Below are 71,217 nucleotides of genomic sequence, written 5' to 3' on the forward strand. Positions count from 1 at the left end.
AAGACCACAATGCAGAGGGGTCTGGGATGTACCCAGGTCCCTCAGCAAGGCCTGAGTGAAGCTGGGCTCAGAAATCGAGTGTTCTAGCTTCCTGTCTAGTGTCTACCTGTCGGTGCAAAGCATGGGATGAACATTTTCAGGATCGAAAACAGACATTTTGGTCCATCACTTGGAAACGTAAGGTTACAAATACAATCTAATTGACTTAAGATGAAATATTCTTCCTTGGAAATGCATCACCCCATCAGACATGAAATTACAGAGTGGAAGTACTTGATGGCAGGGTATTACAAGGTAACTAAGTTTGAGGAGACGGCAAAGACTGGGAACTGCCCACCATTTCTCAAGGGCTTTAACCTGAAAGACTTTTAACCTGATGCTGAGTGGAGCTGGCAGGATGGACCCTTAGGTCCAGCCCCCTTGCTCTCAGGACTGCACAGGTGAGCCCCCCAGGCCACGAGCAGAACCGCCTGCAGTGGGGGGCTGCTGGAGTGACTCCTCCTCGATTCGCTTTCTTTGTGATGAAGAGAGGACAGCAGTGCAGGAGACGTGCCTCTGGCCAAGGGAGGAAAGGACATTTACCACCTTTCCCACTATTATCTGTTTTCAATAATTTTTGTTGTTGTTGTTAGTATTATGGAATCTATTCTAGCTCATTTCTTTTTTAATAGAGGGACTGGAGATGAACCCAAGACCTCGTGCAAGCTAAGCGCCCTTCCCACCACTGAGCTCTGCCCGCCCCACTATTATCTATTTTTAAATCACTCATTAGTGTCTTTGAATCACAAGAGAATGGAATCCCTTCCGGGAAAGACCAGGGAGGCTCCTTCGGTGCCTCCAACACACACTCCTCTGTCTTGGCATCAGTGTTACCACTGGCGCACCCCAAGCCAACAGTGCCGAAGTGAACCCCCATTCCCCTCCCTTCTCCTGCAGCCCCTGCTGGTGGAGAGCGGGCTCTGCTGATCTTAGGAACCACACAGTCAGCACAGGGCCTGCTGGGCTGTTGTTAAGCCATTGTGTGTTTGTCGGAAGAAAAGGCAAATGGAGAAGGAAGATACCAGGAATAAGTGGGGTTTAAAACTGGATGCATGTTTAGCAAAGCAAACAGGAAAAGGACACTGTCGATACCAAGGCTGTCCCGCAGCCCGCAGCACCGAGGCAGCCTGCTAGGTCTTTTGTATGGCCAGCCAGAGCCACGGTCCTCCTTGGTGACACATGGTTTCCTATCAACATGCGCAGTTCATGCGCCCTTTAGCAGGGATCTCTGAAGGAGCCCTGGAAAATCTCAGCCTGGAGTAATCAAAATAAACGAGTGTTTGACTCGCTTAACTTAACACCACTGTTCCCACTCTGCCACCTGCCTCGTCTCCTCCGGGGACAGCCTCCGGGATGGATTTGTATCTACATTTCAGAATCTCACATGAAAGAAATGACTCTGACAGAGCCTATTCAGAGTGACATTAAAGGACAAACACGCAGAGACAGGCTTCCTATGGATAAAAAACAAAGCGTTAGGAATAGGGTTTCCACAATAAGCGACCTTCATCTAAGATGGCTGTTTATCTTTCTACAGAGCCTGCGGAGTCCAAGATCACCATTCAGAATTTCCAAATAGGTCCTAAAGCTCGGAGCCTTCCACACCATCAAGGAGAGTCAAGTGTCTCACTTATATCCAGAAATTCGCTCTAATTTAATTCAGTAAAATGTCCTTCTTGCTATGACTGAGGGCGGCTCCATGAGTAAACGGAGTCCGGAAACAAATCGTCTGTTACACTCAGTAGTTGGATGAAATCTTGTAACAGGCTGTACTGGCACCTCCTTCATTCCCTTTCTTTTTTAATTGGCAGAATTTCAGATCACATTATGGGATGAAAAAGCAGCCCTCCTATCTCAACTTTATGATGACAAGATACAGAAAAAGTATGAATTTAACTTAAATTTTGTATCTGATATGTAAATATTTCCTAACCTTTTTAATCTGTCTAAGCAAAGGCCTGTGCGAACCCCAGGTTTTGCATCCTCAAAGCACTTGTGTCATAGTTTCTTTCTCTTTTTAATTATTTTTTATTGAGTTATAGTTGACATACAATATTATGTTACAGGTATATATAGTGATTCACAATTTTTAAAGTTATACTCTATTTATAGTTATTATAAAATATTGGCTATATTCCCTGAGCTGTGCAATATATCCTTGTGGCTTATTCTATACGCAACAGTTTGTACCTCTTAATCCCCTACCCCTGTGTTGCCCCTCCCCACTCCCCTCCTGCCCCTCCCCCTCCCCCTCCCCGTAACCACTAGTCTGTCATCTGTGTCTGTGAGTCTGCTGGAAAGAAGCCTTCTTTGCCACAGGTTCACCCCCTGTTTAGAGTTCTGCGGAGACCCTCCTAATTCAAGGAAGTCTCTTGTTCATTTGGGTTATTTTCTTTTTTAGATTGCAGTAAGTTTATTTATTAAAAATTTCAAACAACTTATGTAGACAGCCCACTCTCAAGGAAAGGAAGCATAACTCCCCACTCCTTAACTGTGGGCTCTGCATATAACTTTCTGGAAAGAAGGGGGAAAATGAGTAACTTGACAGAGAAGCAGCCTGACAAACACCTCCTCAAGCAGGGGATTAAAGTGCACATCAGCCGTGGCAAACCAGGTGACAGTGCGTGCCTTTGATCTGACGTGATGAGAACGGCACGTCACCTGTGTGGTCTTCCTCCTAAAACCCCCTAATTTTGGTCTGATCATAAGAAAACACAGCAGGCAAATTCCAAGACAGGAACTGGCTACGAAATATCTGACCAGGACTCCTCGCACACGTCAAGGTCCTCCAAAACGAGGAGCGCCTGAGAAACGAAGGAGACGTAACAACTAAACGAGCCGAGTGTCCTGAAAGAGAAGGAAGGTCATTAGGAGGAAACTGAGGAAATCTGAGTAAGTGTGGATTGTAGGTAACAATAATGTGTCAGTATTGGTTCACTAACTGGGACAGACGTATCAAATGTACTTTAAGGTGTGACTAATACAGAAAACCGGAGGTGGGGAGAATGAGAACTCGGTGTGTCATCTTCGCAGTTTTTCTGTAAATCTGAAACTATTCTAAAAGAAAATGTTTATTTTTAAAAGTTAATTGATGTGGGAAGATGTTCACAATGTATTATTAAGGGATAAAAGCAACGTAGAAAACAATTCTCAGTATAAAACATACGTTCAGATAAACAGGTGGCTGGACAGACAGGCAGACAACATTAGACATACACCAAAGAATCAGGAATAATACGCTCTGGATGGGATGGGCTTGGCGTGTGCGTTGCATTCTTTTCGTTTTGTGTTTTTGGTTAATATGTGTTTGATCCATTGATCACACAATAGGAAAAATCATACATGAAACATTTAAAGAAAAAGATGGAACTTGTTTTAACGTATTTTGGTGTTTTTAAATATCTGATTTATTTTCAACCAATTATGCCTACTTATGCCTTTGGAAATGTCTTTATCCACAGTTTAATTTTGCGGTTGGGTCAGTAGTGAATGTTTCCAATTGTCAGCACACATCTGTCAAACATATACGTCATAGAAAAGCTGTGAGTGTAATCACACTGCACAGGGCAGGAAGAAGCTGTGAGTAGCACTTAGGTTGTTTCCAGATGTACAGTGTTGAGCACTTCTGCAATTTCCACTTTAAAAATATAAATGAAAAACAAGAAGTAGGTGGAAGAAAGTTTGGGAAATGGATCTGAAAAAAGCAGACCTTTTTCCTGAAGAGCAGTGTTAGTTCTGGGTTTGTTCAAAATAGGATCTCATCGCCCCCGTGTGGTGAGTCTCCAAATAGCCACTTTCAATGTCGTCCCCTCTATTTGAGCTCTGGGTGAGAAGATGGTAAAAGGAAGGGGCCTTGAAGATCTTCTGCTTGTCCAAACTCCAGTCTACAGAGGAGGAAACTGAGGTCTAGAAAATCTCATTCGGTTTCCCCAAGATCGCTCAGTGACTTTAAGGCGGAGCTGAGCCCAGTAATAACACGTGTCACTCACATGCACGGCTCTGTGGCGTAAATCACTTCACCTGATCCTGACACAATGAGGTTTAATTAACCCCACCCTACTGATGAAACGGGAGAGGTGAAGTGTCTTGTCCAAAGTCACACAGCCCGACAGCAGCAGAGCCAGAACTCAGTCTGTCTGTCCCCAGGGCCAGTGTAACTGAACAGTATAAACCCCCCTCCCAGCCTCCAAACCCAATACCCACCCTGAGTGTCCCTGTAACATGTCTTCATCTAAATCACAGAAAAAGATGCCTTGGAAATACCAGCTCTAATTCCTTCATGTTACAAAAGAGGAAACAGAGATGGAAGGGAGATGTGCTGTTCCACAGTCACCAAGGGTCAGAGCCCGGGCTAGAGCCCCCGTCTCCAGGCTCCTCGTCCAGTGCTGCCCCTGGGCCTCTGTCCTACTGCAGCTCTGCACACACACATGTGCCTGCATGTGTGTGCATGTGTCCCTGTGTGTTACATACGTGTGTGTGCAGGGACCATGCTACAGTGGGAAGGGTAGCCAAGAAAGCCTCAGGGTAATCCCCACCAGTACCAGGAAGTTCTCAGATCAGCACCTACCCCTTTGCAGAGCCTTGAGGTCCGAGTCCGAGATGAGCTTAAAGGAAGAAAGGGGCCGTGGGTGGGGCAAGGTTCCACAGCTGGGGCCCTGAGGGACGGAGGGTGCTTCAGTGGCTGTAGTGTCAGGGACCTACTGCCAAAAAGGCCAGTGTGCGAGACTTGGAGGGACACAAGAAGCCGCTAGACGGTCAGGCATCCTATTAATAGTCAGAGCTCAAGCCACACACCCCCTGCTGCCCCCAGGACAAGAAGCCCAGGGACACAAAAAAGGACCTGCCTCAACCAAGAAGCCTTCTCCATGCCCCCGCGCAGCAGCAGAACTCACTGTCTGGGCCTCTACGTGGATCGGCCCTGCACAATCGGTTAGAAGCGAGTCCCTAATTCTGGCCCCAGAAGGTCCAGGTTTAAAAAAGGCTCTCTCTCCCCCTCATTTACACAGAGGGAAGGCACCTGTCATGTGTGAGCCCCACATGACAGAAGTGACGTATCCATTTACTCAACGGAAGGGCATTGCACGAGGGCCAGAGCATCAGGAGGCAGTGTGGCTGGGGACCGGCTGCGGGGCTGCCTGCCACACATGCGCAGCCCTGTGACGCAGACGTGGCCGGAGCATATACTGAGTCCAGCCCTAGGCTAGGTGATCACTGTGGCTAATTCTCATCCTCCACCTAGTTAGTGAGCCAATTAATTAGCTCTTTGCAGATGAGAAGGCTGAGGCCAAGGGATGCGATGGGTGTGACTTGCCGAGATCCCGCTGGTCAGGATCGAGCCAGGATGCGAACCCAAGCCTCTGACCCCAAGGCCAGTGCCGCTTCTACCTCAGCTGTCTGCCGTTGACCCCTTCCCCGGCTAGCCTCCGGGCTTCACCACGGACAAGCGTGTGACTGTGGGCACGTGGTTTAAGCTCTCAGACACTTGGTCTTCTCACCTGTAAAACGAAGATAATTCCTGCCTCATCGGGTTGTTGTAGGAATTAAGTAACACAGTGTAGGAGGAGCGCCCAGCACGACGTCTGGGGTGTAACGAAGGTCAGCGTTGCATCACTTCACGTGGCTCGGGGGAGACGGAGGAGGTGAGCTCACCAGCCCGTGTCCACCCTGGTCTGGGAAGACAGCAAGATTTCAAAGCCAAAAAAAATTACCCAAAGGATACCAAGATCGAAGAAAGTATAGGATTGAAGGAAAAGTACCTTGAAAGTTACTACTTTGAGTGGAGAGAAGGTTTAGGAGGCCCTCCCCACCCAGCCTCGAGGGCAAGGAGCTGTCTTCCTTGGTCACGTCCTGCGATCTTCCTCGGAAGAATATTTTTACTCAGGTGAAAACAAGTTGGTTGGCTGCAGTATCTGGGGTGTGTGTTGATGGGGGAACCTGTGGGGAGCCGAGGAGAGGGAAAACGAACTGAAGAATAACATGAAAATGAGAGAAAGGGGACTCGTGGCTGTCAGCCAACCCCAAAGATGAAGCTGGTCCCATGTTGTAGCTGAAAACGTCAGGATTAGACCCGGGAAACTAGAATTGTAGCAGCTTACACCCAAGAGATCATGACAACAACAACAACAACAACAACAACAACAACAACAACAAAAACCACGTGAGGCTAGGAAATCCGTGTACCCGAACCCCAGCCCTTCTTGACTCTCGCGGGCCGAGCTCCCTCCGTGGAGAACACAGGGCGCAGCTCTCGGGGCGCCCAGAGCTCCTGAGAGAGAGCTTGGGCAGGAGGCCGGCCTCTCCAAGCCCCTGAGATCCTGTCGGCTCTGAAAGTCTCGGCACTCTCTTGCAGACATCCACACGCAACTTAATGACTAACAGAAACTTTCTCCCCAGGGTTGCTGAGTAAGTCCTAGCTCCCCAGGGTCAGCCAGGTCTCGCCCCAGGCCTGCTCCGTGGAGCTGGAACCCCCAGCGCGCCCGCGACAGTAATGACCTCCCAATGACACGTCTCCCCAAGTGCAGCGGTGATCACAGCCACAGTAACGCCTCCATTATTTTCATCCCTCAACATTAAAAAAAAAAGAAGAAAAGAAAAAGTTTTCAGCCTAGCAATGAATAGAGCACTTCAGCAATTTCCTTTCATCATCTCACTTGGGCCTCACATCAGCCCTAGAGACAGGCCCCGCAGGGGTGACCACTGTGTTTCAGTGGCAGGAAAACTAAGGAGCCACGTGGCTGCAAAGCCCCTTGGCCAACAAGGGTGGAGCCGGGACTTCAAACCAAGAAGCCAAATTCCTGGCTCCCGGTCCAGGACACCCTGATACACCACCGAGTCCTGCCCGTCTTGGGGGCCCCTCTCCTACCAGCTCTGTCCCCACGTCTGTGACTTACCCTCTGAAAGCCCAGCTCCTTCCAACACCAAGAGGCCACAGTGTCCTACACAGCAGCCCAGGAACAGCCGGCCTCCCCTGAGGGTCCCCCGACTCCATCACCCCCTGCCCCCCGCACCCCCAGCCGGGCTTCTGGAGCAGGAACCAGGGCACCCCATGGGGAGGTCACTGGGCTCCCTCACTGCCTCCGTCACACCCCCCCCAACTCTGCCCGATAAACGGCCTCTCTTGCCTCCCACTCCCCTCCCAGAGCTGAGAGACTCGCCGTTTACACGTGTCGAAGTCGTGCCTTGTTTTTCGCTGAACAGCGTAAATAGCTAACCCAAGACATGTCAACGAGACAAAACAAAAAGATGGTAAAAATTAAAAGTAGGAACAGAGGAAATAAAGAGAAAGAAAATAAATGTTAAAAAAGGAAAAAGAAATTAGGGATATAAAATGGAACCAGAAATAAAACTTAAAAAGGCAAAATATAAGGCCTACGCCCATCCTAAGGGTGGGCTACAAGCTTGGCTCAACAGCGAACCCAAAAAGGAGAGTGCGGTCAGTCCCAGAGTTCACAGTGTCCGTGCGACAAAGCAGAGACAGGCTGCTCAGGGCAGGACAACCATTCTCGGAGCCAAGACCAGACAGAAGGTTCTCCCAAGGACACCCCTAGAGAGATGACTGTGCTTCACGTCCTTACCCTTGCCTTAGAAGTGAGTTTCTTGGGATGGTTTCTAATAACGGCCCTCGACCCAGGGGATGCCGTCACACCAAAGGACCTCAGCAGCTGTGGGGGAGACGGGAGGCAGCGCGCGCCCTGCTCTGTCCTGCCGGAGCCTCATCTGTGCAGGAGCGCCCCGTCTCGGTGTGACTGACGTTTGGAGCCAGATCATCCTTTGTTATGGGGGCTGTTCTTGCCTTGCAGGACAGTCAGCAGTATCCAGACGTCCCTCAGGGGACAAGATCACCCCCAGTTGAGAACCACTGATCCAAGGGTAGAAATCATTCCTTTTATTTCCTTTTTAATATGGAGCGGCAAAGAGGAACTTGGTTGCATTTTTATTATTTTTTACAGCTTTATGAGTATAATCTATGTACCCTAAAATCCCCTCATTTTTTAGGGTTTTGGGGGGGGTTAGTAATTAGGTTTATTTATTTATTTTAAGAGGAGGTACTGGGGATAGAACCCAGAACTTCGTGCATGCTGAGCACACACTACCACTGAGCTACACCCTTCCCTTATAATCCACTCAGGTAAATTATGCAGTTCAGTGGGTTTTAGAATACTCACAGGACTGTGTAACTGTCACCACTATCTAATTTTAGAACAATTTTATCACTTCAAAAAGTAACTCCTTACCCCTTAGCAGTCACTTCCCATTCGTCCCTCCCCCTAGTGTCTCGTCCATGAATTTGCCTCTCCTGGACATTTCATATGAATAGAGTCATGCAATATGTGGTCTTCTGGGCCTGACTTCTTCCACGTAGCCTGACGTTTTCCAGGTTCATCCACATTGTAGATGTATCAGTATTTATATCCTTTTTATTGGCACATAATGCTCCACTGTATGGATGTATCATATTTTATTTATCCATTCATCAGTTTCAGGGGATTTGGGTTGCTTACTTTGGGACTACTGTGAATAATCCTACCATAAACGTTCATGCACAAATTTTTGAGTGGAGATGTGTTTTCAGTTCTCTTGGGCATATACCTGGGAATGGAATTGTTGGTGTGGTAGATTAATATTTTGACCGATCGCCAGTTTTCCAAATTAGCTGCACCAATGAATGATAGTTCTAATTTCTCCACATCCATCTCAGTATTCTCTTTTTTTATTTCAGTCATCCTAGTGGGTGTGAAGTGATATCTCATGGTTTTGATTTTCATTTCCCTAGTGACTAACGATGTTTCGTGTGTTATTAACCATTTGTTTATCTTCTTTGAAGAAATGTCTTTAAATCTTTTTCCCATTTTTTCAATTGGGTTATTTGGCTTTTTATTGTTCAGTTATTTATTACATTTGTTTTTAATTGCTTTTTAAATTGCTATTCTTGTTCTTAATGGCTTTTTATTGGGAGGGGATTAGGTTTATTTATGTTTTTAATGGCAGTACTGGGGATTGAACCCAGGACCTCGTGCATGCTAAGCACGCGCTCTGTCACTGAGCTGTACCCTCCCCACTGTTGTTCAGTTATAAGACTTCTTTATAAATCTGGGATACAAGTCTCTTATCAGATAATGGTTTGCAAATGTTTCCTCCTATTATATAGGTTGTCTTTTCACTTCATTGATGGTGCCCCTAGAAGCACAAAAGGTTTTCATTTTGATGAAGTTCAATGTACAGATGTTTACATCTATAAATTCCCTTCTTTGGTGCATTGGTTATTTAGGAACATATTGTTTAATTTCCACATATTTGTAAATTTCCCAAATTTCCTTCTGTTATAGATTTATTTAATTCCATTGTGGTCAGAGAAGACACTTTGTATAATTTCAATCCTTTTAAATTGATTGAACCTTATTTCTGGCTTACTATGTGGTCTGTTCTGGAGGCTGTTTCATGTGCACTTGAGAAGAATGTGTTCTGCTGCTGGGGGACGCGGTCTGCAGGCGTCTGTTAGGTCTTGTCAGTTTACAGTGTTGCTCTGGCCTCTCTCCTGTTTTCTTGTTGATCTTCCAGTAATGAGAGCAGAGTGTCAGAGCCTCCAGCTGTCACTGCTGATTGGCTGTTTCTCCCTTCAGTTCTGTCTGGATTTGTCTCCTGTGTTTTGAGGCTCTGTTGTTGGATGGCTGTACTAACATCAGACAAAAGGGTTTAAGACGCAAGTTAATACTAGAGATAAAGAAGGCTCTTATAATGATGAGAGATTCAATGTATCATGAAGGAAATCATAGACATTAACTGGAAATAAATGAAATAGAGAGTGAAAAAAAACGATTGAGAAGATCACGACAAAAAGTTGTCTTTGAAAAGGTCCACAAAATCGACAGACTTCTAGCTAGATTGAACAAGATAGAATCAAAGTATTAAAATGAGGAGTGAAAGATGGGACATCACCACCAACTTACAGGGGGGATAAAGGATTGTAAGGGAGTGCTCTCTGTCTAGAAATTCCAACGTTTGGCCTTCCTGGGGGAACACCCTTTGATCACTTTTTTTTCCCTGCATATGGGCCTTTTTTTTGCATGTCTCACAATATTTTGTTAAACTCGACATTTTAAATAATATACACAGCAGCCCTGGAACTCAGGGTGTCATCCCCTCAAGGATTAGTGTTGCCGTTTGTTGCTGCTGCTGCTGCTGTTTGTTTGTTTGTGACTTTCCAGAAGTAATTCTATAAAGTCTGTATTCTGTGCCATGTGAGGCCACTTGGCTAGCTTAGGAGTCAGCTAATAATTGAAGAGCGATTTCCTTACATGCCTCTGACCATTACGTGTCCCAGCCCTTCCGAGGGGCTGTTCCGTGGGCTGGAGCAGCTTCCAGCTCTGCCTTAACCCTCCCTTCTGCTCACGCGCAGCCTCAGTTCCCCCGGAAGTGAGGGGTGTGCAGCCCTGAGCACGAATGTCGCTGACTGACCAGTGCCCTGAGGATAGGGCTCTCCTCACTGACCAAATGAGGACAGGCCCTGCGAGTGGGCTTTTCCGGGGATCTCCCAGAAAGGTCAACCCGTGACAGCTCTCTGGGGGTCAGCTCTCTGGGGCTGCCTCAGGAGCCAAGCAGGACTGGCGCTGCTTGGGTGAGGAGTGAGGTCACAAGTTTTTGTGATATGAATACGTTTTTCCATTGTTTTTAGTGCCTTTCTTGAAAAAGGAAATGCAATTTTCAAAGTGGTTCAGAACATACAGAACAAGAAGTTAACGTTCTACAATTGTCACAACTGATTGCACTTTCTGTCTACAACCTGCGTGTGGCAGGCAAGGCCACCCCGCAGGTGACAGAGGACTAGTCTTCTCCCATTTTTCAGACTGTGGGTATATTAGGAAATGAAGAAATGCCAGAACAGAGCTACTAAAATGTTCTTATATTTTAGGTATTTTTTCAACCAACCCAAACTTTGAATATAGCCAGTAGATACAAAGACACGGCGACCTTGTTTAGCAGTAACAGCAGTCTACAACTGAGCCCGTCACGAATGCAAAGCCCAGGTCAAAAAGCTCTCCCAGTTGCCGGAGTGATACGACCCTTCTTTTCTGTCCTGCTGGGGATTTCTCTGCTCCCATGGGAAGAAGGGAATGAGAATTCGGATAAATCAACCTCAAGGTCTCTCTTGCCAGGAGAGCACCTGCAGCTCAGTAGATCAGAGTGGTGGCTCCTCCCAGCAGACCCAAGGAGGTGGGGACAAGTGCGTCCTCCCCACCCACGGCCGTATCTCAGCCCCTGCCAGCATCCTCCTGCCCTCCCCCAGGCCTCCCCAGGGGAAAAAGTCACTCCCGGTGTCACAGCGGAGATCTGCACCATTCCTTGCTGTCTGGCCGGGGAACTATGACAGAGCAGTCGAGAATAAAAGGACTAGACGTGCTGCTTTATCTAAATAACTCATTTCCCTGTATCACACGAGCAAAGGAGCCCTTGTAGACCTAGATCTTAAGATAGAAAGGGTTTCTTGTGGAGCCTTCTTCTTTCTCAACCCATGTTCAAGCTTCAGATTTTAGCCAAAAGCTAATAGAAGTTTTCCTCTGTCCAGATTTTACCAGATCCAAAGTGGAGAGGAGCTCTCTGATTTCATAAATGGAGTAGATGCTGTGTGCTGTAGCCAATTTCCCCACAAGTTATCTAAAAAGCAAGCACGTCTCACCATAGCAGGGATTAATTTTTCTCCCAAGTCCATAAATTCTGGTTTCATATTGAGAAAACATATACTGCAATGGAAAAAAGACAGTCTCTTCAGCAAGTGGCGTAGGGAAAGCTGGACGGTCGCATGTAAATCAGTGAAGTTGGAACACTCCCTCACCCCATATACAAAAATAAACTCAAAATGGATTGAAGACTTAAATCTGACATGACACCATAAAACTCCTAAAAGAGAACGTAGGCAAAACATTCTGAGACAGTAAATCGTAGCAGTATTTTCTTAGATCAAACAAATGGATTTAATCAAACTTAAAAGCTTTTGCACAGCAAAGGAAACCATCCACAAAATGAAAAGACAACCTATGGAATGGGAGAAAATATTTGCAAACAATGCGACCCAGGGGGAGAGGGTGTAGCTCAAGTGTAGAGCACATGCTTAACACACATGAGGTCCTGGGTTCAATCCCCAGTACCTCCTCTAAAAATAAATAAATAAATAAACCTAATTACGTCCCCCAACAACAACAACAACAAAAACCCAAACAGATGTGACCCACAAAGGCTTAAATATACAAACAGTTCATACAACTCAATTTCAAAAGACCAACCCAATTAAAACGCAAGCAGAAGACCTAAATAGACATTTCTCCAAAGAAGATATATACATGGCCAACAGGAACATGAAAAGATGCTTAAAATCAATAATTACTAGAGAAATGCAAACAAAAACTATAATGAAGTATCACCCCTCACACCTGTCAGAATGGCCATCATTAAAATTTTTACAAATAATAAATGCTGGAGAGGGTGTGGAGATTCCTACACTGTTGGTGGGAATGTAAATTGGTGCAGCCACTATAGGAAACACTATGGAGCTTTCTTTAAAAAAATAAAAATAGAGCTACCATGTGATCTAGCAATCCCATTCCTGGGCATGAATCTGGAAAGGACAAAAACTCTAATTCAAAAAGATGCATGCACCCTAATGTTCATTATATATATAATGGAATACTACTCAGCCATAAAAAATGAAATATTGCCATTTGCATCAACATTGATAGACCTAGAGATTATCATACTAAGTGAAATAAGTCAAACAGAGAAAGATAAATATTATATATCACTTACATGTGGCCTCTAAAAAAATTATACAAACAAATCTATATACAAAACAGAGACTCACAGACATAGAAAACAAACATGGTTGCCAAAGGTGAAAGGGAAAGGGGAGGGATAAATTAATAGTATGGGATTAACAGATCAAATTATGCATAAAATAGATAAGCAACAAAGATTTACTGTACAGCCCAGGGAACTATATTCAATATCTTATAATAACATATGATGGAAAATAATCTGAAAAAATGTACATATATACATAAATATACATATAACTGAATCACTTTGCTATACACCTAAAACACAGTATTATTTGTAAATCAATGATACTATAATAAAAAATTTTTAAAGATTATATTTTAATAAAAAGTAAAATTTTTTCCTAAAAAAATACATATTGTCCCTAATATTAAGATTTTGATGCTATTCCTTGAAAAATGATAACCCTAACATAACTGTCCTAAGGAACACGTGCCTTCTTCCCAAGCCTACATTCACTCTGCTGGGCTCCTCAGCCCCTCCCAGGTCAGGTGCCAGCTTCAAATTTCAAACCACAACACTCCTCCCTGACAGAAGGGAAAAAGAGATCTCAGTACATTTTAACACATGTCATAGCTGGCATTCTAACTCATATCCAGTGGCTTCCATTACTTTTGCTGTGAAATACCAAACACCGCATCTGAACATAAGAGGGTGCATGCAGAGGTCACACAACAAACCTACGGATCAGGAAGGGCACGTTGGGTCACTGGAGGACACGTGCTCTTCTTTCCCTCCCCTCCCCGCTCCTTGCGAGTGTCCTTGGGACCAGAGGAGGCCTAAGGTGAAAGCCGGCCAGCTGCGGCGCAGAGCAGGCGTTTCAGCGCAGCTGCGCCTTCAGACGGTGAAAAGGCTGCCTCGGATCACCAGGAATGATGTTCACACCAGACATTCTGACCTTTACCCCAGCCCTGAGCCTCGCCCCATTCCTGAAGCTGAGGGCCCGACCCCAGCCCCTGCCCCAGTCCCAGGAACTGTCTCATCTGATCCTCCAGCCTTGACCCACGCTCACTGACCAGGCCTCTGCCTGTCTCGCCTACCAGTTCCATCCAGGTCCACCTCCTGTTGCACCGCCCCCGCCTGATCCTGCTGGACTCTGTTTGGGCCGATAGAGCCGAAGCCAGTCCCAGGCCCCCGGCAGCTCCTGCTTGACCCTGCCTGTGAGGGGCTGCATCTGCAGAACTGCCCACCTGGGCACAGCTGCTAGATTGAGTCCTTTGCCACCACCCACCCCTTGAAGTCAGGCCCTGGAACCTCCAGCCAGCCCCACAGAGCACTGCCTCCCAGAGGAACGAGAGGGACCAAGGACCCTGAGCTCACAACTCCATCTAGTGGAGCTCCAGCCAACAAAATGGTTTCTCCAGAGAGAGCATCTCAGACATGGATGCACATATGAATGACCTGGGGTCTTGCTCAAAATGCAGATTCAGATTCAGCAGCTCTAGGGTGGGACCCAAGACCCTGCATTTCTAACAAATGCCCAGGCGAAGCCAACATCACTGGTCCAGGGAACACACTTTGAGGAGAAAGATTTCAGAATACTAATCACTACAGTTTTGCAAAATTGAAAGAAAAAAAAACCCACTTCACAGTAGTAAGAGCCCTAATCTCCACCAAGGGGAGGGAGTCATTCCCTCACAGAACGCTCCCGCCCACAGAGTCTGGAGCCTGTCCCTGCATACTTGGCGCTAATCACATGCAATTCTGCTTTGCATTTCACTTAATAGTTTCCTACAGGTGTGTTTCGTTTACTGCTCAGGCACCTGGTTCCTTTACGGCATTCATCCATTCTGCAGACATTATTGATTATTCCTGTCTTGGGGCTAGAGGAAGATAGAAGACATGGTCCCTGTGCTCAACGGGCCATTAAGGGAGACAGATACGTAAACAGGTTATTTCCGCACAATGTAGTGAGTGTGAATATACTGCCTGTATATAGTGTGAGGGAGAAGAGGCCTAGAGCCCATCAGGTCAGGGAGTCATCAGGAAAGCCTTTCTGGGCACCGAAGAGCCTGAGCTGAATCTAACAAAGGCCAGGAGTGAGCCAAGTGAGGTGCAGGGGCCCCGCCTGGCACAGGCTCCGGCGTGAAACAGCCGGGGAGGACGGAGCCACGCACGCTGCGGGCTGGCGGACCACAGTCAGCGAGGGGGGAAGCCTCGGAGGAGAGGCTGAGGTTTCCACCAGGAGCCAGTCACACAGGGCCTTGTCGGCCACGCTAAGGAGCTTGGGCTTCATCCTGTGGACAACGAGGAAACAACTCCGATTTTTAAATAAAGGTGTGGCATGATCATGTTTGGGTTTTAGGTAAAGCATGTTTGGGGACTGTGTGGAGAATGGACTTCAAGGTGCCAAAACTAGAAACAAAGGGACCCATTAGGAAGCTTTTTTCAGAGTCCAGAAACCAGATGACCTGGGCCTGAACTAAAGCACTGGTGGTTGGGCTGAGAAAGATGAGACGGGGGAGGATATAGCCTAATGGCAGAGCGGGTGCTTAGCATGCACGAGGCCTGGGTTCAATCCCCAGTACCTCCACAAAAAAAAGAAAAGAGACAGATTCAAGATCTATTTAGAAGGCATTTGGAAATGCATGGCAAGATCTAGTGCTTTATTGCATGGCAACAGGGGGATAACACAGGGCAAAGGGCTCCCAGTGCTTGGCTTGGGGCATTTTCTATGTTTCCACCCAAATCAGAGAGGACAAGAAGCCTTGCCTGTTCGGAGTTCAGGACCAAACCCAACCTCTATGCTAATGGGTCTCAAATCTCCAGCCTAAAATGTTCTTCAAAGTTCCAAATTCCTATATTTAACTGTTCACTGGACAGATCACCTCCAGCATGCCAAAACCAAATTCACCATCTTTCAAAAATAAAATAATCTCTTATTCTGGTAAATTGAATCCAGTGACCCAAGTCAGAAGCCTTAAGGTAATCTGCTAAGAATTATAAACGCTTGGTGGTTGCCAAAGGCTACTGGGGAGTTAATGTTTAATAGGTACAGACTTTAAGGTGGGAAGAGCACGAAGCTCTGGAGGTGGATGACGGTGATGGTTGCACAACGGGAATGAACTTAATGCCACTGAACTATACACTTAAAAATGGTTTAAATGGTTACTTTTGTGTTATGCAAATTTTACCAAAAAATTTTTAATGAAAAAAAAGTAATTATCAGTGCTACCTTCTTAACACCTCTGAGATAAATCTCTTCCTCTCTGTCCCCACCACCATTGTTCCATAGCTGTTCCATCCTTCATCAGACCATTACAAATCATCTCTCAACTGGTGTCCCAACCTCCAGTCTTTTTTCCTTAAATCAGTTGTCAGATGTTTCCAACAAGCCAATCAGACCATATGACTGGTTCCCATCGCCTGTAGGATAAGATCCAAATCCATTGGGTCGGCATATCAGGCCCTCAACAATATGGACTTTTTATTCATCCAGCCAATAAAGCTATTTTGAGTGGTCCCTGAGACAGAAACTGGAAATGGCCCCAAGGACACAGCAACGAGGAGGAACATGTGCTCCCTGGCATCATGGAGCGAACTCACTAGCAAAAACAGCAGATTTTAAAACACAGACAAATTGTTAAATGCAAAGAAACAAAATTTAGAGGATTGAGTAGATGAGAAAGACCTTTAAAGGGAGGGGTGGTGGGGAGTCTGAGAGGGAATGCCAGGGGAATGGTGTGGAAAGAAGATTGTGTTGTTGGGGTAGCCTAGATGGGACTTCCAAGGGGGAAGTATTAGCCAGCAGGTTCTGAGGCTGTTAAGGGGTCAAATAAAATAAGAACAGGAAACAGCCACTACGTCTGGCGATGTGGAGATCACTGACGGTCTTGATGAGAACAGTTTTAATTAGAGCAATGGATTGCGGGCAGAGGAAAAGTACATGGGAGGGGAGGAAACTGAGATAACATCAGGAGAGACTCAGCAAGTATGACTCCGACGTCAACCTAAAAAACGAGCTGGTAGCCAAAGGGAGATGTGGAGTCAAGAGAGAGTGGAAGTTTTTTTTAAGTGAGTTAACTTCAATTTGGTGGGGGTGGGGAGGTAATTAGGTTTGTTTGTTTGTTTGTTTGTTTTTAATGGAGGTACTGGGGACTGAACCCAGGACCTGGTGCACGCTAAGCATGTGCTCTACCACTGAGCTGTACCCCACCCCGAGAGTTGAGTTTTTATTAACCTGACATATGTGAGAGCATATTAGTATGCTGAAAGATCCATGAAGAGGTAGAGATTGATGACTTAGGAGAGAGAGAAGATAAAACTAAGATTAGAATTCATAGCAGCACTGTTCATAATACCCAAAAAGTGGTAACAACCCAAGTGAACATAAACTGACCACTGCATAAACGAAATACAGATCACAAGCTGCATACAGCCCTGAGCTGGATCCCACAAACCCCCGCTGCTGTCCTGTCGTCAACACTGTCACATGTTCTCCATCTGCCAAAGAGGGCAGAGCTGGAATTGCTGAAAAACTGCAGCCTTTGGGTCAGGCTGATGGAGCCTTGACTCACCCACCTTCACTGCTGCTACAGAACCGCCACTACCAGCAACTGCCACACTGTCCAGCTAGAAGTGGGAAGATGCCCTGTGCCTCCCACAGTCTGATCTCCCTCAAATGCTTACCACTGGCAGGACTCACAAGGACGAAAGCCAAGTAAATGTAGTTTGCAGACTCCTAGTCCCAGCAATATAGTGCAAAGTATAAAAAGGCGGGTGAAAGGCTAAGAGAAAATAGTTATAATCTGGGGAAAGCACTGACGTATTCCCATTAATCTCAAGAGCAAGAAAAAGAATTTAGTATCCATACTACTATTTAACATTGTTCTGAAGGCATTAGTTAAAGCAAATAAGCAAAAGAAAGAAAAGAAATAAAAATTAGAAAGGAAGAAGTGAAATTATCTTTATTTGCACAGATTATTTTATACCCAGAAAATCCAAAGAATTAAATGGAAACAATTATTGTAAACAATGAGAGAATTCAGTAAGATGACTTGGTACAAAATGGATATACAGAAATCAAAAAGGATGTTACACATATGCAAATAGCAACCAATTAGAGGATACAGGCTCCCTCTTATAGTAACCAAAAAAGTAAAATAACTAGAAATAAACTAAGACATGTTCGATGTCTTTGAAATGCTGCTGAGGGGACAAAAGATGTGAATACTTGGAAAGACATAATATACACTTGCATAAAAAGATGTCACAAATAAAAAAGAAAAGCTATGTCAGTTCTCTCTAAACTATATTTAATACAGTCCTAATAAAATGCTCACAACAAGCATCATACTCAATGGTAAAAGAAAGAAACCTTTTCCTTGAAGATAAGGAACAAGAGGAGGAAGCCTGCTTTAAAAACATCCTCATTGGAAAGGAAGAAGTAAAATTATCTCTGTTCGCAGATGATCTGACCTTACACGTAGAAAACCCTAAAGATTCTTCCAGGAAAAAACTGTTACAACTAATAAATAAATTCAGCAAAATGGCAGTGACAAAAGTCAGTTGCATTTCTATACAACAACAATGAGCAATCTGAAAACAATTCCATTTACAACAGTATCAAAAAGAATAAAATACTTAAGAATTAATTTAACCAGGGAGGTGAAAGACTTGTACAATGAAACTATAAAACATTGTCAAAAGAAATTAGACATAAATAAATGGAAATACATCCCATATTGATGGATTAGAAGACAATATAGTTCAAATGTCAATAACACAACCTAAAGTGATCTATAGATTCAATGCAAAATCCCAATGATACTTTTTGCAGAAATAGAAAAACTCACCTAAAATTCATATGGGATCTCAAAGGACCCCAAATAGCAAAAACGATCTTGAAGAAAAAAAAAACTGAAAATGGAACACTCACACCTCCTGATTTCAAAATCTACCATAAAGCTACAGTAATCAAAACTCCATGGGGGGTAGGGGAGAGGGAGGATAAATTAGGAGTTTGGGATTTACATATACACACTACTATGTATCAAACAGATAAACAGCAAGGACCTAGTGTATAGCACAGAGAACTATATTCATTACCTTGTGATAACAGGTAATGGAAAAGAATCTGAAAAAGAATAGACAGACAGAGAAATAGATATGTAGGTAGCTATATATATAATGTATAACTGAATCACTTTGCTGTACACTGGAAACTAACACATTGTAAATCAACTATATACTTCAATTAAAAGAAAGAAAAAATACTATAATATTGGAATAAAGACAGATGTATAGACCAATGGAATAGAGTAGAGAGCCCCAAAATATACCCTCAATTGTATGGTCAAATGATTTTTGACACGGGTGCCAAGACCATTCAATGTGGAAAGGGCGGTCTTTCCAACCAATGGTGCTGGGAAAATTGGATATCCACAGGCAAAAGAATGAAGTTAGACCCTTACCTAACTACACACACACACACACAAAATTAACTCAGAATGGATCAAGGACCTAAATGTAAGACCTAACTCAATAAAACTTAGGAAAAAACAAGACAAAATCTTCAGGACATTGGATTTGGCAATGATTTCTTGGGGAAGACACTAAAGGCACAGGTAACAAAAGAAAAAATAGACAAATTGGACTTTGTGAAATCTTTTAAATTTTGTACATCAAATGACACTATTCACAGAGTAAAAAGGCAAATCATAAATGTTACCAGCTTATTATCCAGAATATATGGAAAACTCCTAAAACTCAAAAACAAAAACAAACAACCCAATTCGAAAATTGGGAAAAGACCTGAATAGATGTTTCTCCAGAGAAGGTATACGAATGGCCAATAAGCATATGAAAAGATACTAGATGCTCAACATTAGTAATCATTAAGGAAATGCTAATCAAAACCACAATGAGAGGGGAGGGTATAGCTCAGTGGTAAGAGTGCCTGCTTAGCATCCCAGGTTCAATCCCCAGTACCTCCACCAAATAAATAAACAAACAAACCTAATTACCTCCCCCACTAATAAATAAACAAATAAATTTTTAAAAACTACAATGAAATATCACTTCAAACCCATCAAGGTGTCTGCTATCAAAAAAAAAAATAGGAAACAACAAAGATGTGGAGAAATCAGAATTCTTGTTCACTGTTGGTGGGAATATAAAATGGTACAGCCACTGTGGAAGGCAGTATGGTGGGTCCTCAGAAAAATCAAAAATAGAATACCAAAAAAAAAAGCCATATGATCCAACAATTCCACTTCTAGGTACATGCCCTTTAAAAGAATTGAAAGAAGTGTCTCAAAGAGACATTTGTACACCCACGTGCAGAGCGGCATGACTGACGGTAGCTAAAGCATGGACGCGACCCAAGTGTCCACTGATAGATGAATGAGTGAGCAAAAGTGGTGTATATACATAACAAAACATTATTCAGCCTTAAAAAGGAAGAAATTCTTCAATATGCTGCAATGCTTGAGGACGTTATGCTAAGTGAAATAAGCCAGTCACGAGAAGATAAACATAGCATCATTCCACTTAAATAAGGTACTTCGAGCTGTCAGAATCACAAAGATGGAAAGTATAATGGTGGCTGCCAGGGGCTTGGGAGGAGAGGATAGAGAGTTACTGTTTCACAGAGTTTCCATTTTACAAGATAAAAAGAGTTATGGGGATGGATGGTGGTGGTGGCTGCACAACAGTATGAATGTTTTTAGTATCTCTGAATTGTACACTTAAAATGGTGAAGATGGTAAGTTTTATGTTATGTGTCTCTAACCACCACCACAACAAAATTCAATTACACAGTTAAAACAAAAGAATAGTTACACATTTTAAATAAATGAATAAATATCCATTCCACAAGCAGGTGATGCAAACATTTGTCCACACAAAGACACGTATGTAAATGTCCGTAGCAGCTTTGTTTGTAATAGACAAAAACTGGACACAACCCAAAGGCCCATCCGCAACTGAATGGATATATAATTTGTGGTATATCCACAAAATGGGATACTATTCAGCAATAAAATGAATGCCAAGTTGTTGATTTTCTTTAAGTAAAATTTCCTTCACCATTATGCATTAGCATTATGCAAGAGGGGGATTATAACAATCTAAAATCTCACAAGGACCATTTTCCAGGGCCACTGATGACCTCTAGGGAAGGACTGAGTTTAAACAAAGTCCCTGATTGGGACGGGAGCTCAAAGTCCACTGCCTCTGTCCTACCGGTCAAACCCACTGATGTCACCATCCCGGCCGTTGTGGGCCCCAGAGAAGAGGTCTGGGGACAAACCCTGAGTCAGGCGGGGATGAACTATTTCAGGAAGGCGTCTCCTGCACTGTGCTGCTGGAGCCCGAGTGGCCCCTGTGCCGCAGCCCAGCAGAAAAGTTCTGTGACAACCCCCCCACCCCCACACCCCTACCCTTCCACCCCCATCCCTCCCACCCCCACCCCCTGGTTAAGACACATTCTTCTCTGTGTTTGGCTTGTATCTGGGGCAGAGGCAGGCTACCGTTTACAAAGCCCTGGGGGTGCCAGTGGCACCCAACCAGAACTTCCAGCTTGCATAAACCGAGCAGAACCTGAGGACCGAATCAGGCCAGGGCGGGCTGGCGTGAGTCAGCTCTGCTGGGCATTTGGCCCCTGCAAACTGTGATCAGAGACATAGCCCCCCTCCCCCTTCTCTCCCTTCTGAGATGGTCAGCACACACCATCCTCTTCAACTGGGCAGAGCGCCCCGAACTCAGGACACACTGGCGCCACCTGTTCCTTCGCCTCCCATAAAATCTGCTGAAGAGCTTGTGGGGGCTTGGGACCTGTGCCCTCTGGAGGGATTTCACAGATCCACTCCACCCGGCGAGGAGGAAACTGCCAAGTAGGAGACAGGGAGCAAAGTCCTACCGCGGGGCAAGAAGAGACGCGCATCTGCAGTGGCCGGGCAGCGCGGAAAGGCCGGGCGCCAGGGAAGCGCTGCTCCCAGCCAGGCTGCCATGGACGCCCTGGTCCGGCTCCTGCAGATGCTGGTGCTGCTCTTGACCCTGCCCCTGCACATCATGGCTCTGCTGGGCTTCTGGGAGCCCCTGTGCAAGAGCTATTTCCCCTACCTGATGGCCGTGCTGGCGGCCAAGACCAACCGGAAGATGGAGGGCAAGAAGCGGGAGCTCTTCAGCCAGATAAAGGGGCTTGCGGGGGCCTCGGGCAAGGTGGCCCTGCTGGAGCTGGGCTGCGGCACTGGTGCCAACTTCCAGTTCTACCCATCTGGCTGCAGGATCACCTGCCTGGACCCGAACCCCAACTTTGAGAAGTTCCTGACAAAAAGTATGGACGAGAATAGACATCTCGAGTATGAACGGTTTGTGGTGGCTTTCAGGAAGGACATGAAGCAGCTGGCCGATGGCTCCACGGATGTGGTGGTCTGCACCTTGGTGCTCTGCTCAGTGCAGAGCCCAAGGAAGGTCCTGCAGGAGGTCCACAGAGTGCTGAGGCCGGTCAGCAGGGAAGGGTATGGGTAAGGGGCAGCAAACGTAGCATTGGCCACCCCAGTGTCCGGGGCACCCAGGACAGGGAATCTCGTGAACTAGTGCATCTGACACCCGTCCATCCCCATCTGCTGGTGAGCAGGAAACATGACCAGGGCTGGATGTGGAAGCCCACAAGAGAGCCACCCAGGGAAGTCGGGGAAGAGGGGAGGACACCTAGGGGTGGGATGTTTACATTGAGATCCCAGGGATTAAGCAGGGGCTGGAGGGAGTGGGGCAACTGACAATGTTCCAGGTAGAGATATTAGGGGCAGTAGAATCCCAGTAAGATTGGGAACTGGGTGTGGAGAGAAAGGAGTTTAGGACGGTTTCCAGGTTTTTGGCATGAGCAGCTGATGGAGGGAGTGAGGGAAGGTAGAGGGAAATGCCTTTTGCAAGATAGGAGAAACCTGCTTTGAACTCTTTAGGTCTGAGGTGCCATGGAGGCAGACAGAACCCAGAGGTAGTTGGAAGTCCAGATTTGGAAGTCAGAAAAAGAGTGAGCCTGGAGATACAGATTTGGAAGTCACCAGCTTTAGCTGGTAAATTCCAAGCACAGAGGAGTATGAGATCACCTAGGGAAGGCACAGCGAGGAGCGAAGAGCTGGAGGAACCCCAGTTTAATCAGAAGCCCAGTGCAAGTTTTCCCCGAAATGCTGGCTGAGATGTCCAGGACACGTGTGTCTGGCTCTCGGGAGGGGGCTCTGGGCGAGCATCTCTGTATCCAGTGAGATCTCTGGATACTGGTTCTACGCCTGCCCTTCTGTCTGGTTCTCCGCCTGCCCGTCTGTCTGCCCACGGTTATGCTGTCCTTCTGGCCGTCCTTTGAGAATGTCTCACCAGTCGTCCCCAGTCAGTCACGGGAGGCTCGTCACACGCTCTGGGCGGGCAGCCGGAGCCGGGGCGCAGGAGGTGTCACGGAGCAGGACGGTTTGCTCCCCGAACTTGAAGACCAGCACCTCCCTCTTCACCAAGAGGTTTCGGGCAGGCGTGGCCGGCAGGACGGAGGTGAGGTTAGAGGCAGGCGGTGGGTGGAGCAGGTGAGTGACACGCTCTTCTCTCCCAGGGAGGATTGTTCTTTTTCTGGGAGCACGTGGCTGAGCCGCGTGGGAGCTGGGCCTTCCTGTGGCAGCAAGTTGCAAAGCCCACCTGGAAACACATCGGGGATGGCTGCTGCCTCACCAGAGACCTGGAAGGATCTGGAAAGTGCCCAGTTCTCCGAACTCCAAATGGAACGCCAGCCCCCTCCCTTAAAGTGGCTGCCTGTTGGGCCGCACATCACGGGGAAGGCTGTGAAGTAAGCCTTCCCCAAATCCTGCCTGCGGTCGGAATGATCCCACCCATCTGCTGAGTCTGCCTTCTCCTGAGAGGATCTGTGCAGAGAGAAGCCATCCCCCCACCACCCCTCCCCCACCACCACCCCTCCCCCCCACCTCTGCCAGGGGACTCTCCAACCCTTCCCTCTTCAGTGGAAAAGCGCTATTGCTCCCCTGACCGCGGGGAGGGAGCAGTTACACCCTGCCGTACCCCTAGCTGCAAATTCCTGGATTGGGTCTCCCAGTTTTTGCCCAACCACCCCAGGACAGCTGCCCTTTCCTCTTTCTGAGACCACACTCAAGTGCCCCAGGACCTGGTCACACAAGTCATGATACATGTGTCTGTGCCAGGCCCCCAGCACTCCCTCCCATCACCACCTTTGTCCTGAGCTGTGTGAGTGCAGAGAAAATCTGCCCTCTCCTGCAGACCCTGGGCAGGAGGTGGCCGGACTCAGTAAAGGAGCCAGGTTTTGTACTCAAATATTTTTTAATATACAGACAAAATCTGCTAGATTGATGTGACAAACTAAGGTCAGAGGAGAGGGGAAGCTAGGGAGGGAAGAGCCCCTGAGTCAGCGACATAACCTCCTCCCCACCCTCTGGGCTTAAGGCACTTTTGGGGAGTCAGGTACTTGGGGTTCCGTTATACAGGGTGAATGGGAGAGGGAAGGAGTAGGGTCCCCTTCCCCACTTTTGCATCAGAACATCGCTGCCCTCCTCACCCCCCCATGACCCATCCCTGATTTCCCCTCTCACCTAACAGCATCCTAAGGGGAAGTTTGGGGGGTGGTCCTCATGGGGGGAGAGGTCTGTGCCCTGTGGAAACAGATCCTGCCAAATCCTGATGGGACACCAGCAACCGGGTCCCGCCTCTTCACCCGCAGGAGCCGTCTCTGGGGAAGGGGTGGCGGGGGCCCACGGGCCAGCTGGGACAAAGGAGGCTAGGCAGTGCTTGGCACAGGGTGGCCATCGGGGCCCAGCTCGGGCTGCCCATCCCCAGCCAGGATGGGGTGCGCGTCGGGGCCCTCCCGCCAGGGGCTGCCCCAGTTGTTCCTCAGGATCGTGCCCGTCTTCTCCTCCTTGAACTGCTGCCGGTCTTCCCGCAGGATCTTCACCGCGTGGTACTGGGGCACGGCGGCTTCAGGGTACCGCACTCGCTTGAAGAATCCCATCTGGAAGGACACCAGGCCAGACGTGAGGAGCCTGCGGGGCTGAGGTCCCTGGGGCAGATGCTCAGTACAGCCAGCTGCCTGCCTCCAAGGTCCCTGGGACAGAAAGGACCAACGGCAGCAGGAAGGAGACAGGCTGGGCGGCAGCCAGCGCAGCAAGCAGCCCCCACAAGAGCCACCATCCATGCTGGGTCCCCAGGTCCTCATTCACAGCAAGAGAAAGACCAGGAGGGGACCTGAGGTGCAGGACCAAGGACATCTCCCTTGGCACCTGCAAGAGGGGCTTGAAGGTAGAACATCAGGACTGCTGACCCCAAAGGTTCCCACGCCCTCCCAAGCTTTTAAGAGGCCCAATAGCATCCCCAGGAACACAAACGAGTTCGGAGGGAAAACATGGCTTCCAAGACCCGTGGAAGCTCCGGAATAATTCCTCTTCAAGCCTGTGTGCTCGTGCGCTGGGAGCACCCCCCTCGGGCTGGCCCCTCCCTGAGTCATGAACATGCTGGCCCTTCCACACCAAGATGGAAACGTGCCCCTTGCACACTCACGCTCAGGACTGCTCACACTCAGGACGGCCCAAGACTCCTACATGCTCAGACTGCACGGCACCTCCTTGCACGACGGCCTGCACACTCATGCCCCCAGAGGACAAGCACGGCACCTCCCTGTACTCCCACATGCTCACAGCCCAGGAGCCCACCCAACCCTGGTGCGTGCCCCCGGCTGTGTATACGCCCCCTCATGACCTCACCCTGGTAAGTCCCTCCCACCCCAGCTCCTAGAACTCACGCCCCTGTGCAATCTCATTTCTTCACCCTGCACATTCCTGGTCCCGTGACTACTGGGAGTTTCTCACACTCACACACATACATCCCCACACACGCACACACATATCTACACACACACATGCTCACACACAATTACCCCACAGTCCCCGGACCCCCGGCTTCCATGGCCGAGGGCTGCACAGCCAGACGGGCCCGGTGATGGTGGGAAAAGATGAGCTCTGGCTGCTCCGATGGAAGAAGCCACACTGGGATGTAAGGGAGGAGGGGAGCAGAAGAGGAGGAGGATGGGAAGACTGGAGAAAGATGGGGGCCCCCATTTCTGCTTGGTCCCCCTTCCATGCAAGCAGGGAGCAGAGAGCCAGTTTCTCCCAGGCATCAATCTCCCCTAAAAAGAGTTGGCAAGGTTCCCAACAGCCTGGACGCCCAGAGGCCTGGTCCACTGATGACTCACATTTGCCAGAGCGTGTGCTTGGTCTATGGTCCCAGGGAGGAGGGGAGGGGCAGTTCCCCATAAAGCCCAAGGGCGCGCATGGTTCCGCAAATGTAGCATATGGTTCAGGGGATGACCGCAGGTGACGGGTGTGACTGTACGGACATGTGCTCGTATGTGCTCTCAGTGGAGCCCCAGATGCAAACGTGGTTCTGGCTACACTCTGTGTACAAGCACGGTTCCCGGTGGAGCCTGGTATGCGCAGGTTCCGAGTTCGGTCCTGGAGACAGTTCCCTGGAGGCAGTTCTCCACACTGGTTGGCTCCCTTGGCCACAGCTTCCTTCCCAGCCTTACTTGCCATGCTCTAGTAAAATCAGCCCACATTTCCCTGCCTCCATGGCTTTGCCTCCCATGGTCCTTTTGAAAGGCACAGACCCACCCATTCACCTCCCCACATCCAGACCCTGCTACCCCACCTGCTAAGGCCCAGCTCCGGGCCCCCGGCTCTCAAGCTCTCCCCCTTTGAACTCCCCCTGCACTCTCCTGACTTAGTACCTCTGCCTTGTCCTTGACCACAGGCTCCCCTCCCCCACGAGACTATAAAACCTCTTGACAACGAGGTCTGCACCTGCCTTATCTCCGAACCGTCCAGGTCCCGACAGGGTCCCTGGTACGTGCAGGGTAAGGGCTCAGTGCAGATCTGCTGAAGAAATGGGAGTGTGGGTGAGAGAACCACACCTGGAGAGGCCACCTGCCTGACAAGGAGCCCAGCCCCCGCCGGCCTCCCCCTCCCCAAGCCTCACCTTCCACATGAGCAACACCAGTAGCGCCAACACCAGCAGCCCGGCCAGGAAGCCAGGAGGATGACCCACCAGGGGACTCCTTCTGCCACCACCGCCACGGGGTCCAAGTATACCATCACTGGGATCTGGGGAGGGAGGGGTTCGCAGAACGAGGGCTGGAGCATCAGGAGAGAAGAGATGCCCCGGCCCCTCCTCCCCAGCCCTGCAGCTCACCACCGTGGAGACGTCTCTGAGCAGCAGGTTCTTGATGGAGGACTTCACGGTGATGTTGGCTCGAACGATCACCTCCAGGGACTTCACAGCTGAGTACTCCTAAGGGAGCAGGGAAGGAGATCCTCCTCCTAAATGCCTAAGGTCCCCCTCCCCCAGCTTCTGAAGCTGTAAATGGAAGAGGGTGTTTCCGCCTGTCTTGGGCTGAGTGTGCTGCATTTGGACACAGAGGAGGTGGGAGGAGAAGTGAGTCCCCAAGGGGCTGTTGGGGAAGAGGACGCCCAGCCCGGTGCCCCGGCCGTGCTCTCACCTCCTAGGAAGGTGCTGTTCCAGAGGTGGCCCCAGACGTGCAGCACAGCAGCGCGGTCAAAACTGTAGAGAGGGCAGCTGAACACCATGCAGTTGGCCGTGCCCCGGGTGCAGTCCTGGGGACCAGGACAGGCGAGGCTCTGAGCCGCGTGGCCCCACCCCACTGAGCTGCTCAGGGCCCAGCACCCTCACAGTCATGCTCACACAGACACTGAGTCTGCCCAGAGCCTTCCCTCCATCCCTCCCTGAGCCCCCCTTTCCCTTGGCTCCTCATTCAATATCTATCCCATTTTCCTTACTTGGCTTCAAACCCCCTTCCTCCAGGAAGTCTTCCCAAATTAACCCTTGGTCCAAAACAGCAGCCTACCCCAAATCTGGGCTATTCGGCATTAAGATGCATGGGGAGCAGGGAGGACAGCAACAGGCAGAGTCGCTTCCCCAGGTGCCGCTTCTGCTACCTAATGACGGTCCCATTTACTGAGCATCTACTATCTGCGAGGTACTTGCCCCATTTAAATGTGCTACTGTCCTGCAATGTGCATATTACCATCATCTCCATCTTTCAAACTAGGAAATTCAAGTTCAAAGAAGCCAGGTGACCTCCCTCAGGTCACACAGCTAACAAAGCTGCTAAGAGGTGGAGCAGATATTTGAACCCAGGTCCAGAGTGGGCAAAGCCGCATTCCTCTGCTAAGCCCAAACTCACTGAAGGAGGATGAGGCTGCCCCAGAGCCGCTGGGGGGCAGCGGACTTAGGCCCTGCTCCTTCCAGGCCTGACTTAAATCCATTTGGCCCAATCCCACCTAATGGCCCATTTTTCTAAGATTAATGTTCTATTTATCACACTTCGTATACAGAAGACTGGCTTTGACAGTGTTTGAATTCTTTACGTCATCCTTTATTTTGCCACTTTTGAGCAATTCAAGAATCCTTGGTCAATTTGTCTAAATGCCATTTTTAGTAAAAGAATCCATTTCAAAGTTCTTATCAGAAAGGGAGGGCTTTCCGAGGAAACCAGTCACATGGGGAAGGCCAGGACTAGCCACATATCAGGGAAACAGCGATGACACAAGCTCTTACTATCCCTGAGGTGCCTTCGTTTGCTTCAGGTCATGCTCTCAGGGGAGCAGGGACGCTGAGGAAGCCCCGAGAGGGATGGGGTGTGGCAGTGGAACTCCCTCCCAGACAGCTGACACCAGAGCTGGCCCTGCCGCTTACCTCCCCCTGCAAAGGCCTCTTTGACTCTTCTTGTCTCTATTGCCCTTCCTTCCGCACCTGGGATTCACCCCCTTGCCACCAGACCAAGTACCCCGCTGACCTATGTCCCCTGCTCACTCTCCCTGCCAGCATCGCCCTACAAGGGACAGCACAGAGCATGCGCTAATCTGCTCAGTAAGTCTGCCTGTGGAACAAAGCTAGGTGACACAAGTAGGAGAAGGGGGGCAACACTGCTCAAAAAGGAGAGACAATAAATCACGTGAATATACCATCAGTTTAATTACTAGAACTGTCAAAAACCTAAAGCGTCCTTGACATTGTGAAAATCAAGCAGGTTTCCTTATGCAAATTGACTTTTTGTCGAAAAAGAATTCAAAAGAACAATAAACAGATCTCAGAGGTGGCTAAGACCATCCCACCTCTATAAACCGTGATCTTTCATCCACAAGATGAAAAGGCTATAGGTAAGCGCCTGCCCTGGAGTAAGCACCTGGCGAGCGTGGAGGGGTGGGACTTTGGCGTCCGCAGCTGCCTCACAGGCGTGTTGTGCACTGTCCTGCCAACTTGCCCAGCTGTCAGACCATCGCACCTCCCCACGCGCCACCCACCGTCCTGACGCACCATTCCCTCCCCACCACCCGCTTCCTCTATCATACCACGCGCCCCCTCCCCCATCCTGGCTGCACCAAGTTTGCCCTGCCCACACCAGGATGACGTTTTTCTTCTCAGCAGAGGACACTGGCCACCAGGACGTGCTGGGCTCCGGCTGCTCACGAGGCTCGGGCTGCTCCGGCTGCCCCAGCTCCCGCCGCCTCCTGTCCCTGCTGTCCACATCCTGAGGTGGGGAGGGGGCCCAGTGAGGGTCCCTCCAAATGCAGCAGTCCTGAGATGGCATCTCCTACCCACCACCTTCCTCCTGGCCCCCCACCTATCCACACACCCCCAGCCCACAGCGTCCTTCCCCAAGTCTACCCCCCACCCCAATTCAGCAGCCCCGCCCACCCAGCCTAAGCCTCACCAGGTAGAGGGCGTTGGGCCTGGGGGAACAGAGCCCCTTCTGCCCGGGCCCCTGCCCGCCCTCCAGCTCCACCCGCATGGGGTACAGCAGCCATTTCCCATTGGCAATCTCATGGGGCCACATGATGTTGAGGAAGGCAGAGCCCAGGGTGTTGAGTGACTGGCCGTGGTTGGAGACCTGTGGGCACAGGCGAGCATGAAGGCCACTAAATCCCTGGGGATGGAGAGCACGCAGGCTGTGGGGAGGCCTCAGAGAGCAGAGTCTTGACAAAGACTCAGGATCCTAGATCCAGGCGCCAGTCTCTGCCCGCCCCAAGCCCAGGAAAACCTAGAGATGCCACTAGGGGTGTGGGAAGGCCCCAGCCGCACCAGGGCAGAGTCCGAGAGAGAGACAGCAGCCCTGCCCCCGAGTCCCCAGCCCCCAGCTGAGGCCCTAGGCAGAGCAGCTGCCCTGGGCCCTCATGGGCCCCCCAGACCAGCAGGTGAGACGGCCGGCCAGGGCTGAGCAGGAAATGGCCAACTGAGGCCCCAGCACAAACACCTGCCCACAGCCAAGGCCCAGGAGCTGAGCGAGGCCTCGAACTCGCTAGACCACCATGCGGCCATATGGGAGAAGAGCCACAGCTCCTGGGGCAGACCTCAGCCCCTCCTCTGTGCCAAGGAGGGGCCTCACCAGGACACTCACCGTGACCTCGTACTTGACCTTGCTGCCCACATCCCGCTCAGACCGCATGGCACTCTCACCCCGCACCACGCCAGAGAAGAAGAGCTGCTGGGGAATGGCCACCCTGGTGAGGAGGGGTCAAAACGGGGGCTCAGGAGGCCTGGGGCCTGATGGAGGGTGAGGGAGAGCCCAGGCTTGGGTTTGGGAGTAGCAGTGCCCACCCCTCTGGCGGCGGTGCCCCCCTGGGCAGGGCTTACCCCGTGATGGACAGCGACAGCTCGATGAAGCACGAGCTCGGGCAGAGACTGGACGCAGCTCCTGCTCGCTGATCCTGGCGTGTGGCAGGGCGGGCGTGGGCAGCAGGCACAGACACCACCCCAAGGGGTCAGATGAGGACAGTGAAGCCCCTTCTAGGTGGACTTCCAGCCAACTTCCCCCACCATCACCCACCCTGGCCCCACCAGCCTTACGTGGCTAACAGCAGCTCCACCTCTAGCTCTGCGGTCTCAATGGTGATCCCTGAGGTGCTATAAGGATGAGGTAGAAGGTGACCTGGACCAAGGACGGAGCAGGATGAGAGTCCAGAAGGGCGAGGGGCTTGAGGAAGGATCGGGGGATAGAGAGCCACTTTGATAGGGACAAGGGCAGATGTGCCAACCTGGGCGCCTCTCTTCATGGGGTTCCCCAAGCTCACACTCAACGTGGGAGGCATTGCCATTGGACAGGCACAGTGGCTTCTCCTGGAGTGGGGAGAGAAGGAGAGGTCAGCTTGGGTTGCTGGAGCCCCTGAACACCCCACGCCTACCCTGCCCAGGTCCTCACCACAGAGTCCAGGGCCCGGACTCCTGAGTAGTGCAGAGAGGCAGGGAGGGTGACAAGGAGCTGGGCCTCGTGAGCGTCATCCCCATCGGCCTGGGGCTGGGCTGGGTCCGAGGGCAGATTGGTGACCTTCAGCTCCAGGCCGATGACTGGCTGCCCACTCAGTGCAAACAGGGCTGTCGTCCCATCCGCATCCCTGGAGGGTCAGATCCCACTCACTCGAAGATCTGAACACCTCCCCCGGCCTCCCCCTCTCCTGCCTCCTTCCCCCAGGGCATGCCCCCTCTCCTCCCGCCTGGGTCTCCCAAATCTCAGACTTAGGCGAATCACGACTTGGAGTCAGGGGACCTCCATTCTGGTCCCAGCTCCACCACTAACTGACCTTGGGCAAGTAACCTAACCTCTCTAGGCCTCCATTTTCCATTTATAAAGTGGGACTTACAAGAATTCCTATCTCACAGGGTCGTGAAGACTAAAAAGAGAGATATATGATATGTGAACTGTATGTTTGTATATATATATATATGTATATATATAGTGAAGGCCTGTCATTCCTTGCCAGGGGAGCCCCTGTGGGTCCACCACTGCCCCCATCTGCAAACTTCTGAATTATCAGCAGGTCCCCCCCAGCCTTCCGCTTTCTCCCTGCAGACTGGCGCTCCTGAGGGGACTTCCTTCCGATCCTGGAGCTCTTGCCTTCCCACCCCGCCTGCTCCCTTGCTCCGCCTCACATGGGCAGAGGCTGAAACTCGGTGTCACTGATGCAGGTGCAGAAACGGGCGTGGACCAGCCGCAGGTTGCTCTGACAGATCTTATCTTCCCCACAGCCTTGCTTCAGGAAGTGGATCTGAGGAGAGATTCGAGGAGGGTCATTACTAGGGGGTGAATGTGCCTTGCCTAGGTGGGGTAGAGGATCACAGGGGTAAATAGCCTGTGTTCAACTCGAAGACCTGTGGCTTCCCAGCTGTGTGATATCGAGCTGGTCACTCAACCACTCTGAGCTGGGGCCTCATCAGCAAAATGATGGGAGAATTACGATGTCGCAGTAGAGGCTAGCAGGCTAGTCCAGAGCAAGGCCATATTTCCTCGGCCTTTCTCCTGTGTAACTGAGCCCCAGACTTAGAACGCGAAGCGAAGAGCGCCACTGCCAGACCGGCCGTGAAACCCATGCAAGGAGCTCCACGCTCCCCTCCAGCAGGCTGGGATAGAGGTGGCCTTGGAGACCACATCTGAAGACGGCAGAGCCCCACACCCCTGCGCCCCTGAGTGCCTGCCTGCCCCTCCGACTAGCAACTCATGGTCACATGGGCCAGGTTTCATCTGGGGTCCCCCCTGTTACAGCATCTAGAAACAGGAGGAGATACCGGGGTAACCGGTGAAAGGGTCTCACGCGCTGTGAGTGCGTGTCACTGGCGAGGGGCCACGGCTCCTCTTCCTGGGCTAAGCTGGAACCCAGGCTCACCTCCGTCCACTGGGTGCTGGGCGGGTAGGCATTGAGGATGGGGGCCGCTGGGGGCAGCCCCTGGCCAGGAGCCTGTCGCCGGAGCCGGGGGGTCGGGAGACTATAGGACAGGGTCACCGCAATGGCCCGAAGCTTGTCTTTGACATTCTCCTGGGAAGAGAAAAGACGGACGTGGATACAAGAACAACCCCCAGCCCCAGCCCTGCCCAAAGCCCCAGCCAGACCTGAGACAGATCCGGAAATTCGGAAAGAGGCTCAGGGAGGTGAAGGAGAGAGGTGGAGAACTGGGCAAGGAGGAGGGAGAGCGACTGGGGTGAAGGGAGGAGAGCAGGGCTTTGAGAACCAGACGTGAAGACACAACCTGCTGTCACCATCTCCAGGGAGGACAGAGCTTAACAGGAGACGCAAGAAGGCAGCGGTTGGGGGGTGGGGGTGGTCAGCCCAAAAGGGAGCCTTCCCCAAGGTCGAGATCTTAGAATGAGGTGTGCGTGTGTTAGGGAAGAAGCTGAGAGGAAAGCAGGAAGAAAAAGGATGTGAGAGTGACCCTCAGGGGCCAAGGGGGCAGCATGCACCTGAAGCTGGAGCGTGGTGTCACCACAGACTCCGTCACGCTGGCGTTTCAGCCACATGGTGCCTGAGGCCTGGTGCTTAGGGTCATCCAGGCCACGGCTCAGGAAGATCACAAGGGGGACCTGGCCCCGGAGCCTGCGGTCTGTGTCCCCATCTAACATGTAATCCAGGGCTGTGGCAGGTGGGAGAGGAGGAGCCAGTGAGCTGGGGAACGGCTCCAGTCGGCCCTTCCTCCACCTCGGGGGACGCACTGGGAAACCCAGTGGGGTGGGGGTGGAGGGGCCTCACTCACCCACAACAGGGCTGTAGCTGCTGGGCGATGCGACGTAGCTGAAACAGACCCTTAGGTCCATGCTGCGGGGACAAAGGCGAGGCTGACAGGCCAAGGTCCCACCCCGACCCTGCACACTCCTGCCCCAGCCCCAGCCCCAAACTGGGCAGAGAAAGGGAGCTAGAGGTGCAGGACTGGGCCCTGGGTGCTCCCCTCCGCCCTCCCCTGGGATCCCACCTCACCAGACTGAGTGGCCGCCGGCACAGTTGGGCTGTTCTAGGTCGATGGTTCTCGGAAGGATAGAGACCTCGTGGGAGACGTGGAGGACGGGCCTGGCCCTGGGGAATGGGGAGTGGAGGGCACAGGAGGCATGAGAACTTGAGGCTGGGAAAGCGGGGAGCCGGTGGACTCTCCAGCAGCAGAGCTGGCCCGGGGCAGGGAGGATGGGGGGGGGGGGGGGTGCTCCGGGCCTCGGGGAGAAAGAGGGCAGAGCAGAAGGAGGGCTCACCTGAAGAGCACGGCCGTGTCGGCCAGGGAGCCCACCAGCAGGTCCGGGTAATGGTTCCCATCCACGTCCAGGCCGCCCGACAGGGAGTAGCCAAAGCTCTTTATGCCCATGGCCTCGCCCTCCAGCACCTGCGGGGCCAGACCGTCGGCCTCCCACCCACCACCCCCGGGCCTCTGCCTCCCCTGCCGCTGCTGCCCCGTCGCCCGTCCCACCCACGCCCGTTCCTGGTCCCGCCACTGCCCTCACCTGGGAAGCTGTGACGACAAGCCCCAGGCTGCTCCCGTGGTAGATGAAGACTTTCCCATCCCCATCGAAGGGAGCCCCCACGGCGATGTCTGCGGGAGCAGGAAAAAGGCAATCAGACCTGGGGGGGCAGGGGGCGGAGAGGCACAAGGTCCAGCCCCAGCTTTCCCTCAGTCACTCAGCTCCATGTCCTGTCTTCCCTATCTTGCTGAGCGGCTACCAAGTCCTGGGCGCCTTACACGCATCACGTTCAGTCCTCTCAGCTACTCTCTGCAGGTAACGCTAGCTCAGAAAGGGCACCTGCCCAAGGTCACAAAGCTGCCCAGGTGTGAGCCTAGGCTGCTCCCCTCCCTGGGCCCTCAGAGGACCTTCCTCTTGACCTCAGAGGTACTTCCCCACCCCTGCCCTGCCCCCTCCCTCCCCTGAGCCTCTCCCGGTCCCAGTCACACCTGGGAAGCCGTCTTGGTTGAGGTCCCCCAAGACAGCCAGGCTGATCCCAAACATGGAGTCGGGGGAGCCGCAGAGCCGGAGAGGGGAGACCCCAGCCCAGTGACCCCCCCTGGTTCATATACACATACACGGCACCCCCCAACTCTTCTTGGAGCTCAAAGAAGTAGGGGGCACCCACTACCGGGTCTGTCCAGCTACGGAGAGAGGAAGACAGCCAGTGTGGAGTCCTCCCCAGCCTGGGGAGTCAGGAGGAAAGGCCAGAGGCCCCTCACCCTTCCCGGACCCAGCCTCCCCCAGGCTCCACTTCCCTCGGCCCTCTCTCACCCATCATTGTTGAGATCAGCCACAGCCAGTGAGTAGCCAAAGCCAGAGGCCAGGCGCTCCCCAGACAGTGTAACTTCGGGCACCAGGCGGCTGGCACTGTCTTTGCGCAGAATGACCACAGCACCCTTGTGGTTGGCACGAGGGGCCGCTGCCACAAAGCTCAGCTCCTCTGCTCGCATCAGCGCCTTCCCCGAGTCAATGGAGAAACCTGAGCGGGGGCGACCCACTAGTAAGCGCCCCCCCACCCTGCCCCTCTCCGAGCAGGTCGGAGCCAATAGGTGGAAGGCACCTGCCAAGGTATCCCCACCACGGCTGCACCACTCCTCCTCCCTTCTGGAGGCCTGGCAGCCCTCCCCACCCAGATACTGGGGGCTGGCACAAGGGTTGCGGTGAGGTCGGCCTCAAGGACTGGGGAGGAGGGAGAAAGGCCACTGAGAAGGCCAAGGAGCTGGGTGGGGGGCTGTGGCACTGGCAGGAGCTAGGGCAGGTTGCCTCCCATACGATTCCCAGGGAACTGCTCTCCCCTCTGCACACCCAGGAGGTCCCCATTCCATCCAATGCACCTTCCTTGCCCCCAATTCCCACCATCCACGCAGGGAGAGAAAGTCTTCACATGGATGGGAGGGGGGAGACATGGGGGAGTAGGGGAGAACTTGATTCACCCAAACATCTCCCGGGCCTCATTTCCTCCTCTTCTGCAGAGGGATGCAGATGAGACAATGAGAGGGACTTACCAACACAGCTGGACCTGTCTCCACACGTGCCCACCATCCCTCCCTCAGAGGAAGGCCCCCAGAGGTCTAGCTTCCTTCCTTCCCGGGACAGTCCCACCCACCTGGACCTTCCTCCAGAGACCCCGGTCACAGCCCCCTAGGCTGTCACCCCTGGGGCCTCTTCTCCTCCGTCCTGGTTACTGGGCTCAGCTCTTCTCTGTAAGTTGGGCCCATTGGGTATTTCCCTGAAAGTGTGCTGTTGGGGGGCAGGGCAGGAGAGGAGGGGAGGCCAGGCCAAGCCCCCAGGGCCCAGGAGGACGTGGAGGGGCGCTTACAAACCTAAGTAGCTATTCAGGGCCAAGTCTCCGGCTGGTCCTGGGAGCCGGTCAGCAGGGTCCAAAGTTTTATACACCAGCTGGTCAGGGTCTGAGCTATCAATGTTGGTCACAAAGAGCAACCCTGCGGAGGATGGGGTGGGGGTGGGGGGAGACACCAGGGAGGGACATCCGGGGAAGAGGCCACAGAGTGGAGAGACCGAGGCAGACGGAAAGGCGAGGAGGAGGTAGAAGAGGAAGAAGTGGAGAAAGAACATGAGAGAGACAAAGAGACCAGAGAGATAAGAATCAGACAGAGAGACAGAGACAGAGACAGAAGGATGGGAGCGTGGAGAGGGAGGATGAGAGAGAGAGGAACAGAGGGTTAGAGCAGCTCTGGGCCGGGGAGGGGTCCCTACCGAAGTAGCTGTTGGCAGGGACCGGGATGAGGCGGGGGTCCTGCTCCTTCTCACCCCCCGCCTCGTAGGGCCCGTCGTCCAGATGTGCCAGGTCCGCTGAGCCCTGTGCACAGAGCTCCACCCTGGCCGTGCCTGCAAGGACAGATCTGTTAGTGCCCGGGGCAGGAAGTGAGGTGCACCCCCAGGCCGGCTGTTAGACAGGCCCCCAGGGAAGCCCCTCCTCTCCTTTCCAGCCCTGTCTCCACCCCCTCCCCGGCCCAAGCTGCCTGGGGTCCCCCAGACTTGGCATCACACTCACCGAGTGTCAGCCTGGCCAGCGGCAGCGTGCAGAGATGGGAATGGGAGTGATGAAGGGTGGGCTGGTGTGTTGGAGCATGCGCGCCCCGGCTGGGCAGGTGCCCAGCGGTGGATGTGGGGACTCGTGCCAGCCTGTTGCAGAACACTCAGCCATTCGAAGGAGTGGAGATAGCCCCATTCGTGTATGTGTGTACACTGGCATGACGGTGGTGGGAGGCGTGGCAGTGAACTTGTGGGCATGCTTGGCCACGTGCTGCCCCCAGTCCCCTCTCTGAGGTACTGGGACATTTTGGTTCCCTTCTCCCCTCCCCCAGGTGTGACTCACTCTTCCAGTTATAAGTTCCCGGGGCTCCAAAGAGGAGGTAGTGGCTGTCTGCAGAGAAGGCAGCGGCCGTGCCCTGCTGGCAGAACCCAAACTGTTCGTGGCCCTGCGGGCGCCCCTCACAGAACTTCCACTCCCCACCATCCAGCTCATCATGGATGGCCAGGTCTTGGCTTAGCACAAAGCAGCGACCAATCACATCCCTTGTCTCCAGGATCTGGTCCACTCGCTGCCGCGACTCGTATCGGTGTGCACAGGTCTGTGCGAGGAAAGGAGCCGTCATTCTACTGCATGGGCTGGGGACCTACTTGACCCACATGCATACATGTACATGTTTGGCAGACACTGGTTTGTGTGCACACGTGCATCTGTGTAGGTGCACACACATCCACACACTCCTCTGCCAGCATCACTTGGGTACCACTGCCCAGCCAGTGTTAGGCAGGTATATACAGAACCCCCATCCTACCCTCTCTGCACCCGCTTCCCGGCCCTGGAGGGAGAAGCCCTTGCTCCACGTTCTGCCCGGGCGCCCACAGCACAGCGAAGCCAGCACACAGAACTCGTGCCTCCTTGATCCCGCCATACGGGACAATCCCCAACGTGCCCAGCTTGGTCCTGCCTCTACCCCTTCCCAAGTGCCATCACCTCATCTGCAAAGAGCTCCCTTCCCTCTCCACTCTCCAAGCATTGCTTATTCTTGAAATCCTGGCTCAAACCACCCCCACCTGCAGGAGTCTTTTCTCTCCTCTCCTCCCTCAGACTTTCATAGACTGGGGACTGTACCACTCACTTAACGTTAACCACATCCTGCCCCGCAGTGACTTGTATTACTGTGTTTGTGCGTGTTAGCGATGACACAGAGAAAGAGAGAAACAGACACAGAAAAAGAGAGAATGAGAATCTCTGCAGCTAGGCAGCAGGGTAGCTGAGGCACGGGCCAGGCTTTTCCCTGTGTTCACCTGTCCTCTCTCAGCAACTAGCACAACACCTGAGTTTGACAAATGAGTGGCTGAATGAACAGATAGATGTTTTTAAATTTCTAAGGACAGGAACTGTGTCTTATGCTTTTTTATATCTCCCTGAGGTCCTGGGAACCAGACCATCACACCATATGGCCAACCTGAGTTCTGTAAGCACATCTGTGTATATACACACTACACACACACAGATATACACTCACACACACACACCACCCTTGCATACAGTCAGAAGATGTACTCACCGCAATTATATTACTATTACAGAGTCAAATTATTTTTCCCTCTTTTTAAAAATTAACTTTTGTGACTTTTTTCAATAAAAATGGTAAATATTAAAAGTGAAAAAAAATGTGGTACTCACAACAATCTTGCCCCCAGGCCCCTGGCTCTGAACACTGACTCCCAACCACTGGTTCTCCTTACTCTCCTTCTGCACATCCGCTAGAGGCAGGACACGGGGAATTAGGGGAAGGGAGTGGAGGGGCCTCCCCTCCCCCCGTCATGTGCTTCCCCCCACCCGACCCCCACAAGGCCCTCATCTCCCCGGTCGATGTCCACCCTGGAGCAGTCAGTCTCTTCCAGGCTCAGGGGGTAGGCAAAGAGTCCTCTGGTGCGATTCACCTGCTGCCCAGGCAGAGCCAGAGCCTGGGGAGCGCCCGCCAGCAGCCTGCGCGATGGGGCAGGAGTTAGTGGCTGGAGCCCTTCACCTCCCCAGAGCTGCCCAGGCCCAGCTCCTTGGTACCAGCCAGAGTGTTGGAGGACTCAGGAAAAGGGCCTAAAGTCAGTTTTCCCATGTCCTGGTAAGGGCAAATTAGTACACTTGGCCATGCAACCATCACTTTCCGTACACACATACTACCTGGATGAGAGACCACATACATAGTTCACACACACGCATGCGCGCGCGCGCACACACACACACACCCCAACTCAAGCAGCCTGGCCAGCACTGCTAGTTTGAAAGAACCGCCTGTTCCCAACACCTGATTCTGACCAGGCCTTCCCTACCCACTCCCTGGCCCCATCCCCAAGCTCTGCCCTCCTCAGCCATGGGTCAGTTGAAACCTTCCCAGAAATGCCAAGAATGCTGGGAGCAAAAGTAACAGGAGCCCAGACTGGCACCATAAGGTGGCCTAGGAACCAGCTTTGGAAGCCAAGCAAGAGACTAGAAATGGCTCTGCCTCCCCCACCCCATCATCGGGGGCCCATCAAGGACCCACCCACCACCAGCAATCCTGCCGGCCCAGGATTCTGTCGGTCATTCCGGCTGGTATGGAGGTAGGGGCAAGTGCCTCCATTCCTGCCCATTCTCCCCGCACATCCTGAATCCCCTTCCCCATCCTCCCTTCTCCTCCCCACGTCCATGATTTTCCCCACTTCTCCCACCCACCCTGCCCCCACCCAGTCTTCTCTCCTACCTCCCCCTCGGATGCTTTCCCAGATACAACTTTCTTGGCAGGACAATTTTCCATGATCACAGCCAAGGCTTCTTCCCCAGGGAAGGACTGTGCTGGGAATGGAGGCTGCCTGGGTCCCCTAGGGCTGAACCCCTGGACCAGGAGTGAAGGAGAGAGTGAGGCAAGGTGACAGGCACCTAGCTGGCTACAAGGATCCTCTCTTCGCAGAGGGAGAGACTCAAAGCGGCAGCAGAGCAAACCCCAAGGCCTCTCTCCTACACTCTTTTCCTCCGTCTCCCTTGCTGACAGCCAAGGCCTGAAGCTGTGCAGGGCAATATTGCAGACAGGCATTCGCAGGGCACCATGCCAGTTCTGATGGGGCACAGAGCCATTCTCCCTTCCCACAACTCCTTTCTCTTCGCAGCTGTCATCCCATGTCAGAGCCAGTGTCAAGAGAGAGGAGGGGGTGGGAAGTGCAAGGGAAGAGAGCAGACACTGGGCACTGATTAACAACAATTTATTGAGAATCTATCACCTGCCGAGCCCTGTGTCAGGCACTGATGAGACAAGGAAGTAATATTTAGTCAGCACGTACTACGGTCAGACCCAGCCCTAGGCTAGATGCCAGGGATATGAGGAACTAACGTATTAGACTCTCTACTGACCAGAAATTGACACGACATTGTAAACTGACTATACTTCGATTAAAAAAATAAACAGACTCTCTACTGGGTGCCGGGCACCAGGCCAGGCAGGTTACCTTCACCAGCTCATTTAACCTTCACAACAGTCCTCTGTGAGGATTCTTCTCCTGTCTTTCAGATGAGGAAACTTGCCCAGAGACATTAGTAGTATGCTAGAATTCAAACCCACATCTGCCTAACTCCAATACCCGTGTCTTTTCCACCACTCAATGACTCGCCACCTCCAGAAAAGGGAGACGGAGATGGGGAGAGGACGGTACCCTGAGCAGAAAAACAAACTGAGTGGCATAGCCAACCTTTGGACAAGTCTGCGGTGCCTCACCTCCACACACAGGAATGGTGACCCCTTGGAGGACCGGGGCTGTCTTATTCATCTTTGCACTTGCCCCCTAGGAGGTGTCCGGATGTGTTCACTGAACCCGCACATTATGTAGGCTCACGGAGGCAACCAATGCCTCAGCTGGTCTGTGCATAACTAAGTACCAGGAGAAGCGAACAACCAGTGCTCAGTGCTCACAACTCCCCTGGAGATCACGAGCTGGGGTCGGGCTGGGGGATCCACCTGGAGGAAAGAAGCTGAGTGCATAGCTATGCCCAGCCCCACGCAGTGGAGAAGAGAACAGACCATGCCTCCTGGAACAAGAGTTCCCACATGCAGCCACTCCAGTCCCTCCACCTCTGCCCCTGCCACACACTCCTTCCTGACTTCATCCCATGGTCCTCAGCCACCCCAGGCCTCTGGACAGAACAGTAGCCACAGCTGCAGCCACTGCAGAGAGAAAGACAGAGACATGCTGGAAGCTGGGAGCAAGGGACTCCTTGGGAACCTGGCTTAGTGGAGGCGAAGGAGTAGCCCACTACCTCGGTACCTCTCACCTCCCCACACACTCCAGCCTCCAATCCAATCCAGCCCTCTCTGGCTCTCAGTCTAGGTGGCCCTCTGGGGAGGGTGCTCGGCCTGGAAGGTTGGCTCAGCCCAGGGGGTACTCTAGCCAAGCCGTTGGATCGGGGCTCTCTGTAAGGCACTAAAGCTACTCTCCAGCTCCGTGGATCACTACACAAGAATAAAAGTACCAGCACTGTCACAGCGCCCACTACAGGCCTGTGCTATTCCCAGCATTTTCCATATATTAAGAACTCTTTCAATGCCCACAACTCTATATGGTCATACTATTGTTCATCTCCATTTTACAGTTGATGGAAATAAATGAGGCTGAAACCACAGCGCAAAGAAGGTTAAACTTCAAAGTCTCATCTCGGGGCCAGATCGAAATACATCAAAATAGGTGAGGTCTTTCAATCAGCAAATGCTGGGGCAAGTGAACTGCAACTCCAAAGCCGGGGGGACTTAGCAAGGTACCCACCTGGCCTCTCATGTGCCACCAGATAGCGGAGTGCCCCCTGCTGGAGCAAGAGCAGGGTGAGGGGGTCAGGCCCCTCTGGGAATGCCCCAGGCTTGGCTCTGGGAGACAGAATCAGGGGCCACCTTCAGAGATGAAGGGGAAATGACAAGAGACCAAGCTATTAAAAATAACCTAGAATTTGCCTGGAAATAGCTCAGAGTTCAGCATGTCCTACAAAGGCCTCCAGTCCTGGAACTCTGGCAGATGCGGGGAGAGAGGTGAAGGGAGGGAGACAGAGATGAGGGAGGAAGCAGAGAGAAGGCTGAAGAAGAGATGAAGTCAGTAGCTTTCTATCACTCCCAAAGTTTGGGGGACCACTGACCCTGCTCCCTAATGACAAAGGAAATGGAAGAAGAAAGATCAGAACTAGCCCCTCCTCCCTGAACAAGGCAAGGGAAATGAGCTCTGGGCCCTACCCTCTGCCCCCAGGGCAACAGCAGTGGGGAGAAGAGAGTCCCAGTGGGTAGCACTGATCCCAGTAATGGACACTTAGTGTGGCTTAGGGTCTGACCTAGGAGAGAAAAGCCCCCCGCCCCTGGCGGGAAGGGGTGGGAAGCTTTCTTCCCCTTCCTGCCTCTTTTTCACATGGCACACCAGAGCAGGAGCCAACTGCACAAGAAGCATGACAGTCACAGGCCCCACACACAACTGTGTCCTCCCCCGGGTCCCAAACTGATCAGAAACTAACCAGAATTGTCCTCTGCCCCTCACTCCTCCCCGCCTTCCCCCACTGCTGAGATTCCTGGAACTGGAAATTTCCTGAGGAGGAGAAGAGGGAACCGCCTGGCCAGCATCCTTCCTGGGTCCCCCTCACTGCTGCTGCCGCTGCTGCTACAGCTCTGGGGGGCTCTGTTCTCTGCCACTCTCGATCACCAAACCACCTAGTACAGATTGCCAGACCACCCCCGCCCCCAGGTCTTCCGAGCCTCTCCTCCCAGCCTTCCCCGTGGTCTTGAGCCACAGAAGCAGCAGGTCTCCCCTGGCCTCCCAGTGTGCTGCTGCTCTCATCCCACCCCATGGCACTACTCTGGCAAGAAGATATTTATGGAGTCTACCCTCCATCCCTCCCATGGCACCTTCAACCTCTGTCCTTTCGCTCTTCTGCCCTAAGCAGAGGCAAAATGCTCAATCTCCCTTCCTGGGGAAGTTCAGTCCCCTGAAGGAGGGGAGCCACAGGCCCTGGGACTGGAAGGAGGATGCAAGTGGGGTGAAAGGCAAAAGGAGGTGGCTCCTGGCCAAGACAAGAACCTTGCTCTCAAACCCATCCCCAAAGCAAGACCCTGGGTCTCAGACCCAAGACAGACGAGACAAAGCTCTAGGCTGGGGTATCGGATACCTGTGGTCAGTCTGAGTCTTGGTGGGGTTGGAAGATTGAGAGATGGGGCAGGGGGGTGGGGTGACTGTGGCTCGGGCACGGGTATTCTGGGCGGGTGCGGTGACTCACCAGCTCTGGGGTCGGGGCTGCAACTGCCCACGCAGAGCCACAGAGAAGCCGAAGAGGCTCCCCAGCCCGCCCTCCTTGCGCAGGGCGCCCATCACGTCCAGATTGAAAGCTACAGCCCCTGGGGAGAGCAGTCCAGCGAGCAGGGAGCCGAGAAGGTAACAAATTCTAGGGGCCCCCCAAGGATCGCGGCCCGGAGTCCCGGCCATGGAGCGAGTCCCGGCTATGGTGCGACCCCCGCGCGCTCTCGCCCAGAGCCCCACGTGTTCCAGGGCGAGTCTCTGGTCTCCGAGTCTCGCTAATCCTTCAGGGGGGGTCTCCCAATCTATCGCCTCATCACCCCGCTCCTGCCACTCCGCAGCCCCAGCACTGGCAAGACGCCTGCTGCAGCAGCAGCAGCCCGGCGTCCACTCGGGCTCCCGCCTCCGCTCCCACAAGTGCCGTCCTCACCCCGCCCTTTGGTGCCGCGGCACGTGGAGGCCGCCGGGAGCCCTTGAGGGATGCCCAGAACGGCAGCTCTTGGTGGGACCTCGCTCCCCCCGCCCCCCAGCTCCACCTCAGCTTCGGCACCGCCCCCGTCAGCGTCAGCGGTCTCCCCTTCCTCCCACTCTTGCTCAAGCCTGCGAGTGGTGCAAGAGGCGGGGGGTGGAGGGGGGCGTAGAAATTTGGATAGAAAGGGGCCAAAAAAGAGAAAGAGAGAGGGGAGAGATGAGAAGTGGATGAGGCTAAAGGCCAGTGTGGGAAGACAGATGCAGACAGAAAGAGAGGTGATGAAAGGGTGGTGGTCTCGGGCCTGAGTCCGGTGTGGTGCCTTAATGCTCCCTTCTCCCCGTGGACACACAGAGCACCTCTTCTGCTGTTCGAGTCACACCCTCTCCCATCCCATTCCATCCACCCCTCAGAGCCCGGCAGTGGGTGGCAACGGCCGTGCTAACCACGTCGAGATGCTTCAGGGGAACAGAGGAAAAGACAGGCACAAAAAGAGTAAAACTGAGCAGGCCTGGAGAGGGGAGCAAAGGAGGCAACAAGAAAGAAAACAGAAAGAGAAAAGAGATGGAGAAAGAAGGGCAAGAGTTCGATCAACAAGGGCAGAATGAAAGGAGAAAACAAGGAAAAGACTGATCCAGGAAGAGGAAATTAAGTCGGGGGGAGGAGGGGCTGTCAAAGAAGGGGGAAGATGAGAGACTGGACCCTAGAGACGGAGGACAGGGAAGGGTGCCTCCAGATTCCAGACCCTTCCCAGGGTACATTTCCCACCCTCAAAAGGGGAAGGGATCGGAGGGGGCAGAGTCCTGGGCAGGGGCTGGCTGGGGCTTTCCAGGGATGTCTGCAGGGATCGGCAGACCTGTCCCTCTGCGTCTCCTCCCCCCACCCCCCAGGCTGAGACAAAGGCAAAGGGAGAGAGGACATTTTCCAACTCTGCTATTTATAACTCCAATCCAGAAATGGGGCCGGGAAGGGAGATAGGAAATAACTTGGCACAACTGGAACCTCACTTGCTCCCTCCTCCCCTTCCTAGTTCTCTTTCTTACCAGCTGTTGGTCTTGAGTATATCCATCTGTCCATCTTTCCCTTCTCTCTCTCACTCTCTGGTTTTGTCTCATCCCCAGCTCTGTCTTTGTCCCCTGTCTCGTCTGTGTCACTTGGAATCTTTCTAGACTATTTCCCAGTGTCTCTAATGTTTTCTCCACCCCTCAAACACTCTCATATTCTTAAGATTCTCTCTTTTCCCCCTTTCTTAAAAGCTCCCATACGTGTTTTCCCTAATTCTTCTTTCCATATTCCCTTTGACTCTCTTACTTCTTTGTCCAGGATTATACTAAAATAACAAACAAACAAACAAATAGGCTCTCACTCTGCTGGCCCTGGGACAGTCCTTGCCCTGGGTAAGTTACTATACATTTGAAGGTTTGGGTCTCCATTTTTGCAACACTCCCCCTGCAGGCCTCCAGGGGACTGGCACACCTCTACAAAGGTGCTATGAAGGTGATACAGCAGGCTGACCCCGAGATCCTACTTTTATCATCATCCAGATACGCCCTCTCCATCCCTTTCCTATCTCAGAGCCCAGACAACACAGAAGAGCCGATATGATAATGCAGAGGAGCGAAATCAGGATAGAACCCGAAACTCTGGACTCTCAGCCCAAACATCCAACCGGGCTCAAAATGCCTTCAGAGCCCCAGCTGCCTTCTTCTCTGTCTGCACCTGCAGCTTCTGCCTCCCTCCATCTCCACTCCAGCAGCTCCTGCTAAATCGGAGCCTGAAATCAGATGTCAAGAATCTGCTTCTGACCTCCTCTGCCCAAATATTTGAGAAGTCACCTCACCTGCCACAGGAGGAAGGAGCAGGAAAGGAGAGAGAGAGGCCGCCCAAAATCAGCCTGGCTATAAATAGTGGGGAGAGGGAGGGCGGGGGAGCATGCAGGAGTCCCAGACCAGCCTGGTACATTTAGACATGTAGGTTTTCCCTAAAGGGGAAGTGAGACCAGGTTGTTGGAATGGAGAGGAATATTGGAGGTCAAGGAGGGGAATGAAGAAGCTGGAGGAATCCAGATAATGGAGGCAGCTCGATATTAGAATAAATAACCTGCCAGAGAACTTTTGTATTTGAGTCTGGAGTTTGGAAATTCATTCAATTAAAACCAATGCTGATACCGTGTGATTCCACTCGTATAACACTGTCAAAATGACAGAACTGGAGAGATGAGGAACAGATTGCTGCTCGCTAGGGGACAGAGATGCGGGGGGGGGGGTTAATATACAAAGATAGCACAGGGAGTTCCTTCATGGGGATGAAGAGTTCTGTATCTTGACTTCGGTGGTGGTTATTCAAACCTATATGGGAAATAAAATTGCATAGAACTACGCACACAGGCGCACACATATGCAAATGAATGCATATAAAAAACTGGGGGAAACGGAATAAAGCTTGTAGGCTAGTTAACAGAATTGTACCTGAGTCAGCAACCTGGTTCTGATACCGTGCCACAGTTACAGATGGTGTCACCACTGGGGGAGCTGGGGGAAGGGCACAAGGGAATGTACTGTTTTTGCAACTTCCTCTGCATCTGTAATTATTTCAAAATAATTTCAAAATATTTAAAAAAATTGATAAATGTCCGGACCCAGCAAAGACTTTGCCCCTTATCTGAGTGGAAGCCGAGGTTTCTCCAGCCCCTCTGTCCCTCTTCCCCTCCCTCCGGAGCCCCTATTTTCCAGCTCCCCCAGATGACACATTTTCTAGCTGCTGTGTCTAGCTTAGGAGCAAACACTTTCAGAACACACTGCAGGGTTTACTTCTCCCTCCACCTCATCTGGCAGCAGAGCCTTGGAGCATATGTCCCAGGGCCAGCCTCTTCCTCCCCAACACACACAGCCTCAGGACTTTCTTACCGGCCCCCACCCCTCCAGCACTAGAGGCCTTCTGTGGCCTCTGAATTCTGGCTGTAGCCAAAGTTCGAACTCTGGGAGTGGCTGGGAGAGAAGGAATAGAAATGTGATCGAGGGGAGTCCTTTGAGAAGTGGCTTGACCACTGTGGTCTTGGAGGATCCAAGGGAAAACCCCTTGCGCCTTGGGGAGAAGGACTGGGAGGTCACTTCCCACAGGGAGCCATTCAGACTGTCTTGAGGGCCCTTTTTCTTTGAGTGTGGGCTTCATGCCAACATTTGGAACTTGGCCACACCACCAACGGCCCCCTCTTGAAGCCCAGCCAGATCTCCCAGTATGAGAAGCCTTCTCCGCTCACACCATGTCCTCCCTCAGTCCTCACCCAACCCTAACAACTCAGCAGCTTCCGGCCCTAATGCTTAGCCCAGCCAGTCAGCTTGGAGATCGCTAATTAAAGCTAACTCTGAAGGAGACCTCCAAAGAACAGGGAAATGAGTGGAGAAAAGAATTACAGAGTTGCGTTCACCCATTCTAAGAGAAAGTAATCCGGGTGGGAAATTGTAAGCAGAGGTGGGCAGAAAAAGATTTCAAAGTTCAAGAGTCATTCTCCGGTTATGTATGCAGCTAGTGTCTGTCTCTACCAAAGGCAGGTGGACACTGAGGTTAGACAGTGAGCAACAAGGGTCTAGAACAAGAGCAGATGGAGGATGATATCAGCTGGGGTCCCCAGATGCAGGTACCCATGTCCTCTGCCCAGATCTAGGGCAAAGGAACAGCCAGCGCATGGGAGAGGAGGGCGGGGCTGATGTCTGCAGAGTCCTGGCACTCTCAACACTGACTATGAAAATGTCAGGAGGCTGTGCCAAGGTGGGTGAGGGTAATACAGCATGGGCCTGGCACTCTCCATGAGTCATCCTCTTCCCAAAAGTCACAGACTCTCAGCCAAAACCCCCAACACCAACCCCCTCATTAGCTCCTGCCCCCTGTTTCACATTCTCCTTGTCACCGTTCTCTGGCACCCCTTCCAACCCCAGCCTGTCTCTCCCAGCTTTGGGAGTGAGGCACTGGGCATTTTCCAATCTGCCTCTGTTTTGCTTGCTTACTGCAGTTGGAAGCTAGAGCCAGAGGGGGCGAGGACCGGGCCAGGCTGCCCTGCGATGCTCTCACTCTTCCCGCTTCTATTGACCAGCCACTTTCTGGAGCAGAGCCTCTTCCCAAACACTCCTCCTCTGCCAGGATTCCCTTCAACTGATGCCCCACAAGTACAGAGGGGCACAGTGGCAGGAGACAGCGAGCCCTCCCTAAAAGTGCTTCTGGGCTCCCCCTCCTGGGGCCCCTCTCATGGAGTCTGCAGAGCAGCGCAGTGGTTACCCTGGGGATCTGGCATCAGACGGCCTGCGTCTGTGTCCTGGCTCTACTTCATTACTACACTGCTCTGTACCGCAGATGCTTCCCTGCAAACTGGGGGCGACTATTACACTTCACACGATTGTTCTAGGGATTAAATGAATTAATACATGTAAAGTGCTTGACACACAGTAGGTACTCAGGAAATGTTGGGGAGAAAGTACACATTTAAGCGCAGACACATACACACGGTATCCAACACTTTCATTCAGAAGTTTTATTTTGGCACTTAATGTTCTGCTTTATGTTCCCACTTAACCATTTCACTCACTAATCTTTTGACAGCTGCTTATCTCCCAGGACTTAAGGTGCTACTCTGCAAAGAGCTGAATGACTTAATCTCCAACTGGGACTCAGGAAATTCATGAAGAATGTTTTATTCTAACTCAGTCAGTATCCATTTCTTCCCCAGTCCCCACAAGCAGATGTAATGAAGTCACTTTTCAACTATGTCACTGAATCACCAAGTGAGAGCATGCCAAAGTTGGAAATGGCCTTAGATGTGGTTCAGCCCCGTGATTCTCACCTTAGGTGCACATTAGAATCACCTGAACAACTTTTTTTTAAATACCTAAACAGGCTTAATTAATTAATTAGTCTGAGGCCGAGGAATTTCTTTTAAAACTTCCCCCAATGATTCTAATGTTTAGCCATGGCTTACAGTCACTGATTTAATCCAATCCCCTAATTTTACTAGGAGAAAACCAAAATCCAGAGTGGGTAAGCAACTTGCCCGATGTCACCCAGCATGTCAGTGCACCGTGCACCAAGAGAGATTGTGAATATTTGTAACGTTCATCACTGCTTCTTGTTGGGGTTAATCTCAGGGCATCTCTCTGTAGTTCAGAAAGGTGTTACATAATCTACCTTTTCCTTGGCCAGCAGCGCTTATTCTTCACGTTAAGACTTAAGTGAGTTTGCATTCCCTGACCACAAAAGGACAGAGAGGGAACTGCACATTCACCACACATAGCCAGCCAAATTAGCAAAGCTCCCTAGGAGGCCGCTGGAAGTGCCTAAAGTGCTTCCTCTCTGCAATGATCACCCAGAGGCAAGGAATTTGGCCGGGTGGTGCAAGCCCTGGGATTTGCTCCCACTTCCGGCTTTCACTGCTGCCAACCCACAACACTGACTGCACCGCGCCTGCCTCCTAGCAGCACGCTGCCCTGTATCCTACATCCCATGAACCTGGGGCAGTAGAGGCCACCACCAGGCCAGGCCGCGGGGGAGATGGGAGCAAGATGACCGGAGCGGAGCATCCGGGGCAGGCCCCGGACACCTACCTTGGTCACCGCTCCCCGAGACCTCTGAGCTCACTGCACAGACCTCCCGGGAGCAAGCTAACCAGGAGACATGCATCCTGCGAACCTGGGGAAGCAGATGCTGCCCCTAAGCCAGGCCTCGGGGGAGATGGAGACAAATCCAGGGATTCACACCGGGCAGCATCCCCTCCAGCCACAGCCACCATTGCCCACCCACCACACCGCACAAGGCTCCCAAGGAGCTGGCCCACCTGGGGATATGCCTCCAGTGAACCTGGGGCAGCAGAGACCGCCCCCAGGCCAGGCCACGGGGAAGGTGGGAACAAATCCCCCAGCTCTCACAAGGCAGCTCCCCCTTATTCCACCTCCACAGCTGCCACACCTGCCATCGTCCCCGCTGCTCCCTGACTGGGCCACACAGGCCTCTAGGGCGCAGTCTGACCTAAAGACAAACCTGGGGCAGCAGAGACCGCACCCCACCAGGCCACGGGGGAGATGGGGGCAAATGACTGGCTCCCACAGGGCAGCCCCCCTCCCCACACCGCCACCACCAGGGCTACGGCCTCTGCCATCTTCCTAGCCCCCTGGCCGCACTGCGCCCGTGGTCTTTCTAAAGTCGGTATAGAGGGAACATGTCTCAACAAAATAAAAGCTATTATGACAAACCTACAGTCACAATACCCTACCAAGAGAGCGGAAAGCCTTTCTGCTAAAATCTGGAACAAAGCAAGGATACCCACTGTCACCACTTCTATTCAATATTGTATTGGAGTTCCTAGCCACAGCAATTAAATGAGAAAAAGAAACAAAAGGGTCCAGACTGGAAAAGTAAATGTAAAAGTGTCATTATACGTGGGTGACATGATACTATATAGAGAAAACCCTGAAGGCTGTACACAAAAACTACTAGAGCTACTACCCGGCAAGGCAGCAGCACACAACATCCACACACAGATGTCAGGGGCCTTGCTTCACATGAAAGTAATAAACACTTTTAAAATGGCATCCAAGAAAATAAAATACTTAGGAATAAATCTGATGAAGAACGTGAAAGACTTACATGCAGAGAACTACAAAACACTGACTAAGGAAATTAAAGAGGACTTAAAGAATGGAAAGATATCCCAGGTTCTTGCACTGGAAGAATTAATGTTGTCAAAATGGTCGTCCTGCCCAGAGCAGTCTGCAGATTTAATGCAAATCCTATCATATCACCCAGGGCGTTTTTCACAAATTGCAAGAAATCATCCTAAAATTTATATGGAATCACAGAAGACCCAGAAATTACCAAAGCATTACTGAAGAAAAGACCAAAGCTGGAAGAATAACCCTCCCAGACTTCAGACAATACTACAGAGCTACAGTCATCCATGGTATTGGTGCAAAAACAGACATATGGATCAATGGAACAGAACAGAGAGCCCAGAAATAAACCCACAAACCTTTGGTCAATTAATCTTTGACAAAGGAGGCAAGAACATACAATGGAGTAAAGACAGTCTCTTCAGTAAATGGTATAGGGAAAACCGGACTGCTGCGCGTAAATCAATGAAGTTAGACTACTCCTTCGCACCATACACAAAAATAAATTGAAAATGGCTTGAAGACTTAAACATAAGACAAGATACCAGAGACCTCTTAGAAGAAAACATAGGCAAAACATGATCTGACACACAACTCAGCAATGTTCCCCTAGGGCAGTCTACCCAAGCAACAGAAATAAAAGCAAAAGTAAATAAATGAGACCTAATTGAACTTAAAAGCTTTTGCACAGCAAAGGAAACCATAAGCAAAACAAAAAGACAACCTACGAAATGGGAGAAAATATTTGCAAATGTTTCGACTGACAAAGACTTCATTTCCAGAATATATAAACAGCTCATACAACTGAATGACCAAAAAACAAACAACCCAATTCAAAAATTGGCAGAAGACCTCAACAAGCATTTCTCCAGTAAAGACATACAAACAGCCAATAGGCACATGAAAAAATGCTGAATATCACTAATTATCAGAGAAATGCAAATCAAAACTACAATGAGGTATCACCTCACACCAGTCAGAATGGCCATCATTCAAAAGTCCACAAATAAATGCTGGAGAGGCTGTGGAGAAAAGGGAACCCTTCTACACTGTTGGTGGGAATGCAGTTTGGTGCAGCCACTGTGTAAAACAGTAGGGAGACTCCTCAAAAGACTAAAAACAGACTTGCCAAAAACTTTTGATGGGGGGGCGGGCCAGGGCCAACAAACTCCCAAAGGCCTGGGCCTCGCCTCTTATTCCGCCCCAGGTCGCCTGTGCCCAGGAGGGTCCCAGGCGGCCTTCACTCGCCAGGCAGGCCCACCTACACAGGAAGGCCATGGCCTAAGGGCCAGCAGGTGGTGCTCCAGGGCCCGTCCTGCGCCCTCCCACCTTCCGGGGCTGCACCCGCTTTCCCAAACCCACATAGGAGAGGCGGCGAAGATGCGGGGTTCAGTCACTACTAATGTTGGGGGGGGCACCACGAACTAGGATCGCGGACCCCCGACAAGCCTCAGGGTCCTAACAGGCCGCCAGGCCCGGGCCTCACCTACGCACCCCTCCCTGTCTGTGCGCCTCCCCACCTGCGCAGCCCAGGCCTCACTCCCGGCTCCCCGACCTGGGCGCCCCCATCAGCGCCTCCTTACTTACCTGGCGGCGGCAGCTTCAGCGACGCCAAGCGGCGGCCCAGACCCCAGGCCGTGTTCCTCCTCGGGAGCTGGTCGAGGAGCACCCGGCTCCGGCCCAGCCTCCATGCGCTCTGGGCCGGTTCCGGCGTCCGCGCGTGCGCGCCCCTCCTCCTCCCGCCCGTAGCGCGGACCCTCGGGCTGGCGCTCCTGCTGTACCGGACTTGGCCACTGGGGCCGGGAGGGGCCGGGCGGTGGGGCCGACCCACCCCGCCCACCCACCGCCGGCCCAGGCCAGCCGGGTCCCCATCCCCAAAACGGCCCCACCCCGCCACTGACCTGTCCCAGTACCCAACTAGAACCACCACCCACCCCGGGCCAGACCACACCCCTTAGTCCCACTCCCTGTGCTTGCCTCCCCTCCTCCCCATCACAGCCCCCTCAATGCTTAATTCTGTATTTTCTTACGCATAAAGTTCTTAGGCCAGTGGCCTTCAAGTTGGAGCACACCTCGGGGTACACAGAGACTACGCAGGGCACGTGGGCACAGGTAATATGGGAGACAGATTTCCAGATCTCCATTTCCCACGTGTTACTCCTCAAAGCACACCCGTGACATGAGGCTGTCCTCTGTCTGCTAGCCTTTCATGGGAGCTTTTTCACACTCGATTAAAAGCACCACCAAATCTTCATCTGCATTACGCTGTCCCCACAATGCAAGGATAATGATCCAATGTGAATTATGGATGTTGATATTGGTGTAGTCAGTCTGATGAGCAGTAAACACTTCTGTAGATTAGGTGATTTCCATTTTTTTGCTTTCAGCAAAATTTAAGGCGGACCTAATGACATTGTTATCTGAATTAACAATAAGAGTAGTAATTAATATTATCATTATATATTAATTATTTTTAAAATCACATAGCTATCACCAAAATAAAAAGTTATAATAGTAATAGTTTATTACTTTACAAATAATACTTTATTATTGTTGTTTTTTTTTGACGATAGGTCTCTGTGTGATTTTTTTCACCCCTGTCTTGGAGGGGATATAGAAGAGTTCTGTTACATTGCTATAAAATAGCTCTTTCTTGCCCTCTCTAGTTTTTATAAAAATCAGCTCTCTTAGCACCTATATCTTTAAAAAGGAACACTGAAATACAATTTGATGTTGAACTACGTCATTCCAGAAACAAGAAATAGTCATCCTGTGTGTGAATTCTTAAAAGTCTTGCCCCATATTAGGATGTATTTCAAATAAAAGTTTACTTTCACACTGAGTAAATTAACAAATTCATAATATATTTCACATTTTGATCAATGTGTACCAAAATGAAACTCAATCTAAGAAATTATTTAATAGAGGATTGTGTTACTTAAAATTTAAAAATAAATTTATGTACAAATTTTTGTTGTAGAAACTTACATAAAATATAATATTAATACATGAGTAAAACTTTGGGGACAAATGGAATGAATATATGATTTGAAGGTTAAAAATGAACCGTATGTAATCTCTGACTATTAAAAAAAAATCTCACTGATTTTCTTTAATGAATGATGGTGAGTTCAAATCACTATCACTTTAAGATCCTTTTATTCATAAAAGGAGAAATATGATTAAGTAACTGAATGTGAAATATGATGAACATTATACCCTTAAGCTTATATTCAACAATTTTAGATATCAGTTAACAATATACTAGTGAATACTTGCTGTTTACAAATTATTTTAGGTGTTAAGCAAGAAAGGATGTTTGAAAATCACTGGCTTGGGGATTGCAGGGTTTTTTATTTGGGTATTTTATAATCACTTCTGGAAAAAGATGTGCATGTTTTTCATAAACATGTAACTGCAAGGCCCTGAGCTGCCATTTATACACATCTGGTCACACAGACACCAGACATTCACTATCTGCCTTATGTTTGGTCTATTTCCTGTGTTTATTCAGGTACTCCTCTTGATTTAAAGATGATGAATGATATTTCTGTCAGTTACAGTAATTTAAAATATTTGCTCAGCAAGACAAGATTTGGCATTCTGGGGTGTTTTGTATACTATACTAATAAGTTTTCTAAATGTTCCCCCTTATACTTGTCTGTTTCCTTTTTGCAGGTAACAGAAACGAAAATAAGCTCTGTCCTGAACTTCCCAGCTGTCATGAGAGAGTCGGTAAATAAGAGTATCTCTGTTTTGAAAGTAATTCATAACCATCTTCTAATCACAAAATTCCTACTTAATCTGGCAGGTTGTGGAAATATCTGGGCAACTGTTCAGCACCCCTTGCTTGATTTATAGACTAGCCACCTTATTTTGAGAAGCACTTCATTTAAAACATGCTATGCACAGTTAGATGCTGAACTTGAGGAGTCGACAGGCTGAACTTGCTGGGAGGTGCCCGCTGCCCCAAGGGCCCAGGGACATTGGCCACAGTGCACAGAGGCTGTGAACCCCCTGGAAAGGCCTGGGAACTGGAGTTCCTTTCCTCAGACTTGTCTGAAGTCTGCACCTGCAGTCCAGGTGTCTCAAACATATTAGAAATATTTCTTTAAAGGCAAACAGGGAAAATGTTTAGTAATAAGAAACAAAACCCTAAGTGGGCTCTGGAGACAGAGGCTCACACTCACACCCTGTACTTCCACTCACTGAGGATAATGTTTCCTCCCATGGTTGGTCGGTTGGTTGGGTTTTATTTCTATATTTGAAGGGTTAGGACAAGTTGTACAAACAGTAGGTACGAGGTTAATATTAATATTAATTAATTTTAGTCCTTTCTCAAAATACAAAGGATTTTGAAGAAAATTAAAGGGAAGATTTAAAGTCTATTTAAAAGATAAATCTTACTTTCCATTACCGTGGTTTAAAAAAAAAAAAAAAAAAGCAGCTGTGAAAGCAGTTAAAACTCTTACCAGGGATGTCCTTACATCCTGGTCCATCATCCTTGTGGAGAGAAGTCACAAGCCGCGGGCCTGAGGCCCAAGGGGAAAACCCCCCAGTGCAGGATGCCCAGCCCCCCACAGGCCAGCTCCCCAGCCTGCCCCGGGCCCGCAGACAGGTTGTGTGACCATCATTCTCCAGATGTGCACACATTTGCTTTGCACTTTTGGAAGCTCGAAACATGTCCTCGGGTCTCCCAGAGGGACACAGCAAGCGCTGGCAGCCCTGGTCTCTGGGCTTGGTACCTGGGCCTGTGCCTCCTCCGTCAGCATCCGCCCCGGCCTCTCACCTGCCCTGTGACCGTCCGTGGGAACACGGCAGCTCCGTGTTGGGGGCTGTCCTGGCTGTGTGGGGCTGAGCAGCACCTGTGGACTAAGTCCACCTGGAGCCAGTAGTGCCCCCTCCCCAGCTGTGACAACCACAAATGGCCCGGACTTTGCCTTTTGAGAACCCCAGGTCTGGTGGCCTCCCCGGGTGTCCTGTCTGGCTCGCTAAACATGACACTCACAGTCCTACAGAGGATGTGGCCCCACGTGGCCTGGGTGGAACCTTGGTGCCGGGATCAAGTTGCCTACCCAGCTCATCACTGCAGTAAATGTGAAACAGCCCCAAAGCTGTGTTCTCTTACTTCTGGCTGCTTCTTGAAGGGCAACTTCGAAAGGCTGAGATCCTTCTTCTGAGTCTGGGGCCAGATGTGTTGGCTGCACGTGGGTTACACTATGCAGGCTTCACCAAGAAGTAAAAAGGCAGCGGAGTCCCATGGACCCAGCCTTCCTAGCTGCGAGCCTTAAAGTAGCTGCCAGTCACCGAGGCTGATTATGATCTGCCTCCTGTTAAGTGTGGCCCTGATTTGGGAGAGAAAAATAACCTCTATTTGAATTAAACTTGAATATTATGACAAAAATGATCAATTGCTTTATAGATCCCCCAGATTTGGTTTTTTAAGTGCAAGAATGCAAAACTTGAAGTAACACGCATCACTCAGGAGGGCAGGCACCTGTGTGTGCGGGCCGCTCAGTGACCCTGTGGGCTGGGCTTCCGTGGCCTCCAGGGTGGCCTCCCTTCCTGGAAAAACATGTCTCCTTGGCTCATCAGTTCTTAATGAATCATTTTGTGGACGTTAAACATCTCCTATGGAAGTTATCCCTAATATTCACAGTAAAGAGGAGCTTTACAGCATCCAGCTCACTGAAGACAAAGCTAGCGGCAGGCATGGCACCTAGTGGCTCATGAGCTGTACCCTTCTGGGAGCACCTGCCTTCACTCAGGCCAGGCTCCCTGCTTTGTTTCCAGGTGGATGAACTTTCCCAACAGACTAAACTCCTGACTCCTAAACTCGTCCCCGGGGAGGTGGGGGTTTTGCCTGACGAGTCATCTGGGTGAGGTGTCCGGCACACCCACGTCTGCCTGTCTTAGCCACGTCCCTCCCCAGCTCTGCCAGCATGAGCCCCCGCGTCAGCCTCGGCTTGGCTCCAGCCTGGACGGAAAGAGGGGCCTCCTGCATCCCAGCAGTGCTGCCCCCTCCTCACCCGTCTATCTCTTTACTGCTTTACCCTTGTCTCATCTGGAGACGACAGTTAGAGCAAATTAGAGGGCAGGGAGTGAATCAAGTCTGCGATCCCCTCTGCCTTTTCTCTTCCTCAGTTCCTAATATCTTTTCTCCTCTAATTATTCATCATAAAATATATTCCTACAGCCACTAGGCAACACTCCAGGTGTCAGTGATTACCAAGGAGCATCAGCATCAGCTGTTACTATTCGCACGGTCTGGATAGCACAGGGATGCAGGAGAATAGACTAATTCCCCTTGAAATTTTGCTCTGCTGAATCTCGGCTCTGTCTGTTGAATGCAATTTAAGATGTGTGTGGTTGCTGAGGACCCTGGGGTGTAATCTCTATAGTGGTTAAGAGCACTGGAGACAGACCTCCCAGAGTCAGCTCCCACCCCTGGGACAGACCACTTAACGTTGGCAAGTCTCGGTTCGTATTCTGTGCAGTGGGGACACGTGAGCATGTGCAGCACCCACCACAGTGCCCGGCTCAGTGGACAGGAGAGACTGACCGTGCACACAGGGAGGGACACCTGTTACCCTGCCAGCAGCATTCCTACGCATCTTTAATTTTGCAGTTAGTGCTCCAAACAGGGTACGTGTGCGGAAGCTAAGACGGCTGTGGCTTTCAGAATATTCCCCGATGCTCACAAGCACCTTTCACTTGCTGCTTCCTGTTGTCCATCATGTCTGGGGGACAAGAGAGAGGAGGAGTGACTTGAGGGCTTTCACTAGTTAAGTTCGGTTACTTGAGATTGAGCCCCATAGGGAGGTCATGAGTATAATTATTGATAAGAAAATAATGTTCAGAATGATTTTTCTTCAACATCAACTTGCATTCTTGTGATCTGGTGACAACGTGGCGTGGCATGAGGACTGGTCTCAACATAGTGTGACAGCTACTTTCCCTGGTGCTCAGCAATGACTGTTTATCAGTATATTGGTAGTCATTCAACTGGTTTTGATTTGATCCAGGCTCTGTCAAGTTTTATTCTTTTAGTGACATACTTTTAGCCTTATTTCTTAAAATTAATAGATTAAAAATAAATACACTATAAAATATAAAAATATAAAGAACTTCATTTTATGGAAGGACTATTCCGGTAATATTGCTAGTGGGATTAGTTATTATTAAGGTTATTTCTCTGGGAGAACTCAACTACAAGACACGTGCTTTATAGAAAGAGCTATAGCACCATCTTGTGTGAGATACAAATTCAGTGCTTCAGTCAAGGTAGTTTAATTAAAGTGATGACTATTTTTATTTCTTACTGACAGGCCAAGTTCAGTTTATTTTTATTGTTATAGTATTATAGGCTCAAATAAGTAACTGGCTTTAGAATTTGGTTATTTATATTTTCTGTATATTTGCTCTTAGATGCAAGCACCCAACGGCCTAATGTATGCACAAAATTGTACAGAACTTGGAAATGCTGGATTCCATGTAGCCGAGGACACAGAAAGTGTGTTTCTGTAAAATTCTTGTGATGCTACACAGTTTATGGTATTTGATGTCTTTCACTCGTGTTACCCACTCAATTCTCAAGGTATTTCTTCCCAGTACAACATCCATAATTCTAGACGCAGTGTAGAAGTTCCTGTTAAACACGTGTAGACGTGCTTCTTGATGCGCAAACTTGAATTTCGTCTCTGTTTTGAGAGAAGGGATCCAGTAAGCACAGCAGGAGAACAGCCATAAAAGCCCGGGGGAGGTAAGTGTCTGCAGCTGCAATGGCACGGGCACCGGGGCCGGAGTCCTCAAAGCCAGTGACTGCACAGCTCGGTGTTCATGTTAAGGCTGTAATGATCCAATCAGGAGCACAAGGCTCGACTTTCATCAGATAACTATAGTTCATGGAAACTATCCTGACTATCCTATTAAGACAGGAAAAACTCAGAAATGTTATAGATTATTCAAAATTTAAACTCATAACCACAAATATTTGCTAAACACACGTTTAAGTACATAATCGAACGCAGTTTGACGCGTGTGGATTTAGGGAGTGTTATTACCAAACGTGTGCTCTTCACAATGGGGTGAAATTACACAGCCCACGTGCTTCCAAGGCGTCCACACACCAAGCCCCGAGTTGTTAATGGATATCCTGCTGACACATGCTTCCAGTTTCCTCATAAAAATGTGAATAATTTAAATACTTTTTCTTATTTTAGGCAATTGAAACCAGCCTGCAGAAGTGACAGCACTGTACTCTTCTGCAGGACAACAGCCGGGGGACTTGAATTTTCAAGCTGGAGACGGAATCACAGTTTTATCAAAAAGAGACTCACATTTTGATCGGTGGGAAGGAAAGCTCCGAGGTCAAACTGGCATTTTTTCCAGCCAACTCTGTTACCATGAATTAAAGTTTATATTATTTCCTTCTTTGAGAATTACAAGAAAATTATTTCTACACTCACAGGATTTTCTATCCAGTTAAACAATGTTTAATACAAGCTCAAAATCTCTTCTGTTTATTCCATAAACTTTTACCCTGTATGTTAAACATTTTGTTCTTCTATATATAAATATTTACCTTACATATCTTTAAATACTTTCCACTAATTTTATTACATATACTATTTAAGAGTTAATGTCTTCCAATTTATATGGTCACATTTCTTTTGTGTTCATTTTCGAACATCCGTAAACATTTGATTTGGCTTTTTGTATGTAATGGCTTTAATTTGGGAAGCTTAAGGATGGGGGCATGAATTCTAACTTGGTATTAAGTAATAATTAGAGTTGTAGGTACTAACTAGCATATTAATTCTTAAAATTATTTCTATACCTTTAAAAATTACATATATATGTTTCTTGTACACATATGTAACATGCTATCACAAACAAATTCAACCATTATTAAAAGAAGATGACATCTATTAACTTTTTTCTTTGTGAGGTTATGTTCATTTGTAGCAGTAGAATAAATTTATGTTGACATGGTTCTGTTGTCCTTAAATAAATGTTTTTAAATGCTGTTCGTGTTTCGTAAAGTAACCAGAGGTCTGTGTTTGGTCTGCAGGTTAAAACTCACCTCCGTGATTGTACAGCGAAATTCTTTTTTTCAGTTTTATTAACATAAAGTTGATAAATAAAATTGTAAAATTTTAAAGTGTCTGTGATTTGAATTACATGGACGTTGTGAAAGGATTCCTACTGAGTTAATGAACACATCCAAAATCTCACATACTTTTTTATTTGATGAGAACCCTTAAGTTCTACTCTCTAGCAAATTTCAGTCATAGAATGCAACATTATAATTGTAGTCACCACACTGTACATTAGATCCCCAGAACATACTCCTCTTACAAACTGAAAGTTTGTACCCTTTGATCAACATCTCTTAATTTCACCCACCTCCCAACCCCTGGTCGACACCAATCTGGTCTCTTTCTATGAGTTTGGCTCTTTTGTATCCCATTTGAGATCATACAGTATTTATTTGTCTTTGTCTGATTTATTTCATTTAACATAATCCCCTCAAGTTTCATCCATGTTGTTGCAAATTTCAAGATTTTCTTCCTTTGTTTATATATATATATATATATATGTATCATTTTTTCCTTATCCATTCATCTGTTGATGAACATTTAGGGTTTTCTGTATATAATAACATGTCAGCTGTAAACAGAGATAATCCTACTTCCTCCTTTCCAGTTTGAATGCCTTTTATATCTTTTTCTTGCCTAATTGCTCTGGCCACGGCTTCCAGTATAATGCTGAATAGAACTGGTGAGGATGGATGTCCTGATTGTTCCTGATCCTGGAGGGAAAGCTTTCAGATTGCCACTGTAGAGTATGATGTTAGCTGTGGGCTGGTCAAACATGAGCATGGTGTTTAATCTCCACATATTTGTGAACTTTCCAGTTTTCTTCTTACAATTGATTTCTAGTTTTATACCATTGTGGCCAAAAAAAAAAAAATGCTTGATATGATTTCAGTCTTCTTAAATTCCTTAAGACCTATTTTGTGCCTAACATAGACTCTATCCTGGAGAATGTTCCATGTTCACTTGCGAAGAATGTGTATTCTGCTGCTATTGGATGAAATGTTCTGACGTGTTCTTTAAGGCCAGTGTTTCCTTACTGATTTTCTGTCTGGGTGATCTATCCATTGATGAAAGTTGGGTATCAAAGTCCCCTGCATAATTTTGTATTGCTGTCTATTAATATTTGCTTCATATATTTAGCTGCTCCCATATTGGGCACAGAAATATTTGCAAATGTTATAGCCTCTTGTTGAATTGACCCCTTTATTGTTATATAATGACCTTCTCTGTCTCTTATTACAGTATTTTGATTAAAGTCTATTTTTTCTGATGTAAGTACAGCTACCTCTGCTTTCTTTTGTTTTTGATTTGCGTGGAGTATCTTTTTCCATCCCTTCACTTTCAGTCTGCATGTGTCTTTAAAGCTGATGAATCTTTTGTAGGTAGCATATAGTTGGGTCTTATTTTTTTTAATCCATTTAGCTACTCTGTGTCTTTTGATTAGAAAATTTAGTCTATTTACACTTGAACTAATAATTGATAGATAAGGACTTACTATTGCCATTTAGTTGATTATTTCTTGGCTGTTTTGTAATTCCTCTGTTCCTGTCTTCCTCTCTTCCTCTCTGTCCTTGTGATTTGATAATTTTATGTAGTGCTATTCTTAAATTCCTTTCTCTTCTTCTTTTGTGTATCTACTGTATATTTTTGCTTTGAGTTTACCATGAGGCTTACAGAAAACATAAGTCTGTTTTAAGCTGGTAACTTTGCACACATATTAAAGTTCTCCATTTTTACCCCCCCCCCCACATTTTATGTCTTTAATATCACAATTTATCTATTTTTACCTGTGTATCCATCAACAAATCATCATAATTATAGTTACTTCAATGTTTGTTATTTAACCTTCATACTAGATTTATAAGTGATTTCACCACCATCAGCATTAAAATAGGGGAGTATTCTGAATGGAACTATTTTTAATTTTACCAGTGAGTTTTATGCTTTACTATGTTTTCCTGTTACTAATTTGCATCACTTCATTTCCTCTTGAAGGACTCCCTTTAGCATCTCTTGTGAGGCAATGTTAGTGGTGATGAACTTCTTCAGCTTTTGTTTGTCTGTAAAACTCTTTCTCTCTCATTTAATTCTGAAGGACAGCTTTGCCAGGTAGAGGACTCTTGGTTGATGGCTTCTTCTTTCAGCATTTTGAATATATATCATCCTGAGAGACTTCCTGAGTCAGGACATCTGTTTCTCTTCCCAGTTTAGCGAAGTTTTCAGCTATTATTTCCTTGAATAGGCGTTCTGCCTCTTTTCCTCTCTCTTCTCTGGAATGTCTTTAATCTACATGTTCGCCTGCTTGGAGGTTCCTGAAAGTCCCCTAAGTATCTTCACTCTTCATTCTTTTTCCTTCTTGCTCTCTGCTTGAATAAATTCTACTGCCCTGTTTTCAAGTTTGTTGATCATTCCTGTTGATCAGTCTAGTCTACTATTGAACTTCCCAGGTGAACTTTTCAGTTCAATTATTTTTATTCTATTTTTCAGTTCTATGATTGCTGTTCTGTACTTTTCAATATTTTCTGTCTCTTGTTGAAGTTTTCACTTTGTTCATGCATTGCTCTCCTGAATCACTGAGCATTTTTATGACAGTTATTTTAAACTCTCTCTCAGAATAAATCATTTCTATTTTATTATGGTAAGTTTCTGAAGATTTAGCTTGTTCTTTTGTTTGGAATCTATTCCTCTGTTTCTTCATTTTCCTTGACTCTCTGTGTTGGTTTCTGCACATTAGATAAAACCACCACCTCTGCCAGTCTGGATGGAATGGTCTCCTGCAGGAGTTGAACCCTGGCAGTCAGCCCAGCCTGAGGTCCTGGTTGTCTGTCTGAAACCTCTGCGATTGTCCAAACTGCTATCTTTGTTTTTAGTGGCTCCCTAGACTCATCAGGTTTCCAAAGGGGAAACTCTCAGGCAGCGCCTAAATGTGGGTTGATTGGAAGCTGGACCCTCAGGCAGGACTGAGAAAGTGTGTAATGAAGCCCTTTCTTTGGAGAAACTGGGAGATGAGTGTTTTGACTTGCTCACCCCGTGCTGAGCTGTGGGGTATAGCTCGGGGATATTCCTGTGTCCATTTAAAAAGTGCGTCTTTGTTTCAGCTCTGTGGGACTCGGGAGTGGAAGTCCTGCAGGCTACCAAACCTGGGTGATTGGGGGCCCAATCCTCGAATGGCAGGTATAAAAGCTGGGGCACTAGTTGTGTGGACAAACTCCTTCCAGTGACATGCTTGGTTTTACTGCTGGAGTGAGCCAGAGGGAGAAGGCGGGGCTCTGGGGAGGGTCACAGCTGGCACCAGGGTGTGTGCTAACTAGATGCAGGGCCCCAGGCAGCCCTTTGCAAAGTCTGCAACCAAACCCCTTCCAGGGAAGTGGAAGAGGGAAGATGGCATTTCTACCTGCAACCTCTGAGCTGGGGCCTCGGGGAGTAGCCCAGGGGGTGCTGGTGCTCCCACTGGTTCCCTGTTGGCCGCATTCCTGTGGGACTGGTGGATACAGGCCCTGCTGACTTTCACAGCTCAGTGACCTGGAGCTCACCCCTTGGATGGAAGCCTTAAAGTTGAGGTGGGTGCGAGTTGTTCAGTTTAGACCCCTCGCTACACAGGGAGAAGCTGGGAGTTGGGGGGCCCCTCAATTGCAGGGCACTGCGCTGGGGGTGGGGTTTATGGTGGGGATGTGCCTTTCCTACCCTTTCTGATGTGGGTGTTTTCTGTTACCCGATCTGTAGGAAACACTCAGCCAGGCTCTGGGTTTCTCTCAGAGGCAACTGCTCCATGAATAGCCATGTACTCAGTGCCTCTGTGGTAGAAGGGAAATTCAGGAGCCTCCAAGTTACCATCTTTGTCCTTCCAAATTCTTTCTTGAACTTCAGACCCATATCTCCAACTGTGCTTTTGACAGCTCTATTCGGACGCAAATAGCTCCTCAAACCTCGCTCGTCCAAGCTAAAGCTCGCCCTTGCTTTCCTGCCCCTAAAGCCTGCCCCTCCCGTGGTGCCCCTCTTCAGCGACCAGAAATCCCACCTGTTACCAAGTCCAAACTCATTCTGCTTGCCGCACAACAGGCCAATAAAACTGGAGATAAAGTGTTGGGGCAAAGAACAGCGACTTTATTCGGAAAGCTGGCCGACCAAGAGGTTGGCAGACTAATGTCTTGGAGAACCAGCCTACTCTAGTCAGAGTACAGTCTCCTTTTATACAGAAAAACAGGCGAGGCGGTGTGGTTGTTGTATAGTTCTCACTGCAGGAAGTCTTTGTTCCTGCAGCCATCCATGTGGGTCAGGCCATGGTGTCCCTGTAAACCTCCAACAAAACAAAGGTTATTTTCTGTTTTGCAACTTACCATCTCTACATAAATGCAGAAGTGCTAACATCCTTAATGGTCAGAGTCCCGAGAATAGGCTCTCCTGTACATTTCAGGCTAAAGGCAACATTGTTTTACAAAAGGTGCAGAGCTGGCAAGACTAAGCCTGGAAAACAGGGCACAGTGGTGAAAGCCACAGGAACAGATCCAATATGGAGTCCGATTTGTTCTTTTCCGTTACAGAGGGACACGGTGACAGCCTCCTGGCAGTTGGCCGGAGGCGTGGTGATTGGCCGGAGAGGCCGCAGGGGTCACAGGGAGGCATGATGATGCACCACGGGCGGTTATAAAAGCCGGCGCCACTGCCAAGGTGAGCCATAGCAGAGATGGCCTTTCTGGTTCTCCTGCTACTTGTGGCCACGTCCTCGACCGCCTTCTCCATACCCACCTCTGACACACTCCATGCCCACTCCTATTGCCCTGGGTCCCTCACCCACACCGAGCACTCTACTCTAGTGCCAGGGTCCACCTTCGGGCCCCTCTGCAGGCCAGCAAGCCCGCGTACCCGCACCCGGCACCCCCTGTACCGGCATGGGCTGGCCTGGCTCCTCTCCTTCTGGTTCCAGCCCCGCAGTGGGGGATCAGGCTCCGACAACAGGAGCACAGCGGACCCCTGCCCATCCTGGGACTGTCCCTCCCAGGCCTCTGCTGTCCCAACACAGCTGCCAACCAGCCAGCCAAGCAACCACGCAGAGACATCTGACAGAGGGCAGCCGCTGACTCCTGTGCCGCACTCCCCAGGACCTCCTCCAGCTGAGCCGTGGGTATCCGGCCCCAGGCCTCATGTGGACGCACCGCAAGTCCACTTATGCCTCTGGCCGTCGGCACCTCTGCCGGTCCCGGGTCAGCCGGCAGGAAGAGGCTGCTACACCGTGGATGAGGAAGACATCCTGCCGATCCTCACGCGTGCCGTCCCCTACCTTGGCCCTGGCTCCCTTGGCCCTGGTTCCCTCCCTGACTCTCAGCCCCAACCTCCTCCAAGAAGGGAAGAACGGGTACCAACAGTCCAGCCTGCCCTACAGCCAGCCAGCCAGACGGGAGGCCGAGAGACAGAGCAGAAAAGGCGACCTGGACCCAAAGGCTGTCCTGAACCTGACACGGACTGGAAACATCCCAGGCCACCAGCCCAGGCCAAGCTCCATATACCGCTGCTGTGGCTGGAGCAGTCGTGTCAGTGGTGCTCCAAGGAGGCGACGGCGGGCTTTGGCAAGGGCAGGCACTCCAACGTCACCATTTCAGTGCCCGGGACCCTTGAGAGTGTGGTCCTCCTCCTTATGCGTCACTGGGCCGAGGTGCTGGCGGGCCCCTGGCCTGGGACCACATTCCACCGAACATCCTGGTTCTATAACACCTGCGGGGTCATCTTCCTGTTCAGATTAATCTTGGGGAGGAGAAAGGTGCCAGCAGAACAGGAGCCCCGGGTCGTGGCAGGGAGGGAGGGGCGTGGGCACATCCCAGGGGAGCCCCCGGCCCTGAGCATAGAGGAGTCCTTGGCTGAGCTCCAGAGGCTGCCAGGGAGGTATTATGAGCTGGAGTGGGAAGTGGAGGCCTTGCAGCAGCGGGAGGAGTTGTGCAAGCAGGAGGCTGAGGTCCTTGCGATAGAAAGGGCCTTGGAGGGTTTGCTCAGGGAGGTGTCTTAAGTCTTTCCTCAGCAGCAGGGGGTGCACTCGGGTGGGGGGGGTGAGTTGGGGGGAAAGGGGGTGGGGGGGCATGGGAGGAGAGCTTCCCATGCAGGTGAATTGTCAATAAATAATGTGTTGGAATGCAAAACGTGTCCACGAGTGATGGTGGCCCTGGGAACCGCATCACACGGAGTCCTCACACCCTTCAGTGGGCTGGCGTCCACTAGGCAGGTACCTCAGTGGTTGTGAACTACAGAGCCAGCACCATGACACCCTGCCCGACCTCCTGGTGCCAGCGCCGAGCCGGGTGCCTTCGGATGGAAAGAAACCAGGTGGGGGGGTCTGCTCCCGGTGTTTCTCCAAAGACTGCTTCCGGCCTCAGGCAGCCAGTTGGTTGCAAAACTTAGGTTTCCACCTGACGTTCTTTCTGGCTCTGACCTCCAGCCACGGTGGCAGTGCCCCTCCACCCCAGGGTCCTGCATGGGGCAGGCCTCGGATGATCGATCACGGGGGAGGGACCAGAGGCAGGAGCTCTACTCTCTGCTGCTGGGTGGGGGCACGGGGAGAGGGGGCGCAGACAGCTGGCCGTGCGCTCAGAGCCACAGAAGCCCTACAGGACTGGGGGCGGACTTGCTCCGGCTGCTCTAGGTTGGAGGAGAGGGGCTGGCTGGACAGAGCAAGGCAGAGCAGCTTTCAGGTGGGAACTGGGAGACCGGAGGGTGCTGGCGGACATGGAGGGAAGTGGCCGCTTCCAAGAGGCAGAGCTGAGAATCGGTGATCAGTAGGGCACTGAGGGACTGCGGGGCGGCAGCTCAGGTGGGGTCGGATCCATCTCCCAGGAGCCACCCCAGCAGAGTCCCCTCTCACGTCCTCGACCAGCTGCGAGACCAGAGAGTGACCGAGTCAGTGTTCTCTGATCCCGAGGGGGCAACACGGCCCACCTGGCCGGGTGCTCCATGCAGCAGGGCCTGACATAAACTTGTGGTTGGTCACAATGTGATGAAACAGCACTGAGTTTCATAAGTAACTCTATAGTTGACAAAACATCTTACGCACATGAGTCTTACTAGTCACCAAAAAATATCACTGTCCTTTCTGCACACACCAGAACACAGCTGCTGTGGCTCAAGGATATGCCAGTATAAGTAACAGTCCAGCACCTAACACAGTTTCAAAAACCAGTTACTTGTAGGTAATTTATATTACAGTTTTTTTTTTAATGAAAATAACACAGATTAGTGGGAAAGAGTCAGTGGCTCCCAGATTTAAATAAAAGTAGAAATCTTTACTATTAGAGCAAGAGAAGATTAGAGATTAGAAAAAAATAAATTTTTTTAAAAAGATTAGAGGTTAGAGATCTCTAGATTAGACTGCAATGAAATGTACACACATAATTTATAAATAAATGATAAGGTGACCTCTCTGCCTCAAAAGAAATTCAAACATTAAGTTACCTCCTGATAAATACCAATAAGGGAAAGAGAATGGAAACAGGAGTTCAGAGAGAGGAAAGATGCTAAACATTCAACTGTCAAGCAAGAACTAATCGTATGCTTATTTATATGAATGATCCTGGACACTGAATTTCTATGGATGGGGGTTCCCGTTGGATGCTTTTAGAAGAGAGAAAAAGAAACAGCAACTATCTACTCTTGAATTAAAATATTTACATGCCACACTTCAAAAAGAATAAAGAGGTACAGAGTTTTTCAAAATTCATTAGAGAATTTTAATGCAAAACAGTCTGAAGACCACTGCTGAACTAGAAGGAAACTTGTTCCACTTACAACCTCCTTCCTGTGACCGTGTTGGCAGCCTGTCCTGCTCGCGCAGGCAACGCTGCTATGCGTGAGTACACAGAAACCTGGATCAAACAGCAGCCATGCATTACACTTTTTTGAACCACATATGAAATAAAAATTGCAAGTGATATATGGTATTTTTCTTTCTTTTTCTGCTTACTTCACTTAGAATGATGATCTCTAGGTCCATCCATGTTGCTGCAAATGACATTATTTTATTCTTTTCCATAGCAGAGCAGTATTCCATTGTATAAACATACCACAGCCTCTTTTGTATCTAATTTACTTTTTAAAATGTATTTTACATTTTTTTTATTGAGTTATAGTCAGTTTACAATGTTGCATCAATTTCCAGTGCAGAGCACAATTTTTCAGTTATACCTGAACATACATATATTCATTCTCATTCTTTTTCACCAAAAGCTACCACAAGAACTTGTATATATTTCCCTGTGCTATACAGTATAATTTTGTTTATCTATTGTATATATACCTGTCAGTGTCTACAAATTTTGAACTCCCAGTCCGTCCCTTCCCACCCCTCTCCCCACTGGCAACCTGAAGTTTGTATTCTATGTCTATGAGTCTGTTTCTGTTTTGTGTTTATGTTCATTTGTCTTTTTCTTTTATTTCTTTGTTTCTTTCTTTTTTTTTAGATTCCACATATGAGCGATCTCATATGGTATTTTTCTTTCTCTTTCTGGCTTACTTCACTTAGAATGACATCCTCCAGGGACATCGAGCTGCTGCAAATGGCATCATGTTGTCATTTTTGTGGTTGAATAGTATTCCATTGTATAAATATACCACCTCTTCTTTATCCAGTCATCTGTCAATGGACTTTTAGGCTGTTTCCATGTCTTGGCTATTGCAAATAGTGCTATGAACATTGGGGTGCAGGTGTCTTTTTGAAGTAGATTTCCTTGTGGATATATGCCCAGGAGTGTGGATTACTGGGTCATATGGTAAGTCTGTTCCTAGTCTTTTGAGGAATCTCCACACTGTTTTCCACAGTGGCTGCACCAAACTGCATTCCCACCAGCAGTGTAGGAGGGTTCCCTTTTCTCCGCAGCCTCTCCAGCATTTGTCATTTGTGGACTTTTGAATGATGGCCATTCTGACTGGTGTGAGATCATACCTCACTGTAGTTTTGACTTGCATTTCTGTGATAATTAGCGATATTGAGCATTTTTTCATGTCCCTGTAGGCTATTTGTATGTTTTCATTGGAGAAATGCTTGTTTAGGTCTTCTGCCCATTTTTGGATTGGGTTGTTTGTTTTTTAGTTATTCAGCTGTATGACCTGTTTATATATTCTGGAAACTGAGACTTTGTCAGTAGAAATACTTGCAAATATTTTCTCCCATTTCGTAGGTTGTCTTTTTGTTTTGCTTACGGTTTCCTTTGCTGTACAAAAGCTTATAGGTTCAGTTAGTTCCCATTTGTTTATTTTGCTTTTATTTCTGTTGCTTGGTTGGGTAGTCTGCCCTAGGAGAACACGGCCGAGGTGAATGTCAGATCATGTTTTGTCTATGTTTCCTTCTAAGAGGTGTGTAGTGTCTTGTCTTATGTTTAAGTCTTTAAGCCATTTTGAATTTATTTTTGTGTATGGTGTGAGGGAGTAGTCTTTTTGTTTTTTGAAAATGGAGCATTTTGGTATGGTGTGGAAAAGCAAAGAAACATGAGGATGGGAGGAAAATGCCTTCAAAAATGACATAATTTCCTCCAGGAAATGGAAAAAGAAAGTCCCCATTACAAGGCAGTCCTGTTGAGAAACTGTATATCGGACATAAGAGTTATGTTTTTGTATTTAATATCTTTGTAAATATGCTTTCTAGTCACAGAATTACAGGCGCGAAATTCATAATAGATACTGATTGCCTATAAATGTCTCTCAGTAAGATGTCAAAGGCACTGCTGTGTTAACAAACTGATTATTAAGTAAAAGGACAAAGTGCGCCAGAGTTGGTTTGCTAGGATATTTCATTCAGGTTCCAAAGCTAGGTTCTTATGACATTTCTTTCTTCAGGTGGAATCACTCCTGACTTGGCAGGAGGCAGTGATGAGAAATCATACAGCAGTAACAACATTCATCCTGCTGGGATTAACAGATGACCCAAAACTACAAGTTCTGCTTTTTCTATTTTTGTTCCTCACCTACATGTTGAGTGTGGCTGGGAACCTCATCATTATCACCCTGACACTTTTGGATTCCCATCTTCAAACTCCCATGTATTTTTTCCTCTGAAATTTCTCTGTCTTAGAAGTCTCATTCACCACGGTCTGTATTCCCAGATTCCTGTATACTCTGACAACTGGAGATAATACTGTTACCTATAATGCTTGTGCCACCCAATTCTTTTTTGTTGTCCTCTTTGGAGCAACCGAATTTTTTCTCCTGGCCGCTGTGTCCTATGACCGCTACGTGGCCATCTATGAGCCCCTGCACGACATGACCACCATGAACAGGGTCTGCACGGCACCCGTTCTGTGCTGTTGGTTTGCGGACCTGTTGATTGTCCTCTCGCCTCTGGGCGTGGGCCTCTGGCTGGAATTCTGCGACTCGAATGTGATTGATCATTCTGGCTGTGATGCATCATCACAGATAACCTGCTCAGACACTGTGCTGATAGAACTGTCTTGAGTTTGGCGGTGCTGACACTCATTATGACCTTAGCGTGTGTAGTCCTCTTCTACACGTACATCATCAGGACCATTCTAAGATTCCCTTCTGCCCAACAAAGGAAAAAGGCCTTTTCCACTGGCTCCTCCCACATGACTGTGGTTTCCATCACCTACGGCAGCTGCATCTTCATCTACATCAAACCTTCCACAAAGGAAGGAGTGGCCATCAACAAAGTGGTGTCTGCTCACCACTTCAGTTGCCCCTTTGCTGAATCCATTCATTTATACCCTTTGAAACAAACAAGGGAAAGAAACCTTCAAAGACACAGTAAAATGGACTGTGTTTCTCACAAAGAGGTGACACTATTGCTGTTTTTTTGAGACTGACTTAAAATTAAACCTGAATAACCCAGGAGCAACATTCATGAATTTGCCAAATAAATAGTTTCTTCCGATTCTGTAGATTAATCAAGCGAACCCTCTCCCAGGAATTTTCTTTTATAATCCAAACGCCAAAATCAAGCTCCTTCTTTCAAGTTTATTTTATTCAAAATGTTTTTTTTCCCATTAATACATGTTCCAGAGACTAGATTCCCAAAATACTCAATGTCATAAAAGGGAAATAAAGATACACGAAGCTGTATGTCTGGGCATATGGCCTTCTCGTGATGTGGAATATAAATGCCCAGAGAGCATTTCTCACTTGTTAGGAAGACTCCAGTACCCAGTGTCCAGTTGAACAAGAGTAATTAAAAATTCTTCACCAAAGCTTAAAACATGGTCTTAAAGAAAAGTTTGCACTCCAGAGCTCTCTTTGTCATGTTAAAATGTCCATTTTTTAGGAATGAGTAAAAGGTGTTAATGGGGAAAATTCAAAATCAGTGAAGACAATAATTTTAAACCAATTTATCTACAAAAATGTTTCTACTGGCCTATCTAGAAACTATGTGCATGTACTGCATCTTGAAATATCTGATTACAGAAGAGAAGGAACAAGACTTTTGAGTGCTAGAGTCGTCTACTGACACGGCCCCTGACGGTGCTTAGACACAGACCCCAGGAGAACAAGCCCTGACTTTAGGAGTAGGGCGAGTAAATCTTACCAGAAACATAAACATGAAGGCAAAAGAAAAATTTTAAGAAGATGATCTGGGAGAATAGTTTCATAGCCTTGGGTTAGGGAAGAATTTCTTAAATTAGATATAACAAACAATTGATAAACACAACTGCATTAAGATTAAGAAATCGTTCACCAAAAGAAACCCATTAACAGAGTCAATAGTAGAAGATATTTGCAACTCATATAACCCAAAAAGTAATTAAATTGAGAATATATAAGGAATTCCAATAAATCAATAGGAAAAAGACAGATAACCCAATGAAAAAGAAGTGGTCAAGAGACCGGAATAGGAACTTCAAAAAAGAGAAATATAAATGGCTAATATAGGTATAGAAAATTCTTCACCTACATTAGTAATTACAGAAAGCAGATTAAGGTCACATGAGTTCCCTAATTCAAAAAGATACATGCATCCCAACGTTCACAGCAGCACTGTTTACAATAGCCAACCTAAAAGTCCATTGACAGATGAATGGATTAAAAAAGATGTGGTGTGTGTGTGTGTGTGTGTGTGTGTGTGTGTGTGTCTGTATACACACA

General features: G+C 49.4%; 2 protein-coding genes, 1 long non-coding RNA gene and 1 pseudogene across 4 annotated transcripts; 2 read left to right on the plus strand and 2 right to left on the minus strand.

Annotated features, from left to right (window-relative positions):
* Nucleotides 1-21,288: 21,288 nt before the first annotated feature.
* Nucleotides 21,289-24,171, plus strand: LOC105081437 (thiol methyltransferase 1B). Its single transcript, XM_074374567.1, is given in 3 exon segments — nt 21,289-22,314; nt 23,411-23,526; nt 23,528-24,171. Coding segments are annotated over 3 exon segments (732 nt in total). The 5' UTR covers nt 21,289-21,816; the 3' UTR covers nt 23,646-24,171.
* Nucleotides 24,129-44,421, minus strand: LOC105076393 (integrin alpha-7). Its single transcript, XM_074374568.1, is given in 31 exon segments — nt 24,129-24,832; nt 26,851-26,900; nt 26,903-26,975; nt 27,064-27,164; nt 27,374-27,485; nt 29,294-29,422; nt 29,606-29,782; nt 30,290-30,392; nt 30,526-30,556; nt 30,559-30,599; nt 30,739-30,797; nt 30,800-30,820; nt 30,927-30,956; nt 30,958-31,008; nt 31,091-31,283; nt 31,819-31,934; nt 32,550-32,699; nt 33,122-33,291; nt 33,412-33,473; nt 33,633-33,728; nt 33,899-34,026; nt 34,145-34,233; nt 34,591-34,699; nt 34,701-34,785; nt 34,916-35,123; nt 35,968-36,087; nt 36,362-36,493; nt 36,984-37,239; nt 38,325-38,404; nt 38,497-38,630; nt 42,912-44,421. Coding segments are annotated over 31 exon segments (3,543 nt in total). The 5' UTR covers nt 43,118-44,421; the 3' UTR covers nt 24,129-24,601.
* Nucleotides 44,422-45,245: 824 nt separating this feature from the next.
* On the minus strand, nt 45,246-51,770 carry LOC141579345 (uncharacterized). 2 transcript variants are annotated; one of them, XR_012510531.1, is made up of 3 exons: nt 51,638-51,770; nt 45,866-45,928; nt 45,246-45,745 (listed from the first exon to the last, which is right to left on the minus strand). It is a non-coding gene; the product is annotated as an uncharacterized LOC141579345 (long non-coding RNA). The 2 variants fall into 2 exon arrangements; XR_012510530.1 differs by having other exon boundaries at nt 45,866-45,978; nt 51,638-51,761.
* A 17,224-nt stretch (nt 51,771-68,994) lies between these two features.
* On the plus strand, nt 68,995-69,918 carry LOC105062154 (olfactory receptor 6C2-like; annotated as a pseudogene).
* The last annotated feature ends 1,299 nt before the right edge of the window (nt 69,919-71,217 follow it).

The sequence above is a fragment of the Camelus bactrianus genome, chromosome 12 (genome assembly GCF_048773025.1).
Source record: "Camelus bactrianus isolate YW-2024 breed Bactrian camel chromosome 12, ASM4877302v1, whole genome shotgun sequence".
Lineage (NCBI taxonomy): Eukaryota > Metazoa > Chordata > Mammalia > Artiodactyla > Camelidae > Camelus > Camelus bactrianus.